Source organism: Heteronotia binoei, chromosome 1, assembly GCF_032191835.1.
Source record: "Heteronotia binoei isolate CCM8104 ecotype False Entrance Well chromosome 1, APGP_CSIRO_Hbin_v1, whole genome shotgun sequence".
In the NCBI taxonomy this organism is placed as follows: Eukaryota; Metazoa; Chordata; class Lepidosauria; order Squamata; family Gekkonidae; genus Heteronotia; species Heteronotia binoei.
The window spans coordinates 77,132,284-77,204,372 of NC_083223.1; the positions used below are offsets into that span (position 1 = coordinate 77,132,284).

Consider the following 72,089-nt stretch of genomic DNA (forward strand, 5'->3'; position numbering starts at 1 on the left):
CTATTAGCCACAGTGTGTGTGTGTGTATATATATATATATAATTTTTTTTGGCCACTGAGTGACACAGAGTGTTGGACTGGATGGGCCATTGGCCTGATCCAACATGGCTTCTCTTATGTTCTTATAATGCAAAGCCTCCTCCCAAAACAGCATGTTAAAAAAGACAGGCATTCTTAACACACTGTGTTTTATGGATTTTAATTTTTGTACTAGATTTTGATATTTGTAAGTAGCCAATATTTGCTGAAAATAATGGCACTAATATTATAAAAAATATACTCACTGGTGTTTACCCTTGGTTAAGTAGCTCACTGCCCATGCCCACACAACAAACACATGAATATTATGTTCAGATCAACAAGGAGAATTAGCTTTGCATGTTTGTACAAAGCAAAGAAAACCAAGATCTTTTACCTCAAGTGGCAACAGTGAGGAGCAAGTTTTCAGTTGGAAAAGGATGGCAGAGATCTGATTTTAAAAGGGATACAAAATTTATTCAGAGAGTTGGTACGGTAGTGTGTGTGTGTGTGTGTGTGCGCAGGGGGAAATAACCTTAAGCAAATACTAGAAGTACTAAATCAAAAACACAGACACATTCGTTATCTTATTAAATATAGCAACAAATAGCAGAACTGCTCCAAAGTGGAACAAGGGATACTCTTTGGGCTAAAGGTGTACATGTGGTTTGGAAAATAAGAGAGGGACAGATCAAGAGGGAAAGCAAAGACTACCTGCCGTATTCTGCAAAGAAATCCAATGGAAGAAGGAGGGATCCAATGTATGTGTTGAGAGCAGACTCTTCGGCTCGCTTTCGGCCGCGTCTGGAGGGGGCGGGGCTTCAACGCTTGTATTGAAGCCTCCGCTCCCCGTCTCGGCAGTCCTCTCAGCGTGTTTGGGCTGCAGGGAGCGTGCTTGCACGCTGTTTCTGAACGGGGAGGTGATTAGGCCGGGAGGCTGGTGCGTCGGTGGATCACAGCAGCGGGAAGCAAGGAGCGTTGTGGGACGTCCAGTTCTGTGGCTCACTTTTCCCTTTGCCTCCACCATCCCCTTATCTCATTTGACTTCAGAGGCAGAGCGGGCGACGCCGCTGCACTGCAGCCTCTTCTCCACTTCAGTGTAGATGGGCTCAAAAGCAACCGGACTTGCAGATCGCCCCCCTTCCCCCTCCTCCCGCTTCCATTTGGGGGGGGGCGGGGGAAGGAGCTGGAAATCCAGAAGACTCCCGCCAGGGCGGGAGGATTGGGATGCCTAATCTCATTACATAACTAGTTTACATTTCTAATCCAGTATATCAGACTCTAAATACAGCCTTCCAAGCCAATTGTTTTACACACACACACAATTTGAGGTTTGTCATAAGTAAAAGCATGCAGGAAAAGAATTAGATCATTATGCAACTATCTTAAATTTGGTATTTCTCCCCTCAAACTGCATAAATAAAATTGAGTAAAACTTGAAAATTCTGTGGACAGGGCAGAATAAAATCTACTAAAATAAAAAAGGGGGGAAACCCAGCTGTTTAAAGTAGCAAAGGAACAACAAAAGAACAAACAAAGCTGCATGATGCCAAATCAGTTCCTTAGTCCATCAGCGTCAGCATTGTCTACTCAGATGGGCACTGGCTGTCCAGAGTCTCTGTTAAAGGTCTCCTATGTCACCTATCACTCAATCATTTTAACTGGAGGTGCCATTTTATCCTGCACTAGATTTGATATTCTGTTTTGCTGTTGAGAGTGTCTCTCATCCATTTGCACTGATTTATTTTTATTGCCTTTTGTTCTAACACCAGCCTCTCTATGTAACATCCTCCCAGCCTTCTGCTCAGAAAAGTACTTCAGGACTTTTGAAAACTCATGCTGACATAGTTTTTAATGTGTGACTGGACTTCTGTGTAATTTTGCTGGAACAGACTGAACATATGAAGCTGCCTTATACTGAATCAGACCCTTGGTCCATCAAAGTCAGTATTGTCTTCTCAGACTGGCAGCGGCTCTCCAGGGTCTCAAGCTGAGGCTTTTCACATGTATTTGCCTGGACCCTTTTTTGGAGATGCCAGGGATAATACCATGACCCCTCTAGAATTTTCTGTGGCTAATTTACATAGTGGAAAATCCAGCCAAGGGTTTCATTAGTTAGCCTTGCAGAAAAATAAAGATGAGACTGTAGATTACTTCTTGCAGAAAATTATAATTCACAAGGATTTACTTTATTGCTCTATACAATTGCTTTAAACAATTCAAGCACTCATGGAAAGGCAGGTTTGTTGGGCACTGCACATTGCACTGGTTCTGTTGGGCTTCCACTACCCGCCCCATACAATGATTTTGTGCTTGACATCAGATGGCATTGCCATAGTGATAGCAAGTTTTACCAGCCTGGATGTTAAGAAATACACAACAAAAAAAGGTGTCCCCATCCTTCATTGTTTCCAAAGGACTAAGTCAAACCAGAGAATCTCTGCAATAGAAACTGAAGGTGTGTGTAGGGGGGCATTTCTGCAAGCCCAGCAGAACCAGAGCAATATATAGAGTGCCCAGCAGTACCAGTGTAATCACAGTGCCCAGCAAATCCAGTGCCCTTGTGGCAATGCCAGCTGATGTCAAGCACAGTCCAGGAGGGGACATCTTTTGGAAGCCCAGCAGAACCAGTGCAACGTACAGTGCCCAACAAATCTAGTGCCTTCTGTTCATAATATTAACAACAGTTTGCCAGTACACTTACTCTTAAATACATTCTACCATCGAGGAGGATAGGGGAGAGAAGGTCTTGAGACCAAGAAGTGAAAATAAAAGGGGGGGCACAGAAAAATTAGGTGAAGGGGAACAGAAATGAATGAGCAACATGTGGAAAAGAGGAAGAGAAATTAAGAGAGTGAAAGGTTTTTTTATCTTGCTGCCACACCCTAACTACTGTTTTGCAAGATCTGGCAGAGCTGGGTGCAAGGAAAGGAAAAGAAAAGTCTAGACTACTGGAGAAAATGACCTGCAGGCAGGCCTGGTGCTAGGGGTTCCTGCGCCCCAGGCTGAATCCTGCTACTCTGCCCCCCTCTTTTTTCCTGCACGCTTAGAGCGTGCCTGCTGCCATGCCCCCCCGACTTTGCCGATAGACCTCGCAAGCCACAGGAGACTTCAACAAAGACAGGATGGCAGTGGTGTGGGCACGGAGCATGGGGAGAGGGGGTGCCTTGTGGTGCCCCTAAGCCAAGTGGCGCCCTAAGCAGCTATCTACTTGGCCTACTCCCATGCACTGGCCCTGCCTATAGGCTGGCAAGTACTGTATCAGCTATCAGCATCCTGGTTTGGTTGTTGATAAGGAAGTTTGCTTTGGCCTTGGAGACAGAGAGTCTAGTCGTTCCTAGCATGCTTTTTTCTATACTCTGACTTCCCTGCACCCCTAGTGGCTGCAGCCAAAACTGTATTTAAAATATAAAAGGAAAGAGGTTTGGCTGGTCACAGCATGACACTGGCTTTATGGGCCTCCTTCAAGGGGCTTCTTCAAGTTGTGCCTGGGTGGTCTGCGCACTACCCTTGGTACACCGCTGTGTAGGCCTAGATAAGTCTATGACAGTAGCTGAGAGGTCTCATCACAGACTGGCTCCTTGGCCTCCCCAGTAATTATAATAATAATAATACCTTTTATTTATATCCCGCCCTCCCCGCCGAAGCAGGCTCAGGGCGGCTAACAACAGAGTTCAGTATACGTAATACAAAAGAACATTTAAACCACAATTAATTAAAAACTATTAAAATTCTAAAACAGTAAAATTATATTGTGCTATTACCTAGATGGAAAACTCACTTAGCAGGTCTACTCTGTGAAGGCCATTCGAAACAGAATGGTCTTGCAGGCCCTGCGGAATTGCTCCAAGTCCCGCAGGGCCTGCATTTCTTCTGGAAGAGGTTCCATAACTGTGGGGCCATAACAGAGAAAGCCTGGTTACGGGTACTTTGAAGTTTTACCTCTTTTGGCCCCGGGGGTAGTCAGCAGGTTCTTCCCTGCTGACCTCAGTGCTCTCTGGGGTTCATGTGGGGAGAGACGGTCTCTAAGGTAGGCAGGTCCTCGGCCATATAGGGCTTTAAAGGTAATGACCAGCACTTTGTAACGAATCCGGTAAGTAACTGGTAGCCAGTGCAGTTCACGCAGTCCTGGCTGTATGTGCTCCCACTTTGGGAGCCCCAGCAGTAATCTAGCAGCCGCGTTCCGCGTTCTGCACTAGCTGCAGCTTCCGGGTTCGGCACAGAGGCAGCCCCATGTAGAGGGCATTACAGTAATCTAATCTCGAGGTGACTGTTGCGTGGATCACTGTTGCCAGGTCCCGACGCTCTAGGAAGGGAGCCAGCTGCCTCGCCCGCCTCAGGTGAAAAAAGGCTGACTTGGCTGTGGCTGCTATCTGGGCCTCCATTGTTAATGAAGGCTCCAGTAGAACTCCCAGGCTCTTGAACCGGGAGAGATATTTCTCCTCCCAGAGCGCCCCAAGCAAAGGACCTCTGTCTTCGCTGGATTCAGTTTCAGCCCACTCAGTTTTAACCAAGTTGCCACAGCCTGCAGTGCCAGGTCCAAATTCCCTGGGACGCATCCAGGCCGGCCGTCCATTAGCAGATAGAGCTGGGTGTCATCTGCATATTGGTGACACCCAAGCCCATACCTCCTGGCAATCTGGGCAAGGGGGCGCATATAGATATTAAATAGCATCGGCGATAGAACTGCTCCCTGAGGCACCCCACAATGTCGTGTGCGTCTCTGGGAGAGTTCTCCCCCGATTGCCACCCTTTGTCCCCGATCCTCAAGGAAGGAGGAAAGCCATTGTAAGGCCAACCCCCCAACCCCGACATCGGCGAGGCGGCGGGTCAGTAGCCGGTGGTCGACTGTGTCGAACGCAGCCGACAAATCTAACAGCATCAGCACCGCCACACCGCCTCGATCCAGGTGCCGCTGGAGGTCATCCGTTAAGGCGACCAGCACTGTCTCCGTCCCATGGCCTGGGCGAAAGCCGGACTGGCAAGGGTCCTACTAGGCTAGGCAATTGCCTAGGGTGCTGGCCTTCTGGGGGCACAGAATTGGGTGCTCTCTATGTGACTCATTGACATTATCAATGCAGAGTCAGAGAGAAGTTAGCCGTGCCTAGGGTGTCAGACAAATTCCAATATTTGTTCCAGTATCACATACACCAGGAGTAGCCAGTATCACATACACCAGGAGTTTGCCTACAACTCCCATCAGCCCCAGTCATTGGCCATGCTGACTGGGGCTGATGGGAGTTGTAGGCAAAAAAAACATCTGGAGAGCTACCGTTGGCCACCCCTGATATACACAGGACTGGCCCTGGCACTAGGCAAACTAGACACTAGGACTCCAGTAGCACCTTTAAGACCAACAAAATTTTATTCAGAATGTAAGCTTTCGTATGCATGCATACTTCTTCGAACAATGGAATGGGGTACAGTGAGCAGAATTTCATATAGCTGGTGGGCAGTGGTTAAGAATGCAGACTGATACAAAGTTAGGTTCCAATGGCAAAAAGATTCTACTGGACTCCTACTAGGCTAGGCAATTGCCTAGGGTGCTGGCCTTCTGGGGGCACAGAATTGGGTGCTCTCTATGTGACTCATTGACATTATCAATGCGGAGTCAGAGAGAAGTTAGCCGTGCCTAGGGTGTCAGACAATCCAGGAATGGTCCTGTACACCATCCTCCTCCTCTTAAAAAGGGCAAATCCAAAGCTGGATACACTGTGAATTAAAATACCATTGAAATCCAGTTTGTATCTTACTGACTTTATTCTTATAGACTTAAAAAGCAAATAAAATAAATTCAAAAGGCACTGTCTTAAACACTAGTTTATTTCATTTTTATGTGTTACGATGTGTTTCCTGGCCTTACATTAGTCCAAAAATATAAAAAATTGAATCCCCCGTTTATTTCAGTGGAATGTAAATTACACCTAAAAGTTAAAATGACTTTTTATTGAACTAATTTGTGTTTCTTGAAGAATGGCTAGCCTTTTGTGTTCTGCAGGAAGTGTGTTACATAGATGGAGTAGGTAGTCTTGGTCCACAGAGCACCAATGTATTTTAAACTTACAAAACACAAATGGACTAAAGACTCTGCAGCAAACATGGAAGATCTGATAATAGATCTTGGTGTTTCATTTAGCTCTTACATTCTTCAACAAGAAAAAGGAGAAGAAGAAGCTATTGGATTTATATCCCGCTTTCCACTCCGAAGAGTCTCAGAGCGGCTCACAATCTCCTTTACCTTCCTCTCCCACAACAGACACCCTGTGAGGTGGGTGGGGCTGAGAGGGCTCTCACAGCAGCTGCCCTTTCAAGGACAACCTCTGCCAGAGCTATGGCTAACCCAAGGCCATTCCAGCAGGTGCAAGTGGAGAAGTGGGGAATCAAACCCGGTTCTCCCAGATAACAGTCTGCACACTTAGCCACTACACCAAACTGGCTCTCATACCTAAGGCTATTGAACACAGTGTTAAATAATCTTACGTATATATTGTCCTAAGTATATATGCTTCTTTAAGAACATAAGGGCTAAATGAAAATATCCAGTATCAGATCTTCAATGTTTGTTGGTTAAATTCAAAGGGGGATTAACTGATAGTAGATCTATGGGGAAAGGATTAAACCTATTTCCATAGGGTAACCTGATTTACCTGTGGCTCCCTTACTGTGAGTTAAAACATAACAAAGCAATCCAGTCTCGATCTAGTCACAGATCTTCTAGCATGTTGACTAGTCCAGTCCTGCTAAATGCCTTCATGGTTCTTCAGACCACGGTCTTGCTGCCCTGGTTAAAAAGCGTTAGAATGGATCTACCAAAAACCTTCCAGGAGACAGCCATCTATTTTACTACTGACATGGGTGAACTGTCTGATAATAAAGGGTTTGAAGGATACTAAAACTTGAATACGCTTAAACCAATGAAACATTATCCAATCCAGTAAAGATACAGTACTCCCTATTTGCTCCTGACTCCTCAGGAACAAAGTGTCTCTGCCAGGGCTTTTTTTGAGCAGGAACTCATAGGAACGCAGTTCCAGCTGGCTTGGCATCAGGGGTGTGTGGCCTGATATGCAAATGAGCTTCTGTGCATCTTTTTCTACAAAAAATGTTCTATGCTAAACAATGGTGATGTCAGAGGGTGTTGCCTAATATGAAAGTGAGTTCCTGCTGGGCTTTTTCTACAAAAAAGGCCCTGGTCTACACACTAACACGGTTGAGAACTGTTTCCGATCCCCCCCCTCCGGTCAGACGAAGAGTCCTCCTATCGGTCTCTTATTTGGGGTTTTGCAATTCCACACAATGATAGCCACCGCAGCACTACAGTTCCCAGGAATCCTTGCGCGCCCTTCCCTTCCTGGCTTTTATCTTCTGAATCCTGCAGTTTGTTGGTGCCAGATCCTGCTCGTCGGTGTGCAGCTTGGCTGCAGTTCAGTGTGGCTTAGGCGAAAGGGCTTGTGGTGTGGAAGCTGAAGCCAGGGCGCGCGGAGGAGCCTCTTGCTTGAAAGCTGCGCGAGGAAACCCCCGCTTCTGCGTCGAAGCTGTAGGAGCGCGAGGTCCAAGGGACGCTTCAAGGAACTCCTGCAGAGCGAATGTAGGCAGGGAGAGGAAGGAAGGAAGGATGGTCATTCGGGTGTTCATCGCATCTTCCTCGGGCTCCGTGGCGGTGAGTGCAAAAAATAATATAAAGGTGGCGGGCGAGACTGAGGGAGAATGGGAAAGCGGGGCAACGGGCAGACACCAGGTCCGACAGATACCATTACCTACGAGAGTGTGAGTGGAGGTCTCCGCTGCGACACACAGAAGCCATCTCCGGCTGGACATGCACTGCAAGTATTCCATAGGAAGGGAAGCAGAGGATAAAATAGAGGGCGGGGGGAGAAGTCTGGCCAGTCAGTGGAAGGTAAACAATGAAGAACCGAGCCGGCGTGCGTCTGCTGAGAAACGAGATTCGCTGAGAGGCTTTCCCTGTGTCTTCACTCCGCGCTGCATACTGGTCGGCATTCTCGTGTCTTCTTATCGTTTCCACTCGCAGCCGGCTGGGCTGGAGTGCGGGTTACTAATCACGGTGTTGCTGCTGCGAACACCATGGCGAGCGGGCTGTACCTTTGGCACGCCTGCTTCTGTCCGGGGTAAATAGTGTTTTCGATGAGTCGCTCGGACCCCTTGCCCATACTCTCTTGATATACAGCCTCAGCTTGCGATGTCGGAAAGGAGAGGGGAAAAGATCTCGTTGTGGGGTTTGCAGCTTTTTTAAAGGTAAGGTCCGCAAGGATAATGGTAGCGTTAGTGATTTTTCCGACGACGTCTGAACGGCTAAAAAGCGCAACAAACACAGCTTGCAATCATTCGCGGCGCTCAGTTTGTTTTATCATAACATCCGTCAAACGTTGATTCCAAATGCCTGGAAAACTACTGAGAATGCTCATCTGCAGATTTAGGCTGCCATCGTATGGGTATAAATCTCATTCAGATGAAACGTACTTCTGAATAAACGTATTCAGAATCGGGAAACGTCAAAATATATATTATATGCTTCAGTTAAGTAATAAACATTATAATAAGTCAGCTGCAAAAAAAAAAAAATGGCATTGATTGCCTGTATGCTTCCAGCCTAAATTGGAGGTATTGGTTCTTTAAAGTTCTTTGTGGTCTTAGTTCAGGATACTTTAAGCACTATCTTCTCTGCAATTCCCTTATCTTCAGGACTGGGTATTCAGAACTTTAATGGTCCTACTGTTTATTAATCTGTAGGCTGCTCTATAGAAGTATGAAATTGCTGTAAATTGTGGGGGAAAGATCCTGTTTTGAACTTCAGGAGATATGGGATCCTGTCTCCTATGTACTTTTTCTTTACAAAGTCGACCTGTATTTAAAATTGTCTTCTAGTTTTTCTGACTCACATGTCATTTTGATTGTATCTTCTCTGAATTTGGGTTTTATTGATATTAAATTGTAATCTGTTATGCTTTTGTTGTTGTTTCCTGAATTGAGACACATAGCATTGAAAAACATCTTATAACCACATTTAAACAAACAATAATAATTTAAAAATCCCTATAGCATTCTCTTGGTAAAATTAAATTTGTCTGCAATCTGAGATTTCTACAAATGGCAATTCATTTTTCTGTGTAGACACTTTATACGCAAATATACTCTTAATAAGAGGTAATGGAGGACTGTGCTTAATGGTTATTACTTATAGAGGTAGTGGGGCTTTGTACTTAGTTTTTTTTCTTTTAAGCAATCCTATGGAATTGAATCCAAATAACTGTGAGAGCAGTTTCATTTTCAGAACTGATTTTCCACAGTTTCTCCAGTCATCTTCCTCCATCTCCCTAACATCACCCTAGAAAACTGACTGAGAGGATCACCAGACCCTTGGAAACAATGTGTGATAGGGATATAATTCAGTGCAAAATCTGTGGAAGTCTAAAGCCCCTTGTGCTTATATAAGATCACCTTTGGATGCAGGGCCATGACTCTTCACTCCTTTTGGAGTATTTGCACTGTGTACATGGAGTGCCTTTAGCTATGCAATATTTCCATTCATTCACAAAATGAAAGTCAAACCCACATCAAAACTGATAATTAAGCATGTATATGCAGTGTTCAGTCACTGTATGCTAGCAGTCAATAACAACTAATTATCCATTTCAGGAACTCTCTGAGTAAATAGAGAATCTTTTTAGAACTTGCACAATACTCAGTCACCGAACACTTATAATAGAAGGTTCGCTTCGCATTATAACTATGAGTCAGTTTTTGGCAGTCAGTTTACATTGTAGTAATGCAATGCCAAAATATTTCCTCTTTGTCACATATTTACACACAAGGATCTTTTAAAAGGAGCCTGTATGACAGGTATATTGGGTAAACAACAAGAGAAGGATGGATAGTTACAGTTCTGATCCTGCACATATTTGCTTGGATTTTTAATTGAAATTTGTGAGTCAGCCATCCTCTTTGGTACCAGGTATGCATCCCTGTTTGTGTGGGTAACACATGTTTCCATATTCATATCATGTTAAGGAAGCAGATTTGCACTGGCACATAGATCAATTGACTGGTCAGATGTTGACAACTGACTTGCTCAGTTTACTTCCTATTACTTGACACTGTCAGGTATTATCAGACATTCCATAAGACCAGCAGTGATGCTGTACAGGTGACAGCTCACCTTTTTATTTCATTATGGTGGCGTTTATTAGCAAGAGTTGCTTGTCCCCCAGTTCCATAGCAGCTGGGGACAATCTTAACAACAAAGGAAATTTTCCTTTTGGCTACCTCCTATAACTGCTGGCATTTCCAAATTGGCTTTTCATTTTAAATAGCTGCGATCACATTTCTTTATTTCATTTAAAAACAGTAACAGCAGGGGGACCCTAGTGTTTCAGGTTAAAGACCAAAGAGAAGAATTGTTCAGTGAATTGTTCTCATTTTTAGGTGTCCTATATAACATTATGAAAAGTTATAATAAAATTCAGTGATCATCTTAAAATTTAATCGCATTATTTCACAATTGCAGTTTTTTTGGCTCAATTAGCCTAAGTATTGAAAGTTTGTATGTTCTAATACAATTAATATTTGACTTCTATATTATTCTATTTTTGAAAATTCTGGGCCAGTTAACTGACTTTTGTCAGTAGTAAAATGGCCAATGTATTTGTCAATAAAAATTCTGAGTCATTTATGTATCAAATTGCTAAACCAGCTCAACTGTGTCTAGGATTAGAGCATTTTGCCTTCTAGGTATTATTAATACCATCTGTGGAGAAGTCTCTTTTATAGACAGAATTATTTATGGAAACTGGAGGCACTGCAGTGATCCATCATACAGACTAGATGAAAGCTCCCACCATTTTTGTAGAGTTTGCAGGCTCTGGAAGTTAATGTTGTGTGGAGCTTAGCATTATGTTATACAACCATGCTGGATAATAAGGAAATTACAGTGTATCCACTTCTGGCATGCAGCATTTTTTTCAACTCTGTAATTACATTGTTGAATTCACTTCCAGAAGATGTGGTTATGGCAATGAGCATCAATAGTTTTTAAGTGATTATACGGATTCATGGAGGATATGTCCATTGATGGCTACTAGACGTGATGACCTTAGGAAATCTTATTATTCCAGGGCAGGAAACCTTTGAACACCAGTGCTAAAAGGCAATTTTAGATGAAAACCTGTTTCTTGTCTGCTGGTCCTCCAGACCCAACTGGTTAGCCACTGTATGAAACACTGTGCTGGAGTTGATGAACCACTAGTCTGATCCAACTGATTTCTTCTTATATCCTTAGAGACAATGAATGACTATGGGACAGGCTTTGTCCTCATGCAAGACTCATAAAAATATTTATTATTAAAATCTTTGGTACATGTTTTCACCTGCCTTGACCTCAAATGCCGCCCTCAAGAGGAAGTGATTTGACAGAGAGGCTATGTGAGTGTCTGTATGAATACAGGAAGAAAAAGTGGGAGCTCTTAAGAGGGAGAAGTAGAGTGAGAAGAAGCTGAGGATTTTTCCTCCTTAGGGTGTAGAGAATTTCTAAAGAAGTTCCTGAGGAGAAAGCTTGTGGTGATAGAGAAAGGTAATTGGTGAAAGAGTGGCCATGTTCTGACATGGGCCTTCAAACCTGTGTTTTAGTGGGACTTTTACTGTGTTTGAAGAAAAGTGGTGATGCAACCTGTCTGCAGACTCTGAAATAGACCCCAGAGACTAAAGACTTTCTTCTCTTTTCACACTGGGTTTTGGACTAGGGATGCCTGAGGAACCCCCAGAATTACAGCTCATCTCCAAACTACAGAGAACAGTTCTCCTGGAGAAAACGTATAGTTTGGATGGTGGATTTTGTGATATTGTACCCTTTGTGGAGTTCTCCCTAGACTACATCACCAGGAGTTTCCCAACCTGTATCTGGCAAGATTTGGTTAATCTGATAGACAGAACAGAGCACAATGCTTTGTACAGTTTTTTGAACAAGCTGCTCTTGCATCTGATTGAAATTAGTGGTATTTAAACACTATATTATTTGTTTATTATACAGAAACAATACATAAAGCTAATGTATATAATTATATATATATTACCAAAATAATATATATAAAATAAATTAAAGGCAGAAGAAAACCTACCACAAACCTTGTCTCCAGCATTGCAAGAAGAGCCAGAAGGACAAGTATAACACACAGGTAAGCCATAAAGTATGAAACCTACATGTTCACTGTCATCATGGTGAATCACTGAAGAAAAGCTATGGGTGTGTGGAGATCTCAAATGTCCATAGCTAAGAGAGTTTCCTCCCACACCCTTCTGTAATATGACCTAAGTTTGCACTCTGTTAACAGCCTTACTAGCAGATTGTGGCAGGATCCACAACAAACTGTACAGGAAGGAAGCAGAATGTAAATAATTTCCTCTTTTGCCCTGTTAACGACAGTGTAGGGCCATTTTTGTTAATGTATTTAACTCCACCTGCTGCCACTTCTGACCAAACACATGAATCATTCATTCTTGAAGGATCAGAGCCAAAGTGCAAGCAACAGAACAATTGACTGAATGTATCATTGTAGTGCATCCCTATAGCAGATAGGAGAGTATTGTTGCCTCAGTGAAATCCAAATGTAGGCATTCAGAGCACTACAGTCAAAAACTGGAGAATTATACTATTTAGATCAAGCAATACTATGTGACAACACTTTTCCTTATTTTTATTCAGTTGCTATACCTTAATAAGCCCCTAGCCACTACACCAAGCTGCTACAACTGATACCCATTATGAAAAAAACCCACCCATCTTCATTTTGCTTCCCTATAAACAGCCAGTTAACAAAAAGAGAAGAAAGGACATGTGCTATTCCCAGCACAAATGAAGACTAGCAACGACAAGGTGGAAATCAACTATTATTTTGTTCAGTTGTCACAGGGCTCCCATGCCTTTCTGAATTATATGATAAACAGTAATGTCACCAGGACAGGTTTGCCTAATGTGGAAATGTGATGAGAAAGCAGCACCTATTGTTCTTTTGTCAGTCACTCTGCTTTCAAAGGGGCAGAGTCTCTGCAAGAACAGACGATGGCGACCCTGAGTCCTCTCTTCAACAAATGCTGTTAAGTAAAAGGTGTGATTGTTTCTGCTCCTTCTCTGCTTCCTTGGTGGTTGGCAGATGAAGAATCATCATCCTTCTTGTTGCATCTTGGCTGCTGCTGTGATAAGGGATGCATATTGAAAAGGTTCTCCACTGAAAAAGTTCTCCATTAGCTCACTTCAGAGCGCTGATAACGTGCTCCTTGCAATTTGAGCTCACTCTGCCACTCCCAGTTACAGACAAGGACAGCTTAAAATTGTGGAATAAGTGGGATGAAGACAAAATGAAAGGCATCCTGGGGTGTAAATGACTCCAACCAGCATAAGGTATGGATGAGTTTGACCAGTGTGAGGTTAGAATGAGAGTAGACTTCTGTAATATACACTATGTAGGTCTTCCTTCAAGGTCAATTCAGAGAATCCAGTTGGTGCAGAATGTCACTGCTCAGTTATTAACATGGTCAGGAGGAACATGCATATTACTCCCATTCTGTAGTCACTTCAATGGCTTCCCATCAGTTACCCAGTTCAATTCAAGGTATTGACTATCATACACAAAGCCCTTCATAGCAGGACAACCTCTCCCCCATACTCCACTATGAAAGCTTCACTCATCTGCTCCTTCCACAGTTACCCTGCAAATGAACAAAGTCAATACTTACAATCCCCCCCCCCCGCCCCATTTATGATGAGGTTAGGAAGGCTCCCAACACTGCTGGCATCCTGCAGATTGTACAAAACTGAATAATTCAGGAGGGCATTTTCACACAAGTAATTGGGATCTACTATAATGGAATGGTTCAATTAAAGGAAAGGTACAATGGACTATGCTACTGTGCATAGTATGTAATATCCATTGTTGTATGTCATTTTTGCTTTGTTTAACATATAATGTTGTACTCCAGTTCAGCTATGTGTCACTTTTCTGCTTGGTTTCAGACTTCTGCAGTTCTGATCCTATAACATGGCTTATTGGATGTCCCACCCTGTAGATTGTATTGATTTACACTGTGTAATCCACCTTATGTCTCAGTGAGAAAGGTAGACTATGAATAATGTAAATAAATAAAATAAATATTGGCCCATGTGCTAACTGTACTGACTACTGTATTCCAAGATAAATGCATATTGTTCTTGAACTTGGTAAACCATAGTCAGGGTTAGAATTTGGGACCTGTTGTATTTAAAGCTTGTACTGATCTGCAGCTCTTGAAGGACTTTTTTTAGCATTGGGGTATATGGCTTGAGGGGACAAAAAGAAGATGCTTATAATGGTCTTGATCTCCTCCCCCCACCCCCCACCCAAAAGAAAGGTTGGGAACATATTTGTGTCAGCTATATGAGATCTGGGTTTCTCCTCTGTTTCAGGTGGGTAGCCTGCATGTTACCAGAAGTGCGAGCCAAAAGGAGAAGAGCCAAAGGGAATAGCCCATGCATTGTAGTTGTAGTGTGTATGTGGAAAAAAGTAAGATACAAGTTTTTAAAAAAATGTTTGGTTGCAACTAATCCCTGCTTGCACTTTTTTGTAGGTGTAGATTTGTTTGTGTCATTTAAGAGACTGGAAAACTAACAGGAGTAACAATTTTTCATTAAGATCGTACTATTGACAATAAACTTTTAGTAAATTATAAGAGCTAGTTTGCAGTCATTGCTTTTGTCGCTAAAAAAAACCCAGTGGAATGACAGATGCCAAGAAAGATAGGCTTTGAGTAATTAAGTGAAATGTTGGACATCTGACCTGTAAACTTTTACTTGTGAAACAATGTATGGGCAAATATCAAAACCTTATGGCATCTAATAAGTTAGTTACCTTTTGTGACTTAAGTTTTCATAAGCCATACTTTAAAGTAGGCACTGTTTCATAGAAACTTAAGCCAGAGTATGCCCTTTAGTCTTCAAGGATGCAACAAAACTCCTTGTTATATTGGCTACAGTGGGTTAGAATAGCTGCCCCTCTGGAATGAATGGGGGAAAAGTTTTTGCCCATGAATTGCTCTCTGAAAGTAGATGTGAGTTTGAACTCCTCACATCTACCTTGTTAAACACTCAGCAGAAGCATTTGGGAGACAGGGAAAGGAGGCACTAAATCTCGGTATGCTCTTCCATCTTTTCAACACAGTATGCAGGCTGTCCGAAATCATGGCACCAAGCATACAGTATATTTGACAGAGAGGAGGTGGTGGGAGGAGACCTTTTGTAACTACAACACCCTCTGCCACACAAAGCTCTTTATATCAAAGTTCCAGGTGGTATCAGCTCTTGTACTGCTGCTTTTCAGTGTTAAAATGGGTTATATAAATTTGATTGTCTTTGTACAAGAAAAGACTAAATATAACAATATAAGGTTAAATATAACAATGGCAAATAATCTGAATGGCTTTCCCTGGCTTTTGGTTGCTAACAGCATTCTTGGGAAAAGGCATCCATCCCTTGTCTTTAGGTAATCATTAGAAGTTTAGATTTGTTTGATAAAGACACAATATTTCATCCCTGGTTTTAGCAAAACTAGTGCTGAAGTTCTAGCATCACTTCTTGAAAGCATGGAGAAAATATGCAGTTTGAAATCTTCTGTTTCAGCTTGCCAAATACCTGTCAGGCTCTTAATGTGCTTTGCATATCTAAACTGCTTCATGTTGCCATTGGGCTTCAGCCCACTCTTGTTAGCTATCTGCTGATTGTGCTTTGGGTCTAAGCTGCTGAATGGTTTTTGCTTTGGCATGCAGAAATACTAGTACTGTGTTTTCTACTAGTGGATAAGCCAGTTGTCCCAGCTAAAAGGGGAACATGAATTGTGCTTGTGAAAGATCGCAATTAATGGCTTTCTTTTATTTGTTCAATGGAACTAACAAGTCTGTAGCAACTGATTAACTAAGGTGAGCTGCTCCATAAACAATCATGTCTTGATTGTTTTTAATGAGAGGAAACCTTTGCCCTCCTACGTAGCTTTCATATCTGGTCTAGAAAAAGTCTCCTTTCCCTCTGAGTTTTGCTCTCATTAAAGACACTATAACAAAAAACAACAATATTTCAGTACGTTTGTGGATTAGTTGCAGGAATCTAGTCAAACAGCAACATTTGCTGATTGAGGTCAGAGTATGATATTTGGTTTTTGACCTTTCTACTTCCTTGGTTTCCTTTAGAGTTGCCAGCTTTGGGCTGATAAATACCAGGGGATTTTGGGAGGTGGAGCCTGGGGAAGGCAAGGGAAGGACATCAGCAGGATACAATGCCATAGAGTCCACCCTCCAAAGCAGTCATTTTCTCCAGGGAGCTGATCACTGTAGTCTAGAGATTAATTGTAATAGCAGGGGATCTCCAGGTGCTACTTGGAAGTTGGCAACCTTATCCCATAGCAGGCCCCTCTTCAAACCTCTGCTTGTCTATTTGTTTCTTGCCAACAGCATTTAGACTCAGGGCGTTTTCGCACTGACCTTAATCGGCAGCGACGCCCCTCTTCACCGCACAGGATCCGTGCGGATTTCGCACCAATTGCCGCGGAGCACCCGGAAGAGCCGCAAAGTCCCGCGGCTTTTGCAGCGCAAATGGAAACCGCCAAAAACCAGTTTCCATTTGCGCCGCAAAAGCCGCGGGACTTTGCGGCTCTTCCGGGTGCTCCGCGGCAATTGGTGCGAAATCTGCGCAGATCCTGCGCGGTGAAGAGGGGCGTCGCTGCCGATTAAGGTCAGTGCGAAAACGCCCTCAGTTCTATACCAATGCAAGGCTTCACATTATGTATTTCTCACTAATCTCTTTTGCATATTTATACTTTGATTCCCTAAGATCTCTGCCTCCCTCATCTTCGTATGTAACTAGGGTTGCCAACCTCTTGGTGGGGCGTCGAGATTTCTTGGAATTACAACTGGTCTTCAGATGAAAGAGATCAGTTGTCTTGGAGAAAATGATTGCTTTGAATGGCATTTTGCCCTGTTGAGATCTCTTTCCTCCCCAAACCCTCCCCTCAGCTGCAACCCCCAGATCTGAATTTCCCAACCTAGATGTGTAAGATGGTATCTAAGGATTCCCTGGTTCTTATTTTGTGGTTCTCAGGTCACTGCCAAATCTATTTTTGCTTATTCAGCTACTTCACCTTTGGGATCATATGCTGTCTCTGTCTCTTTCTCTCTTCAGGCAATTCATGCATTATAGATTAAAAGTATGCAGTGCAATTTTTTAAAAAAAAATATGCATTCCTTATATTGTTTGTGTACTCATACCAGAAAGACAGGCTCTGTTCCTTGCCATGTTGGCATGTAGTGAAAGATGGGTGTGTACATCACCACATTTGACCTGATGTGTGAACAACTCCTTTATCCCAGAATGTGAGCTTTCCCCCAGACCTCAACCCACCTCCTTTCTTCTCAGAATCTCTGCCTTTCTTTATTGCAAACAACCCAAGCTGTTCTTCTTATATAAGAACATAAGAAGAGCCCTGCTAGATCAGACCAGTGGTCCATCTAGCTCCACATACTGCAACACAGTGGCTAATCAGTTACTCTGGAGGGCCAATGTAGAGGTTCCCCTCAGTCACTATGACTCATAGCCATTGATAGACAGATCCTCCATGAATATGTCTAATCTCCTTTTAAAGCTTTCTGTGTCTGTGGCCATCACTATATCCTCTGACAGTGAATTCTACATTTTAATCACTCTCAGTGCAAAGAAATGTTTCCTTTTGTTTGTCTTGAATCTACTGCCCCTAGGGTTTTTTTTAATGCCCTTGAGTTCTAATAGTTTGGGAGAAAGAGAAAACATTCTGTTTGCCAACCCTCTCTATAGTTTGCCTTTTTCAATGCTGCAGCACACTGAGTTTACACTTTCTTTGAGCTATCCAGTACATCCCAAGATCTTTTTCCCTCTGTGGCTGCGATCACACACACTAAATAATGCACTTCTAATCCACTTTCAATGCACTTTCCAGCTGCAGTTTACTGTGTGAACTGCCAAAATCCTATTTGAAAGTGGATTGGAAGCACATTATTAAGTGTGTGTGATCATGGCCTCAGTCTCAACAAGTTCAGACTCCATTAGCATTTTTTTGTCTCAGTCTGCATCACAATTGAACTTCATTTGCCACATTGCAATCCACTCACCCAATCTGTGAAGATCCTCTTGGAGCTCTTCACAGTTAGCCTTGGTTTTCACCATCCTGAAGAATTTTGTATCATCTGCAGACTTGGCCACTACACTACTCACTCCTAGTTCTGGATCATTTATGAATAAATTAAATAGTACCATCCCCAAAACTGATCCTTGTGGGACTCCACTGCTTGCTTCCCTCCATTGTGAGAACTGTTAGTTTATTCCTGCTCTTTGCTTCCTGTCATTTAAACAGTTTTTAACTGATAAGAGAACCCATAGTTTTATCCCATGACTGCTAAGTTTACTTAGGAGTCTTTGGTGAGGTCCTTGTCAAAAGCCTTTTGAAAGTCCAAATATATAGCGTCTACCAGGTCACTGTCATCTACATGCTTGTTCACTTTCTAAAATAACTGCTAAAGGTTGGTGAGGCAAGATTTTCCTTTGCAGAAGCCATGTTGATTTTCCCTTAGCAGGCTTTGTTCCCCCATGTGCCTAATAATTCTATTTTTGATTAGTTTCTTCTAATTTGCCTGGGACAGATATTAGGCTGATTGGCCTGGAATTTCCTTGTTTCCCTCTGGTGTAACATTTGCTACTCTCCGGTCTTCTGGTACAGTGGCTGAATTTAGTGATAGTTGATCTACTAACCTGTATATGTAACCTATTTCACATTTGAGTTTCTGAGAACACCTGGGTGTTTGCCAACAGGACCTGGAGGCTTATTGGTTGTTAATTTCTGCAGTAGGTCTAGAACTTCATCTCTCATCACCTCAATTTAACTCAATACTTCAGACTTCCTTCCTGAAAACAGTGGGTGTGGCATGGGCACATGCCTACACTTTCCACAGTGAACACAGAAGCAAAACATTCATTGAGCTTCACTACCGTCTTCCCATCTTCCTTTAGCAATCCCTTTATTTCTTGGTCATCCACAGGCTTAATGCTACTCTAGCGTGTTTCCTGCTCTGGATATATTTCAATAAATGTTTATTGTTTGTCTTGATATTTTTAGCAACCTGTTCCTCCAAATCTCTTTTGCTTGCCTAATAATTGACTTACATTTCTTTTGCAGAGCCTGTGATCCCTTTTGTTCAATTCATTTGGGCAGATCTACTTTTTGAAAGCTTCCTTTACTTTTGATAGTTTCCTTGACTTGGGTTGTTAACCACACAGGCATTCTTTTAGACTTGGCAGTGCCTTTCCTAACCTGTGGAATGCATTCTGTTTGGGCTTCAATTAGTTTTAAATATCTCTCAAACATCCTCCAGGGATCTGACTTCTTTGTGTTTCCCTTTCACCTTCTTTTTAACTGTTTCCCTCATTTTGTAAAGATTTCTCTTTTGAAATCAAATGTTACAGTTTTTGACTATGGGAATAACTTTCCAGTGACATGAATGCTGAACTTAATAGTATCGTGTTCACTGTTCCTGATTGATGCAACAACCTTTACATCTTTCACCAAGTCTTGAGAGCTGCTCAGAACCAAGTCCAAGATCACTACTCCTCTGGTTGGCTTTGTGACAAACTGTGCACAGTGCACAGTCATTTATGATGTCTAGAAATCTCATTTCTACAGCATGACTCAAGCACATGTTTACTTAGTCAATATGAGGGTAGTTGAAGTCTCCCAGTATCATAACATTATGTCCTTTAGCCACTTCCCTTATTTCCTTCTCTATCTCAACATCAGCCTCAAGGGTTTGATCAGCTGGGTGATAGTACACCCCCGCTTTTAAGTAACTTTTAGGGTCCAGTATGTCTACCCATATAACTTCTGTCGGGGAGGTAATACTCCTAATGTTTTCTAACTTATTTGATTCTATGTCCTCTTTGATGTATAATGCAGCACCACCACTAACCTGTCCCTTCTTGTCCTGCCTGTAGAGCTTATACCCAGGAATGACTGTATTCCATAGATTTTCCCCATTTCACCATGTTTCTGGGATACCTACTGTATCTAAATCGTCATTGAACACTAAGCACTCAAGGTCCCCCATCTTGGCTTGGAGAGTTCTAGTTTTGGCATATAGACACCTATAATCTGTTTTCCTCTCCAGCAACCCTCACCTTCAGCTGCTTAGTTGTCACATATGGCCTTCATTCACCATTCTCTCCTCACTCCCAAGTTCTGTTGGTTTCTTGTCAATCTTATCCTGAGAATTTACTCAATCATTCCTTTGGATGGTCCTGAACCAGTTCCCCAGCTCCTGTCAGCTTTCTCTCTAGGATTAGTTTAAAAGCTGATCTGTCACTATTTGGTATTAATTGACAGCATTCTGGTTCCCTTTTGGGTCAAATGAAGTGTCTCTCTTTTGTACAGATTTGGCTTGTCTCAGAAGGTTCCTCCAGTGCCTAACAAATCTAAACCATTCTTCTTAGCACCACTTTCTTATCTGTTCATTGAGGCCCCTGATCTGGGCCCGTTTAGCAGGCCCTGCATGTGGAACTGGAAGCAATTCTGAGAATGCTACCTTTGAGTGAAAGACAGTCAATCCTCTAAGCATAGTACTGTTTTAAGCATAATCTTTCTGTATTCGAAGCATCCTTCTTTTTGAGGCTAAAGTTGGTATTTCCCAAAAGAATTTAAAATGTATTTATGTATATACGGTCATAGGTCAATAAACTCAAATTCCAGTTCAGCTTGCAAAATACATGGTTTGTTCAGGTGTACCATCTTGACAGTATGTTGGGTGATTATTATATTTATGTTGGGTGACGTATTTAGTATAGTAAATATGTTGGGTGATTAATTTTAGTATTGTAAATAGTTGAAATGTTGTCTAAGATTTTTCTATCTTTTCTACTGTCTTTTTGGAATTACCCATTTGTAAACAAAACAAAGACATATAGCAGTAATTCTAGATACAGCTTTATTTTTCTTTAAATCTTCATTTATGCTTTAAGCACTCTTGTAAATCTTTTGGATAACCATATAATGCATTGCACATTCTACCTTGTATTTCTTCAAATTGTTGGTGTTTGACGAAAACTAAATGGATTGTATTATCTTATGCAGAGTGCTGTGTGGATGCCTTGTTGCAGATAGACCTGCCTTTTGTGTTCATCTTGTGTCTTAATAATTGTTGTATGCATGTATAAACTTCTCGCTCTTTGCAGTTGACTTCACTAAAAGCTTTTCACATTTCCAGTTTGTGAAGAAGAGGTTCATAGTGTCTTACCCACAGGCTTCATTGGCCAGTTCTTAAGCCGCAAAAACATTCCACTGTTTTGGTAGGAAATGGACAGATTTTACTACTAGCCTGAGAGAGTGCAGAATTCCAAAGAGCAGTCTCTTCAGTATTAAAGCATCTCTGTATTAAAGAAACAGATTGCTCTTGCTGATCTCTGGAGGCTGCATATGGTGCCTTTTGTGTAGGAAGTCCTCTTGGTTTGTTTACAGAAATTAACCTCCCAACTGCTGAAGGAAAGTGCTTTTATAATTGAAAAACATATTGCTTGAAACTCTTTTCCTCCTTCCCACATCCCAAATGCTGAAAAGAGTAATGCATTCCAAACTAATTGAACATCTGTCTTGAGAAGTGAGCATCTCTCTTGTGATGCTTAGAATGACGCAGTTGCTATGGTCACTGACTTATGGGTTGCTTTTCTTGAATTGTCAATACGGCCTTCCTAATAAGAGTCTGTTCTCTGTATGTGCTGAGTTTGGTAAATGGTTTAGAGTTGCCAATCTCCAGGTGAAGCCAGGAGATCTCCTTGAATTATAGCTAATCTCCAGACTGCAGAGATCAGTTCACCTGGAGAAAGGGGCTACTTTGGAGGCTGAACTCTATGACATTATAATCCTAAACCCTACCCAGGCTTCACCTCCCAGAATCTCCAGGAATTTGCCAACCCAGAATTGGCAACCCTAAATGGCATGTGGGAAATATTTCTTCTATTGATGGCTGTTGTTGCTGGCTATGTTAACTCTTTTCCACAAGTTTATATTAAAAGCACAAGATTGTTTTAAGAAGTGTAACCAATGTAATCTCAGATGCATTATGTCGGTGAAAACATTGGATACTTCTTATAGCTTTATATAATTTTGTTAAAGGTATATGAGATGTATGCTTTAAAAGATTATATAGCCCACCCTTCTGTGCTGAAAATGGCTTAGGAAAAAATGGCTTCTGAAGGAAGGTTTCATATAATGTTTTTTTTAAGAATGCTATTAGTGAATAAATTATATTAGGGTACCCACATGAGTCCACAGCAGCAAAAACATAAAAATTTACCTTTGGTACCTGAAAGACTAACAGGTTTATCAAAATGTGTTTACTTTATCATGTTTTTGTAGTTTCAGAGGATTGCTGTATTGGTCTGCAGTAGAACAGCTAAACAGACTTGAAAATGTAGGGATTTTTGGACAAGTGCACATGGACATGGAAAAATGTGGAGGGTTTGTTTTGGCAGTATGAAATCATTCTGCAACACTGGTACAGTTGGAAACATCCCCAGATAGGGAACACTTTGCTTTTAAACATATTGTTTGGATTTGTGATGAGAAAATAAAATGCGTGACATCTGTTGACAAAACATTTCCCTCTTAGAGAATAATCAAACTCTATAGGGTCAATTTAGCTGTTGGTGACATTACTTTCTTTTCACATTGTCTTAACAACTGCTGTTTTAGTACTAATTTTGTTCTTTTTCATTTTCCTATTAAGATTAAGAAGAGACAGCAAGACATTGTACGATTTCTGGAAGCCAACAAGATTGAGTTTGAAGAGGTGGATATCACCATGTCAGAAGACCAAAGGCGCTGGATGTATAAGCATATTCCTCAAGACAAGCAGCCTGCACAAGGCAACCCATTGCCACCTCAGATTTTTAGTGATGATCAGTATTGTGGAGTAAGTAGCTTTATGGTACTGCTTTACTGTCTATGTTAGCCTAGACAGTGAAAACAAACAAACAAACAAAAAAGGGGGGAGGGGATTTCAACCCAGAACTGACCAGGTAACAAAAAAGGTCATATGGCAATCTCACCCTCTTTTCTCCCTCACACCCAGGATTTTCACTTTTGTCTTCTTTTCTTGCTGAACAGCCCTTTTATCTATTTTCTTTTTATTTGTTTGTCTATGGCTGTCCCCCCAAGTCACTTTATATAGAGAGACAGACATATATGTAGGTAGATATAGATGTAGAGAGAGAGAGAGAGATGCTGGCCAGTCCCAGGAAATTATGGCAAGAAACAAAATCACCTTCTCATACTCTGCTTTTGAAATGACACACAAGAGGCTTGTGAAAGTTCAGAAAACCAGAAATGTTTTATTTAACTTAGCGGGGGAAAGGTTAGGCAGGAGGAATCAGGATGTATGAGGTGACCAGATAATAAAACTAAGCTAACTTTGTATTCACACAAACACCAGATAATTTGTTGCCAACAAGTAAATGCTTCTGCTATTCAAACAAGGTCTTTAAAACTTATATAGGAGAGAGGTTTTCTTTTCAGTTTCTGCTTAAATTCTCAAGCATAGGTTTTTGGGTTTCACTGACACATAAAATTAGAAGGCAGGAACATAGAACCAAGTTCCAGTTTCCTTCTTTTTACACCGTCTAGGGATCATTCCTTCCTTTAAGAATTATTTCCCTTCTTTAACTGGATGAAATCACTTATCTGTACTAGAAGCTATTTTCCTACTCTCACTTTTTGGTATTTTTGGTATTTATATGTGCATGTATGTGCACCTGGAAGTCATGGTGACCTCTGGTGACTGACCCCTACTGGGGGCCTGGAGGATATTCAGGGAGGTGACTGAATAAAGCCTGCCTCCACCTCCTGACTCCTGGTATTCCAAGGAGGTCTCCCATTCAAGTACTTGCCAGAGTCAACCCTACTTAGCTTCTGAGATCTAACGCGATAAAGCTTGCTTGGGCTGTCCAGGTCAGGGCGCTATTTTCCTTCTTAATTGGGTACGTATCACTTCTCTTTACTAGAATCTATTTCCCTTTTTTGTTAGCTTGAATGAAGATCCTCCTTGATCCACTCACTCCCTTAGCCTCCTTACCAGTCCACAATCGTTGCTTAACGGTCTCTTCAGCTGTCAATTGCCAACTGTCATCCCTTAACTGACCATCTCAAAAGAATTCTGTTTGAACAGCTTGTCACTCAAAGGTTCTCAAACTCTGTTAGGCATGAACTTTTGAAAGTCCATCAGAGGTTTAAAAAAGAAAACACCTTATATATGAAATTATCATTGTGAATTAAAAAGCTAAAAATATATTACAAAACTTTACTCAAATTATACATATTAAAAACTGGGCATCAAAATACACCAGTCTTGTTTACATGTATAGGTACCTTCCCCTAATACAACCCCCCCAAAAAACCACATTTTAGTAAAATTGTACATATGGAAAATACGTTTGCCTAGGCTACAGAGGTCCTTGGCTGTGTTAATTACAAGGGCCTCTGTTAATTTTTCTGACAGAATAATTGAGAAGGAGGGAGAGGCTGAGTGTTTTTATTACATGGAGGTATTGTTGATTGTTACTGACTTAGGTTGAGGGACAAGTATGGAAACAAGGAATACAGCATGCAAATAGGTAGGAAGCTTATTTTGCTGTTTGTTGTCTTCCTAATGCAAATACTTCTGCAATTGGATCCTAAACAGGCCTGTCTTCTAGCGACAGATCAGGTGTGTGGGTGGGTACACATATGCATACACACACCCTATTCATCCTTGCAGCTGTAGTTGCATTCTGTTGGAAAAGATTGCATGGCATGGCAAATTCCTCCCTAGGGCTAGGATGCATACTAATGTAATTAGACATTGGTCTGATCACAAAAGTCTTTTGGCAAATTGCATTTCTACAGTATGATCACTACCAGTATTGTTGTCCTGTGGCTCTAGGAGGCTGTTGCATACTGTGTTGAGGTTATACATTCAGAGGGTGTAGAACAAAATAGGAGTCGATTGCACCTTTAAGACTAACTTAGTTTTATTCAGAACCTAAGCTTTTGTGTGCATGCACACTTCTTCAGACGAGGAATGAGGTACAGTAAGCGGAGCTACATATAGCTGGTGGGGTTTGGAATGCCAAGTGGTACAAAGTTAAAAACCAATAGCAGAATAGTAAAATTAACAAATTCAGAAAACCTTTGATCTGGGTTGCCTTAGCATGGGAAACCATAAAACAGTAACATGTCAGAATGTGAGAATGCCTGTTAATTATTCTATTGCTAATAAATCTGGGTCAAAAAGAGGGATTTCTTTCTCAGAAGTTTTTCCTGTCCAACTAATTTACCTTTTAACATGTAACATAAATATATACACAATTCTAGTTTGCAATTAGGAAAAAATATTAAAATATAGTGGAAGATGGGTTTAGTATATGTAATGAGATAAATGGCCCTTGTTTGAGTATGTCAATACAAAAGCATTATTCTGATACTTAGTGAAAGTGGGTTTAGCATATGTAATGAGATAAAACAACAAAACAACATCTCTGTTTAGTCATGGGGAGGTGTTTGTTCCAAGTTTCATAATAATTTGTAATTCAGCAATTCCCCTCTCTATTCTGTTCTTGAAGTTCTGAGAGTGGGTTTAGCATCTGTGATGAGATAAAAAACCAATATCCCTGTTCAGTCCTAGGGAGGTGTTTGTTCCAAGTTTCATAATAATTTGTAATTCAGCAGTTTCTCTCTCCATTCTGTTCTTGAAGTTCCTTTGCAGTAAAACAGCTACTTTGAGATCACCCATTGAATGCTTTGGAAGGTTAAAGTGTTCCCCCACAGGTTTCTCAGTTCTGTAATTCCTGATAGATTTGTGTCCATTTATCCTTTGGCGGAGGGTTTGTTCTGTTTGCCCTATGTAGAGAACTGAAGGGCATTGTTGGCATTTAATGGCATATATAATGTTGGAAGATGAGCAAGTGAATGAGCCTGAGACAAGTGTAGTTAATGCTGTTAAGTCCAGTAATTGTGCTGTCTGGGTGTATGTGGCAGCAAAGTTGGCACTTGGGTTTATTGCAAGCTCTGGTACCAGTGCCCATGCTCAGATGAGATGTTGTATTGCTGTGGGTGAGGAGTTGTTTGAGATTAGGGGGCTGTCTGTGTGCAAGAAAAGGTTTACCCCTCAGTACTTTTGAAAGAGCTGTCACTATTCAATAGAGGATGTAAGTTGTTGATGATTCGTTGAACTGTTTTCAGTTGAGAATTGTGTGTGACCACTAGTGGTGTTCTGTTATTGTCTTTTTAGGTTTGTCTTGTAACAGGTTTTCTCTGGGTATCATTCTGGCTTTGTTAATCTGTTTCCTGATTTCATCAGGTGGGTACTTTAGTTCCAAAAAGGTTTGCTGTAGATCCCTCAGGTGAGAATCTCTGTCAGCAGAATTGGAGCAAATGCGGCTGTAGCATAGAGCCTGGCTGTATACAATGGATTGTTTGGTATGTTTGGGATGGTAGCTGGAGGCATGCAGGTATGTTCGTCGGTCAGTAGGTTTCCAGTATAAGGTAGTGTCTGTGCATCCATTGTGTATTTTAACAGTGGTGTCCAGAAAATGTATTTCTTGCATAGACTGGTTCATTGTCAGGTTGATGGTGGGGTGGAAGTCATTGAATGCCTGGTAAAATGTATCCAGGGCTTCTTTATTGTGTGTCCAGACCATAAAAATGTCATCAATGTAACGCAGGTATAAGGTAGGTAAGAGTGGGTGGGAGTCTAGGAAGCGTTGCTCCAAGTCAGCCATGAAGATGATAGCATATTGTGGGGCCATGTGGGTGCCCATGGCTGTACCATTGATCTGTAGGAAAAGTTCATTGCCAAATCTGAAGTAGTTATGGGTGAGAACAAAATGGCACAGTTTTGTGGCAAAGTCAGCTGTGTTTTTATCAGAGATTATATTACTTACAGCTGTAATCCATCTTGATGTGGGATGTTGGTATGTAAAGATTCCACATCCATGGTAGCTAAGATAGTGTTCTCTGGAAGGTTGTTCAAAGATTGTATTTTCCTCAGAAAATCTGTAGTATCACAAACATAACTGAGAGCACTGGTGGCGTAGGGTCTTAGAACAGAATCCATATATCCAGATACCCCCTTAATTGGTATGTTTGGGATGGTAGCTGGAGGCATGCAGGTATGTTTGTCGATCAGTAGGATTCTGGTATAAGGTAGTGTCTATGCATCCATCTGCATATATGGACTCTGTTCTAAGATCCAGCTATATGTAGCTCTGCTTACTGTACCTCATTCCTTGTCTGAAGAAGTGTGCATGCATCCGAAAGCTCACGTTCTGAATTAAACTAAGTTGGTCTTAAAGGTGCAATCGACTCCTATTTTGTTCTACTACTTCAGACCAACATGGCTGTCTATTTAGATCTATTCAGAGGGTGTTTCCTTTTTAGGATACGGTCATTTGTTGTAGCAGCTTACAATGACCAAAGCAGTGCTATCTACTCAGGTCAAACAACTGTCTGTTTTGCATGCAGGCCAAATAATTATCCAGTCTGCAGTTGTAGCGAACACAACAATTTAGGTAATTGTTTGTCCATGGTTTTGCACAATGACTCACTCTGCATTATATGCAAATATAACAAAAGCTTGCCTTATTTTAGAGGGTTCTCTAGAACAGAAAGTCAGTAGGAGGAAGGGTTACAAACCAGTTCTCTTTGTGCTTTCAAGCCCCTCACAAAATGTACGTGCAATTTTTGAGAGTTTGGGGAAGGGAGAGTGACTGTGAAGAACATTTGTTCATTCAAAGTGCTTTCTTTGAAGTGATTCATAACGCGTGCATGAATAAAGGCTTGTGAATGTCCAAGGAGATTAGAGCTGATACGTAGTGTGTGTTTATGGCTTGTGTACCACAGAGAATCCACCATTTTCTCCAGATGAACTGATCCCTGCCATCTGGAGACAGTTGTCAGTCATTCTGAGTGATCTCCAGCTCTCATCTGGCAGCAGTGGTTCCCCAGAAAAAATGGCTGATTTGAAGGGTTCTGAGCACTGTATATATAAAAAAAGAAGTCACAGCACAGCTGAAAAAAGTACGGAAGAGGGCAACTAAGAAGAAGAGGAAAGGCTGCAGAGTCTGAGATTTCTCAGTTTACAAAAAAGACAACTAAGGGAGTCTTGAAAGAGGTTTATAAAATTATGCACAGAATAAAGAATGTGAACAAAAAGGACTCCCCCTCCCTCTCCAAATACTGGGAATCAAGGGCATCCAAAGCAGTTGATGGACAGTAGATTCAGGACAGATAAAAGGAAATATTTCTTTACACATAGGGTAATTAAAATGTGAATTTTGCTGCCAGAGAATGTAGTGATGGCCACAGGCATAGATAGCTTTAAAAGTGGCTTAGACAGGTTAATAGAAGACAGGTCCATTAGTGGCTACTAGGCTTGTTGACTAAAGAGAACCTTCACAGATAGAGGCAGTAAACTTCTGAATACCAGTGGCCTATGGCAACAGTGGGGAAGACCTTGGCCCTTACGCCCTGTAGTTGGCCTTCCAGAATAACTGGTTGACTACTTGTGTGAGACAGGATGTTGAACCAAACGACCACTGGTCTGATCCAGCAGGGCTCTTCTTATGTCCCCTCAAACCATAAAAATATTTCTTATTATTACATCTGTTTGTGCCCTACTGCATTTATTCTCTCCCAGCTCCATGCCACACACTCCAGTATGTTTTCCAAACATTTCACTGCTCTCCAGAAAAGGAAGATCAGACACCCAAAGAAGGAAACACTGCTTCAGGGGAAAGGGCTGAAAAACCACCTCCAGTGTTATAATTTTGTAAGGATATAACTGGTACATTCTGTGTCAATATACCTTGCTGAGGTTGCTTCCCTCCTGCTTTGGTCCCCACTATGGAGAAAACTATACTTTTCCTAGGTAGAGGCTGCAGGGAAGGGGAGGAGATGAGGGGGGATATGATTGCTCTCTTTAAGTATTTGAAGGGCAGGGAGTGCTCCTGTTGGGAGCAGAGGATAAGACTCACAATAATGGGTTTAAATTAAGAGTGGGAAGGTACCGGCTGGATATTTGGAAAAACGTTTTTACAGTAAGAGATGTTCAATAGTGGAATCAGCTATCTAGGAAGGTGGTGAGCTCCATCTCATTGGCAGTCTTTAAGCAGTGACTGAACAAACATTTGTCAGGGATGATGTAGGCTGATCCTTCATTGAGCCGGGGATTGGACTAGATGGACTGTGTGACCCCTTCCAGGTTGGTGATTCTATAATTCTATAACCAGTTATGTTCTTAGATAGCCTTGTCCTTGGGATGGCCTTAATAAGAATTCTCCATTGGGTAATAGTCAGGCCACAGAAATTTCTGTGGTTGAGTCCAGTCCTTTGAAGTGCACCACCACAGCAGGTTTGGAAGCCTTCATTGGCTGCATTTAGGAAGGCATGGAAGACAGTTCTGTTTGTGAGGGAATTCAGTGGAGGATTAACTGGTTTGGCTGTACCTTGGTTTTTGTTTTGTTAATGGACTCATGCTTTTGTGTCTTTGTGGCTTCTTGTATTGCTAGATTCTTCAAGTCTGAAGAAATAGGATGGGATATAAGTATTTTAGATAAGTGAGCAAACAGCTGCAAATGCCCTAATATTATCATTTAATGCCACAACTACGTTATAAGTGTTCTTCAGGTTATCTTATTTTGTTCTATCTGCTTTAATCCCTTTACAGTTGGCTTATTCTGTGTGTGATTTTCCTTAGTGAATAGCTGAGCATTGAAAACAGCAGTCCTAGTTTTGTGTAAAAATGGATCAGCCGATGATCTCAATCTAACTTGCAAAGTATTTTTTTATTATTTTATCTCTTTGAAAGATAGTCAGGCTCTATTTTCTGGTTATAAGCACTTGTTTGCAGTGAAGTCCATGCTTGGCATGCTGTACGATCTACCTCTTAATCCTCTGTTCTCATGTTGACGTGTCAATGAAAAGCGGTGCAGATGTTTTTGAAGGTTTCCTCACAATTTTTCTAATCCTTTAGATATGACTTGTGAATGAACAAATCTCCTGCATGCATGCAAAAAAATGCATTCCAGCTCATACTTTTGGTTTATAGGGTTTGCATGAAGATAGCTGTAGAATGTTGTACCAAAAAGTGAAACCAAATCCAAAGAGACAACTTCTGCTTTGCACAAAAAGTTACACAATAGCTTGCATAACCTTGTGTGCAAGTGGAAGCAGAGGAACTGCTACAGAACCTACCTATTAGTATAGCACCCTTGTCCTTGGGGTGGGGAGTTCTTGTCCTTGTCCTTGGGAGTTCTTGTGTAGTAAGTACAAGCATTGCGCTAGCAACTAGCTTCTGACAGTTCTTTGGATTCAACCTTCATTAAATTTTTCTTGGTAAGAATTCTTTAATATTTCAGTGAAGCATCTCGTATCTTATTCTGCTTTTGAATGTAGAGCTAAATATGAGGTGACAGTTTTGTCCCAAAGAACACTTTTCATGTAGAACTGTAGTAATGAAAATATTTTGGATAGTTTTTGCAAAACCTGTTTGGCATTGTGAATAATTTCAGAATAGCTAAAAACAGCTGACTTTTCTGGCTATTTATTTTCAAATTTACTCAATACAAGTTGTTGTAAATGTGTGTGGTAACTATATCTTATCAGAGATTCTTCTCTGATATTTCGATATTTCAAGACAAAAGCTATTTTCTTATCATTGGCAAGTCTGGAAATCTGTGTAAATGTAATGAGAAAACAAAAAACCAAATAGGTGACAGGTCTCTCTAAGCTTGGAGAATGTAACCCACAACCAGTGTTCCCTCTAAGCTGAGTTAGCATGATCTAGCTCACAGATTTTTAGCCTCCAGCGCACAAATTTTTGTCTTAGCTTAGGAAGGATGACCCCAGAGCACACTAATTTATGCACTAGCTCACAACTTTAATGCCAGTAGCTCACAACTTTAATGCCAGTAGCTCACAAAGTAGAATTTTTGCTCACAGGACTCTGCAGCTTAGAGAGAACATTGCCCACAACCACAACAAAAGACATAATAGTTTGTTAACATTGCCAGTCCCCATATAAATATATGTGTATCTGTGACAAAGGTAGAATATAAATACCGTATATATGTATCTGTGACAAAGGTAGAATGTTTCTGTTGATGGCTCCTCAGCAAAACCATGCAATATTCCTTTTACATAGTCTTTTTATTTAATGCATCCTCCTTGGGTGGGGCTGATTTCATCCGTGTCTGCAGCCATTCATTCGCTAGATCAAAATTTTGTGATTGCAGGATTTGTGCTGATCTTATTGCTGGGTATTGGAATCTTAGTCTAGATAGGCCTGTGTCAGCCATGTCTTTGTGGATGGGCAACTCTCTTTTTCAATTATCTTTCTATATTAATGAAGAAGGGCATCTTGTCTTTAGAGATGCAGGGGAGTGATGTGGCACAATGTGGTAGCCAGTAGGTCAGAGTGGGTTTAATGCATCCACTGATGGTTGTCATTGTTGTATTGAGTTTGGCATCACGTTTGTGGACATGGAGTCTATTGAGCCATATTAAAGCACTATATTCTGCAGTACTATACATCAACCCCAAAGCTGAACATCTAAGTGTCCTAGCAGATGCACCACAAGTTGTACTGCTTAATTTTTTGAGAATGTTGTTTGATGTGTGTATTTTCACCGCTACACTGGTGAGATGGTGCTTATAGCTCAAGGTCCTGTCCAGCGTAATACCATGATACTTAGGTGTATGGTTGTATAAATCAGGAGCCATTAAAGTAGATATTCATTTTACAGTTGACAAGATTGTTATTGAGATTGAAACAGGATCATTCTGTTTTTTCTGGACTTGGGATAAGCTGCCGTTTATGGTAGTAGTTAGCCAAAATTCTGAGGTCCCTAGTCAACATTTCCTCAGTCCTTTTGATTAATTTGTGCCTTACTTGAATCATCATGTCATTGGCTTAGCAAGCTTCCCAGATATCATCTTGGGAACATTAGAGATGTATAGATTGAAAAGAACTGGAGCAAGGATTAAGACATGGGGTAGGCTGTTATTCAGTTTCTTCTACTTGCTGATTGACAGACTGACCCATAATTACTTGGAAAGTTTTATCGCTCAGCATGTTATTTAGGAGTGATGTGGGGGATGTTCTCCAGAATGTTCTGCAGGGGAAAACTTGTAAAAAGTTGTACAGCAGATCATCCTTTCAGACTGTCAAACAGCCAATCCTGACAGTGGTTGCTACTGGGCCTGGCCTCATAAGTTCTCCTTCAAAGGCCAAAGAGAGCCTGGAAAGGGCCCCGCTCCCATCCCCTTGCCTTTTACTCACAGAAACCACTGCTTCAACTAGCTGAACTGTTGTAGTTACTTAGCAATGGCTACTGAATGCATTCATTTCTTAAAGCTATAGCTGCCTTTCATCTCACCATGCAGACGCAGGCAGTGACAAACCATCTCTGTACTTCTCTTGCCTCGAAAACCCGTAGGGTCACCATAAGTTGACTGTGACTTGAAGCCAGGAGCTGCCATGCCCTCCCCCATGATAGCAATAATAATAATAATAATAATAATAATAATAATAATAATAATAATAATAATAATTTTTAAAACATTTCAAAGTTTTCTGCTAACCTGGGTTTTTCAGATTTGTAGAAAGAACTGTCTTCTCTGTTTGTGTTTTCACTTGTCAGATTTAAATATCCACAGATTTCACCACATAGAAAATTAGATCTATTGACTGACAGTTCAATTCCAGTAGAATATTATAGCTTTTGCTGCTTGATATTTTTACTTTGTTCTCCTAGAAAACTTTGGGGAGCAATCTTTACATGTATCACATATTCTAATACTCACTTGTAGCCCCATCTGTAGATACTTAAATCTGTGAATCAGGGCCACAGTGACAGAAAATTTTTTTTATCCAAACTTATCCAAACTTGGGGGACTCCCCAGGTTTGAAAAAAAAAAGTCTGGAGTGTGTTATTAAACAAACTTAAACAGAGGAACAAGCTGTCTGAGCAAACATAGAGAATGTAAACTTTCCAGCCGAGAGGAAGAGAATCTGGTTGAACCTGTGCTCTGTGATGCAGTTCACTCCTACCTGTCCTCTAGAGCAGGGGTGGCCAATGGTAGCTCTCCAGATGTTTTTGCCTACAACTCCCATCAGCCCCAGCCAGCATGGCGAATGGCTGAGACTGATGGGAGTTGTAGGCAAAAAACATCTGGAGAGCTACCGTTGGCCACCCCTGCTCTAGAGGACAGTGAGCCAGGAGGAATGAGATGGTGGTGCTGCAGGCGTTGCAGAGGAAGGAGGAGCCAGTTTTGCTCCCTTTCAGCCAGCCAGATCGATGGTCAGATGAGGGGGAGAGAAGCCAGGAGTTGCCATGCCCTCCCCCATTACTAGGTGGCAGGGAGAAGAATGGGCAGGCAGGCAAGCAGGGGAAGGAGCAGAAGCTCCCACTATTGCCCCTGCACAGCTGCCATTTAAACTGCATGTGGGGAGGAAGGAGTTGCTAATACTTTTTTCTCCACCAGTGGGAACTAATGAATGGCTGAGAAAGACATCCATCTCAAGCACTGTCTCCTGAGGTGCCTTCCCAAACATTCAACACAACTCTTGACTGTCCAACACCAGTGCTGTCCTCTCATTCTGAAGGGGTGGCTGTAATGGATCAGCCTGAGCTCAGTAACAGTGCGAACTCCTCAGAGGATGAGGGGCCCTGCATAGTCAGCCCAAAGTTGACAGAAGCCAAACAGAAGGAAAGTGGGGGTGCAGCCATGCAACGACTTACAGTCAAAAGCTGGTTCAGAATGACCTCCACCCTCTAGCTCTAATTCAGCAGGTGGTTAGCCTATTCCCAGCTCTCTGGGATCACCTGCACCTTCGGAATACCACAGAAGAAGGCTGAGAACAGAGTTACAGGCTAGGAGGCAAAGTGCACAGCTTGACACTAGCTGCAAAGGTGAGTCTTTACAGGACTGTTCCTGAGAAACTGGCTGTTTGTGTATTTCCTGAGAGACACTTTTGGGCAGGGACACAACATATACATTAGACGCTGAACTGCCAACACTGCCTTGATTGATTGGTGGAAAACCTAACCTCGAATTGAAGGACACTGGACTTCAGAGACCCCAAGGGCCTTGTTATCCTTGTTACAGCAAGAGACGTTGTAACCCGATACCCATATTTTGTTGCAGGTCCCCACTTTTTATTCTCTGTTATTATCACTCTTTGTTCATACAGTAGGATTATCCTTTAGGTGCAAATTGTATTATGACACTTCCACATGAAGTATGGAGAAGAGGTTGGTCATTGACTTTCTTTCCTTTTGTTCTGCCCCTGTTCTCCATCATTTCTTTCAATCTGATAGCAGCATTCACATGATCGATTGTGATCTTTTGACTCCCTGCCTTGCCGAGATAGGAATTTGAGGGGGGGGGAGTGTCTGCCTTGCAATGGTTTTCCTCCTTTCTCTATTACAGGGGACAGAGGGTGGTGCTTGGTGAGGGAGTATCCCTGTGTTATCCTCAGGGTGGGGGTGGGGTGATTCTCTTGTCAATGTTATTTAAAATTTATGTGCCCCCTTGTCCAACTGGCCCAGGGGCTTGACCAGTATGTGGATGACACCCAGCTCTATCTGTTGATGGATGGCTGCCCAAACTCTGACCAGGGGATTAGGGGCCATGGCGGGATAGCTACAGCAGAGCTGGCTGAAATATAATCCAATGAAGATGGCGGTCCTGTACCTAAATCGGGCGGGCGGGGGGCGGATTGAGTCAGGAATCAGGCTGCCCACCTTGGATGTCCTTGTGGTTGAGCTGGAAATTCCAGCTGGTGCAAAATGTGCTGATATGCCTATTGACTGCATTGCCTGTGCAGGCACATATACATCAATTGCACTGGCTTCTGATTTAGTACTAGATCTGCTCAAGGTACAAGACCTTCAAAGCCTTGTGCAGTCTGAGATCGACATATCTGAGGGACTGCCTCGCTCCATATGTGCCCCAGAGAGCCTTGAGCTCTATCAGTTAAGATTTGCTTGCTGTCCCTGACCCGAGGAACATCCTCTTCGCCTCAAACAGGACCAGGGCTTTTTCTGCCCTGGCCCCAGCCTGGTAGAACATGCTCCTGCGTGAGATCAGGGCCTTGCAGGACCTTCTACCATCCCACAGGACCTTTAAAATGGAGCTGTTCTGCCAGGCCTTTGGCTGAGGCGGTGGGTGTCCAATAAAAAAGTCAGCCTCCCCTGCTGAAGGCACCACCTCCATGTGGCCTGAATTAAACAAACCTCAGAGTCCAGTGACACCAGTTTTTTAGACTGTCCACACAACAAATGGTGAAATCTGTTTTTTTTTAAAATTTTTTTGTGTATTTTGCCTATGCCTGTGATATGATGCAGAATGGCCTACTTACTGTGGTCTGCCCTAAGCCCGCTTATGGGAAGTGCGGAATATAAAGCTGGATGAATGAATAAATAAATAAATCCTCATCCTCACAAAGCTTTCTTAGTCTCCTCAGTATTGTTTTCTTTGTTGCATTTTTAAAAAGTTAAAATATTTTTGAGCCGGTGATGATGGCCTTAAAACTGCTTTGAAGGAAAAATTTCCTCTTATCTCTCTACTCCCACTAGCATTTTGGTAGTAGAAATAACAGTGGCAGCATGCAGCACCAGATCTAGGGAGGGCAGAGTGGGGTGCTTGCCCTGGGCGCCAGCAGGGGGGGGGGGTCGCTAAATTGGATATGGAGTCCGTTCTATTCTATGGGCCCATAAGATAGAATGGGCCCATAAGGGGACATCATTTTTTAATTTTGCCCCCCTCCCTCAAAAAACTTGTAGATCCAGTCCTGGTGGCATAAAAGGGTAGGTGGGAGAAGTTTCTCAGACATCATTCTTCCTTTTGGAAGGAGGAGAGAGGTTAGCAGACCTTTGAAAGGACAGTGTGCAGATGAGTTGGCTTTTTATGGTCACTGGATTCCTGCCTTTGCTTTCTATTGCCAGACAGGGTCTGCTGCCCTGCCATCCTTTGGTATACACTCTTTTCTTTGTTTCCTCATGTTCTACAAGAATTGTGGCTCTTAAAAGGATCTTTTTGTTTGTTGGGGTTAGAGAATGCATATTAGTCACAGAACAGGGCTAGTGCCACTATAAACTGTTTAATAATTATGCATTTGTGGCTGCATGTGGATTATCTCATAGTGAAATACCATATCTCCAAAATGTCAAGTCAGTGATTATAAACTGAATTATTGTGCATCTAGCCTAGGGTACCAGTTGAGGCCTGGGGAACAAATGTTAGTCTGACCTGAAATTAAATGTAGTAAATTTTGTTAAAGTTTTTCACCATGCATCAGTTTTTTCCATTTGTATATTGTTCATGCATATAATGTATCATGCTTGTGGGTTACATTTCTTTAGTAGATCCTATAAAAACCACTGCAGAGATTACTTTTGAGCTCCTGGGAAGAACACACATTACCAAGCTGATTTGCATATTTTTCATGTAATTAACAATGCAATTTGCATGTTATTTCCATAAGTACTGCAGGTGGCAAATTAAATTTGCTGGACATATTGTAGTTCACCTTATTATTAACCTCAAATGTGGAGAACTTACATATGCCCTAGAAAAAAGAATTTTGAGATGTAGATTACAAAAGTTGCAATGAATCTACTGGCTTCCTTGCTTCTTCCAAACATTCTTTGCTAGAGACACATTCTCCCCTTCCCAGTGAAATTTTCAGTTGTAAAGACATACGGTAAGTACATACCAGAGCCCTGCTGAATCACATCACTGGTTCATCTAGTCTAGCATTATTTTCACACAGCAGGTAGCCATTTGCCCTAGAGGGGTAACAAACAGGGCATAGAAACCAAGGCCTTGCTTTCTATTCAGAGGTTTGTGGCCTCTGAATAGGAAGCTTCCCTTACTCATTCTAGCGATTAGCCATTGATTGTCCTCTCCTTCATTAATCTGCCTAACCCCCTTTTAAAGCCCTCTACACTCATGGCCAAAAGTAGGCTTGCAACTCAACATCAAAAAAACTAAGATCATGGCATCTGGCCCCATCACACCATGGCAAATAGAAGGGGAAGACATGCATCTTAAGAGGACAGGTATGGCGAACCTGGGCAGTATAATAAAAAGTAGAGACACCACCCTGCCAACAAAAGTTCGGGTAGTCAAAGCGATGGTATTCCCAGATGGTATTCCCAGTAGTAATGTATGGCTGTGAGAGCTGGACCATAAGGAAGGCCAAGCTTTTGAGATATGGTGCTGGAGAAGACTCTCGAGAGTCCTTTGGACTGCAAGAAGATCAAATCAGTCAGTCCTAAGGGAAATCAACCCAGACTGTTCCCTGGAAGATCAGATGCTGAAGCTGAAGCTCAAATACTTTGGCCACCAAATGAGAAGGGAGCACTCACTGGAGAAGATCCTGATGCTGGGAAAGACAAAAGGCAAAAGAAGAAGGGGACAGCAAAAGATCAGATGGCTGAACAGTGTTACTGATGTAACAAACACGAATTTGAGCAGACTTCGGAGGATGATGGAAGACAGGAGGGCCTGGTGGGGCTTTGTCCAAGGGGTTGCAAAGAGTCGGACTCGACTGTGCGACTGAACAGCAACAACACACTCATGGCCAGCACTACATCTACTAGCAGTTGAATAAAGAAGTATTTCCTTTTGTCCATCATGAATATATTGCTCAATAACTTGATTGGGTGTCGCTGATGGAGAAAAATCTCTGTGTGTGTAATACATATACAGACAGACATGTAGAGGGAAACAAAGTTAGACTCCAGTGGCTATATATGTCTTTTAGGCTACAATAACCTCAGCCAAACATCCATGTATATATTGCATTTAGGCACAGCCAGGGCTTTTTTTTTTTTGAGCAGGAACGTGCAGGAACGCAGTTCCGGCTGGCTTGGCTTTAGGGTGTGTGGCCTAATATGCAAATGAGTTCCTGCTGGGCTTTTCCCACAAAAAGCCCTGTGTTAAACAATGGTAACATCAGAGGATGTAGCCTAATATGCAAATAAGTTCCTGCTGGGTCTTTTTCTACACAAAAAGCCTTGGGCACAGCTTTAGAATGTTCAGAGTTTTGGATAATTCCTGATAATTCTTACAACAATATTTAAGAACAAAAGAATACAGTGGCAGCCTACATAGTAGGCTACAAAGTTTTATTCAGGGTATAAGCTCTTGTGTGCACACACACTTCTTCAGAAATGGAAATTACCAGTCCATATATATAGGTAGAGTAATAAATTATCTTGAATAAAACTTTGTTGGTCTTAATGGTGTCACTGGACTTAAACTTTGTTCTGCTGCTTCAGACCAGCTATCCACCTGAATTTTTATTTATTTTATTTATTTGGTGACTTCTATCCCGCCCTTCCCACAAGTGGCTCAGGGCGGCTTACAACGACAATAAAACAGTAAAATCAGAGCAAGTTATTACATCTAAAATCAGACAATTAAAACCTAAAAACCTTAAAATTAAACATTAAAACTATACATTATAATCACAAAAATCTGGTAGCTACATTATCTAATCAGGCATAGGCTAACCGGAAGAGGGTTGTCTTAAGGTATGTTATAGAACTTCTTTAAGGTATGTTATAGTACATATGAAAGGCTGAGAGAATGTTTATACAGTGGAATGGCTTATGGATGGTGTTCTTTCTCCTGTCATCCTGGGAGATTTGCAGGGGTAGAACTGGCAGCTGAGTGAAGCGGGCTGCTTAACCCTTGGCCCCACCACTGATTTTGTCCTGCCTATACTTTCCCAGGTACTTTAGTGGGGTTTTTGTATGTTTAAAAAAATGCCATTACTCATAGGGTTGCCAATTCCAGATTGGAAAGTCCCTAGAAATTTAGACATGGAACCTGGGGAGGGAGCCATAGTGATATCATGCTATAGAGACCAATCTCCAAAGCAGCCATTCCCCTCCCCCCACCCAGGGAACAGAGCTCTGTAGTCTGAAGATCAGTTTTAAATCTAGGAGAACTCCAGGTCCCACATGGAGGCTGACAGTCCTGTGGTATTCATACATTTGTGCCAGTTTCCAACAGTTCCCCCTCTCTCTGCATATCCCCCTTAGGCTCTTGAGAGCTTTCTCTGGCTGAGTGGGGTGGGCTGATGAGCACTGTTACACAAAAAAGCCCTGCTTTTAAAATTCCCTTCTCCCACCATACAGTCATGCTGTACAATCAAAAGTAAACCAAACTTAGAAGGTTGTGGTTGGGTAGTATTGGAGTGTCACTGCAAGGAACAATCAGTGGATGCGGGATCTTGCAGTCTGCAGATATTCCTCATTCCCATCCTCATGCTATCTTGGCAACCTCACAACACTTGTGGAGTGTGGAGATAAGGTGTAGTTCTGTCCTGAGGCTGCTAAGTGAATTCATGCTTTTACTAAAATAACAAAAACATCATTTAGCTTTCCTTCCTTTCTTCAGTGGTACAACTTTATTGGCCAAAGCTTTAAGCATTGGATAGCACTACTTTTGTTATTTTTTTACTGTTCATGTTCCATTTCTGTCGTAGTATGTTTTGCTTAATACAGTCTGAAAACATAAAATGGGAATATTTAATATGCAAATAAATTAATTTAAAAAACTCAAAAGGAGGAAGGGAGGAAACAAAGATGTGTTCAACAGTTTTGTGTAAGACCAAGTCAGATAAACCCTTTTTGTTCTAAGACCGACCACCCCTTGCTTCATTCAGCGCAGTGCTGCCCATTCAGCCCCACTGGAGTGTGCCGAGTGCATGGCCAGCCACTCTGCCCACCCAGCCCTGTTTGGCTCTCTTGCTGGTGCAGCAGCAGCAGCCAGGGGAGGAGGTGCGCTGGAGGACACCCATCTGCCTACCTTCCTGCCTCATGGGCAGTAGCTGGGGACTGAGCCATACAGGGCCAGGAGCTGCCACACAGGGGGTGGTGGTGGGGCCCCAGTCTGGCTTTGCTCACGGATGGGGGAGGGGAGGAAGGACATGGCCTGGTGGGCGGGTGGGGTGGTGGGGCAGGAAGTCAAGGGCGGGGAGCTGTCAGCAGAGGGGGAGGTTGGTGAGGTGGGGGGGCCTTGCCTAGGGTGCCAAAAAGCCTGGCACTGACTCTGCCCATCCCTCACTGATAATATTCTGCCCCTATCCATGCATTTTAAAATGTGCATATGAACTTCTGATCCTTTTGGCCAGAATCCTTTTCTCCATATTCATTATCACACTTCCTTTTTGGGGGGCTAATCAAGGTTCAGTTTTCCATTTGTCTGGCTCTTCCAATGAAATTCCTAAATACATATCATTTATGTGAAGTCACAAAGAGCCCTGTGGCACAGAGTGTTAAAGCTTGCAGTACTGCAGTCCTAACGTCTGCTCACAACCTGAGTTCAATCCCCGGTGGAAGCTGGGTTTTCAGGCAAACCACCCCATAAAAAGCCTGCCGTGAAAACGTTGTGAAAGCAACGTCACCCCAGAGTCAGAAATGACTGGTGCTTGCACAGGGGACCTTTCCTTTCTTATGTGGAGTTGTTGGGTTGGATCCAGTGATCCATCAGCAAGCATTATCTATTGCTGATCTTTCCTACATTTCCCTCTCCCTGGCAGCCCCTTCTGACTCCAGGAACAGTTACTTCTGGGTCACTGGACTAACAAGAGAAATAGCCAAGGGGGTTGGGATGCTGCAGTGCAGTAGGGAGGGGGAAGGGTACAAAATAGGTGGATCCAGTTCATTATTTTGCTCATGTAGTTGGTTCAAATACAGTCAATAACTTAAGATCTGTTAGATCTAGAAATTCTCTTATGGGTTTCCTGAAAAGTGACATTCTTTATTTGATGAGATTCTTGTATTGGATAAATTATTTCTTATTTCTTACATAAAGTACAGCCTTCAAAGGATTAGATTTGTTTTCATTTTTTTTCTTGTTTTCTTTATTCATCGAAGCACCCTATATGCTCTAGGCATTAATTAGCAATGGCAGATGGCCCAGATTGGTCCAGCTGTTCTATAAAGCTGTATGTTACTATTGCTCAAAAAGGCACAAGTGGAAGATTGCTCTTTCTGGCTGCGATCATACACACTAAATAATGCACTTTCAACCCACTTTCAGTGTACATTCCAACTAGAGTGTGAACTGGCAAAATCCAGTTGAAATGTGCACTGAAAGTAGTGCATTATTCATTGTGTGTGATTGCAGCCTCTGTGCCTCCTAAATCAAGATACGGTATAGTTAGAAAAACGAAACATATGAACTATGGAAGTGAATACGGGTTAAAATCTGGGGGAAGGTTTGGGAAGAGCAAGTCTTAACATGAATGTTTGCTATGCATGGCTAAAAATACAAGATCTTACTGATTGAGAGCAGATGTAGGACTGTAAAGGACTGTAGTCCAGTTTCAAGAGTTTGCCTGGAGATGAAGCAAAGGAGCAAAGGGAGTGAAATTAATATATTTTCTGGGGAAAGGGGAAAATACATCTCACAGTTTTGGTGTTAAAATAAGCTGCCTCAAAAATATAGTCTGAAAATGTTTTAAATAAATAAATAGCGTGGCTGAAAATAGTACGTTACAGGTTAGGCATGGGCACTTTCATCGTGGTGCTAAGCCCATGTGGATGACAACACCCATTAATGTGAGATGTGTGAAATTCTCAGGAGACCCTATTCAGCTCTTGGTGTGGTCTTCTGATCTCCAGGAACTGAAATGGGTGAATTCACCACTCAGCCTTCACTTATGGCTGAATCAGAGACCTCCAAAATGTTCTGTGATTACCAACCTTGCTCAGGTCTTGCAAAATGATTTGTTCTGAATGGCCTTTGAATTGAACTTTTTCTTTTGGGACAGCTGTATGTGCCTTAAGACTCTATAACCAGTTTAGTAGTAGGAAATGTTGGTCACCATCATGGGACAGTTGAGCTATAAAGTTCATTGGGTGACTTTGTGCCAGTCGCATAGTCTGGGAACAACCCTAAGTAGGGATGGGCATGGTACAGAAAAATGACAGTCCACAGAGTTCAGAGATCCATGGGGTCTACGGATCCCCAGACTGCAAACCTCCATGTTGAATGGACCAGGTTGTTCTCCATTTGATATATGATGCTGTGTGCCTTAGAAAGCCCACGGTGCACGAGTGAAGGCCAAGTGGCAAGTTCATCCACTTCTGGTTCACTGGGTGAGCTGGAAATGGGTGAACTCGCCACTCAGCCTTCACTTGTGCAGCATGTGGATTTCCTGGGGGGGGGGAGGTTGTGCGAGGTCTGTGTCAGTGGAATGGCATTAAGGTTGCCAAGTCCCCACTGGGGACTCCCCTCCCCCCGCATGCATAGTGAGGATGTCACCCAGAATTGATGTATTGTGCCAAGCATGTCACGTGGTGATGCTTTAAGAAATCACGGAAAATCTATGGTCTTGCGCAGGGATGCTCTAGCAATTTGGAGGAAAACTAGAGTTTCCCCCAAATAGCTAGAGTGTCCCCATGTGAGACCACAGAGTTTTCCATTATTTCCTAGAGCATCCCCATGTGATGTGCCTGGCTTAATACGTCACTTCTGGGTGACATCATCATGCCACACATACTACATGGTGGTGGGACTATTTGTCACGGGCTGGGGCCAGGCCAGGCGAAGTCCAGGGGCAGTCCAAGGTCTGTGGCTGGGTAGCAAGGAGGGTCCAAAGCACCAAAACCGAATCACAGTCCAGGTATCGTAGGTCAGAGGTTCAGAAGCCGAAGTCAGGGGGTCCAGAAGTCAATGCCAGAGTCAGGGGGTCCAGAAGCCGGAGTGGATGCTAGAACGTCAGGTAAGTGACTAGTTGCTTCCACAAAGCCTTCTCTCAAAGCCCACAGCTATATAGCCATCTGCTGTCTGTTGCCCATTTGGGCTAATTGCTGACTCAGAGGGCAGCCAGGATCCTGCTGAGACTCAAGCACCCTCACTCCTAGAAGGGCCAGAATCCTTTCAAAACTCAGGGCTCAGGGAGCGTCTTGCTCGTGAGCGTGCCGCCCTCCTCCGATCCCCGAGGTCCTGACGAAGGCGGTCACGCACACGAGCCACCCGAGAGGGCGAGGCAGGGGGGCTTGGATCTTCTCCAGCAGGAGGCAGGGGCACTGGTGCAGGTGGCAGGGGCACAGTTTCTTCTGCAGGCTCAGCTTCTTCTGCAGGGCCCCCAGCACCCATGACACTCTTCAGGGCAGCGATCCCCCCGGCGGTCTCCTCCCTGCCAGTGGGCTGGGGCCTGCCAAACCAGGAGATCCCCTGCCCCTGGTGGAAACTTGGCAGCCCTAGATGGCATAGACCTGGGCTCACAGACCATGAACTGGGCCTTGACTAGTAGAAAAACTAGGTTTATAGTCTAGTCTGTGCCCATCCCTAATCCTATGTAGGCCTTCTCTGAAGTAAGTCTTATGATATTCAGTGGGACTTACTTCCAGGAAAGTGTCCCTAGGATTGCAGGCTCTACTTATCTACATTACAGGGTTACTTTGAAAGTAATGGAGAAAGGATGGAATTAACAATGCATGTATGTGAGGGTGAGAATGTGAATTAATTTCTGTCTTTATCAGAGTCTATGGAATCAGGATTTCCTGTCCTTTAGGGGGCAGATTGCCAATTGGCCACAATTATCCTACCCTTTGAAAGATTCCAGACTGTAATAGTAAACAGCAGTTTACATTAGTGAAATGGTTCATCACCAACAGAAAATATGGTTCCAACTGGTCTGGCCTGCAGTATATGTTATATCCCCCCCCCCCCCCATTTTAGCTCTGCTAAAGGCTAAGATTCATCAGCTGTTCCTGAATTCCAGCTCAGCATTTCTGTCACCTTTGAAATAAATGAAGAAGGCTATGTGGTAGGACTGGAAGCTGCAAACTAAATAATTGAAAATGTTTGTTTTAAATATGAAATGCCAATATTCGACTAACAGCTATTGATCACTATAGGCATATTTTTCTTACATGTGTGTGCATGTGAACACATGCACCATGTGTAGAAGTTTGGTTATGCTGCCATTTTGAATGATTTAGAATTCTAATGCTGGTAGATACTCCGTTGGTTTCTTTTCTTTACCACAGCTATAGCATTGTAGAAGAAAGTACAAGACAACTGAGCTCTGTTACACAGCAGACCATTTTTGTATTACTTATGATCCATTAGGTTGACTAGCTCACCAGGTGTTTGTCAGCCCTCCTGTGTTTGAAGTTCTGATCAGGTGTTAAAACACACTGGTGGGTCACAACACACCTGATATTAAAAAGTACCTGTCATTTGGATTCTAAAATATTGTGCGAATCATGGTTTGGCATGATATTAGAACTCAGTTACATGGTTGTAGCTGAGTTAAATTCTGACACATTTGGATCACTACCAAGCAAATTCATATTTTCATGTCAGACTTGCAAATGGAATAGTAAAAGAAGCCAACTGGAAAAAAAATCCTGCAGAACCTGTTTCTAGGGAGTAGGTTTGATCTTATGGATAGTAAGTACTTCTCATGAGTAGTATATAACGTGTTTTGGTGAAATGCCAAAGCTTTTTTCTTCTAGTTTGTAACTGAGAATATATGATTATAGTACCAGACACAGCCATTCATAGTAGCCTATACCTTTGATTTGATTATATGTAAATCTTTGTTCCTTCTATACCGTCAGTGGTAGGGAGATGCAGAGACGTTCAAAGGCACAGACAGCTATCCCTGATCTACATATATTTGTGTAGCAGAAAGTGCTGTTATGTCCAAGTGCATTCTTCTGGGCTTTCCTGCAGGATGGGCACCTAGTATATGTGCTTTTGATATTTCATGCAGCCTCAGTGCTAATCACATGTTGAAAGGATCCTGATGGTTATTCTGCTATTTGGTTGTCCCTCTTGTTTTATTACATTGTTTTCTTACTGGTATGGGAAAATACATTGTCATGTAGTAAACTATAAAATTATCCTTGTATATTTAATACAGCACCGCTATTATTTATTTCATCAGAAGTGTAAATATACCAGTCTTCTGTCTATAATATCAGTGGAAGGAACATAAAGAGAAATGTTACTTATTCTTTATCTTTAGGATTATGAATCATTTTTTGAAGCCAAGGAAAGCAACACTGTCTTCACGTTTCTTGGGATGAAGCCTAATTTGGCATCAAAGGTAAATATGTTGTTATATGCAGCATAATGACATATAGTTTTAAATCTTTGGCATCCATTCTCTTTCCTAAGAGTATTTTGTGAACCAAACGGTGAACATGAACATGTTAATTTGCATTGAGATTTGACCTACAATAATAGCACTAGTTTTCTTCTCATAATTCATAAACATCTAGGATCAAGATACATGCATATACATCAGAGTTGTTCAGTAGATTTTTAAAAAGTTGTTTACAATAGAACATCAACAAATTTGGCCCTTTATCATCAGAATGTGTGTCCCTCTCTTTGTAGTTTTAGCAAAGTTCTTCAGTCTACTGGGAACTCAGCCAGACCAATTTGCTCGGTTCATAACCAGTGGTCCCTCCAAGTTGCAGAGTCTTGTGAGCAAAAATGTTACTTTGTGAGTTACTGGCATTAAAGTTGTGAGCTATTGCATAAATTAGTGTGTTCTGGGGTCATCCTTCCTGAGTTATGACAAAAATGTGTGAGCTGGAGGCTAAAAATCAGCTTAGAGGGAACACCGTTGATAACATATGTTTTCAAAACTATTAGTAGCTGATTGATTTCACTGGCATTCTTTTTAAAACATTGTTGTTTTATATTCTAGATTTCTTTTTGCTGGTGCCCAAAATTGAATAGGGTTGCATTTAGCTTATTTGTATTATATTTAGCGCCCCCCTCCCATCCATGAAAATTACAAATAGCTAAATTGTAATATTTAATTAGGGGGAAAGTTGATAAACTACATTAATATTTAAAATTTATATTCAAATAAATGCAAAGGTTTGACATTTTAAATTACAAATCTGTACTTGTAAATTTGATGTTATTTACAGTTCAAACCTAAGAACACTTTTCTGGACCTAAGTCCCACTGCATAGAACTGAGCAGGCCTTCTTCGGATGACATTGTTAAAATATTTGGACTCTCAGAGAGCTGTGGAAATAGTTTTCTTTCAGGGTTTTTTTTTTTTCAAATTAAGTGCAAGGGCCAGAACTTCCTCAAGAGCTGAAGGGGCAGATTATTCCACCCTAACCTCTGCCAAAGCCCAATAAATGAAAACCCACATGCTCTACTCCCATCAGTTTCTTACAGGCTCTGGACCTCTGATGCAAATATGACACAAAGTGCACACCTTCAGCAGTCTCATGCTCTTAGCTGAAGGGAATATACTGGTATAACTGAATCTCTGCTTGCATTGTGACAAATAGTATATAGAACTATATTTTGTTTTATACAGGGGCATGTGTGAGTTAGAGAGAAGCAGATAGAGAATATGTGTTAGCTTGAATAATTACATGGCCGTGTTAAACAGAGACGTCAGGGGACTTAGAAGGATGTAACATTGCTTAGGCTGGCATTGTTTATTATGTCCCTTCCATCAAAGATTTCTGTATTTTATCCAGCTTTGATAAATAACCTATTTTATTTCACAGAGAGTAGTTTGTAATTAGAAATGGCGGTTTGATAACCCCTTTATTTGGAAATTCAGTACTAGTTTCCATTCATGAGCTCAAGGTGAATAAATTCAGCCATAGACAAACTTGTCACATGTGCTGTATAAATGAAATAAACAGCTACATATTTATTCTGTACTTTCTTTCTCAAATAGGAGTCAGAGCCTTAGAAAAATCTGAGGATTCAGCGAGCACATTATTTGAATGAATGAAGTCCTTGATGTTCAGCATACAACAGCTTCCCTAGTGGATCACTGTGATACAAGCCAATATGCACCATCCATATTTTGCTTGACACTAAAAAGGTGAATTAAGACAGTGGACACGCAATGGGATAAATGGTGGTGGTGGTGGGGTTCTTCCTTCTTCGTAACATACCTGAAGTTGATGCTGGCAACTGTAACACTGAAGATGGTAAACATTTGGTCAGTCTTGATGAATGTTGTGTGTATTGTCACAGATTCAGATATATATTACACCCAGTGCTGTGAACTCCAGCAGATATACCCTACAGTTCTTTAACACAGTTAAATAAATGTTAAGCTGCGAACACTTCAGTCTTGAAAACCAAGCTTGTGTTGAAATATGTTTGCTGCTGAAGATGTGGCCTGCACTCCCACTTAAAAGAAAATCCAAATCTTGTAGTACCATCTGGTTAGTATATAGCAGTTAGTTAAGAAGCCAAAACTTTCCCTCATACAAATGTAACTTCAGATCTGGTGACTTGGCTACAGGTTGCAGAGATCTTTTCATGGGGCCTAAGCCAGAGAGCTTGTTGGCAAGTGGATTCTAAAAGGAGAAGTACAACAAAACCTACCTTAACTCTAGATGGGACATCCAGGTGTTTCGTCAAGTCAAGCTACATTGCATACTTTTGCCAAAATTTATATTTTTAAGCTATAGATAGTATTTCATTTTCCAAGGAATCATAATTGTATTGTGTTGTTGTTTATGAGAGTAATTGTACAACAAGGGTCAAAAATCTGTAGCATGCTGTGTTGTCTGCTCACATCCTGTGAAACCCAGAACTTTAAGCAGATGAATAGTTCTGTTGCCTTAAAGATGAAGTGTATGGGGATAGGGGATGTTCTTAAAGACAGAATCATTTTTTCTGCCTTCTCAATATGTCACTTAAAATGGCTGTACTAGATTAGGTTTGTGATTTAGCATACTCCCAGTGGGGAACCATTTGCAGCTATTCTTGCCTATAGGGATTGCAAATTGTAGTCCAGCAGTATGTATGACATGAAGCTAAATGGCAGGGGGGAAATGTAAAACATTTTTAAACATGATGTGTTGATAGGATATTTTATCTGATTTAGTCACATTTGTCATATAGAATTCCAGTATCTTTTCAAAATAGTATCTATTGATCACCACAGTTTCTGTTCAAGACTCATAATCTTCTTATCAAAGCAATTATACAATTGTTGTTTTTCTCTGTGTTGGTCTAAAAACCCTGCTTTGGCCTAAATTTATGACATATCTTATTTGAGCACCTTTTCAACCTTGCCATTTGTTTTAATGAATTTTCTGTGTGCTGGAACAGTACTCAAATACAACAGGTCCTTGCGACATCCTAGCATGCACTGAAACATGGGAAGAACAAAAATGTTGGGAGGTACAAATATGTGGTGGACTTCCAGCCTGCTGTTACTGCTGCCTGCTTTGTGGCATTTGCAATAGGAACATCTATTTGAGAACCTCAGTAGGATTTCACTTTGAGGATCAGCTTCCTTTGAATTCTGCATCACACAGAATTTGTCCCTAGCAAGAACTGATACAACAGTAGATTTTCAAGTGCATCATTTTAAACATAGATGCTGGTGTGTCATCATAGTCAGTTAGATGAGTAAGAAATTTCTTGTGGCTAACTTTAAACCTAATAATCCAAATTAAGCTTCTCACAGCTACCTTTAAACAGGACTATCCAAATTAAGTTTCTACTGTCTCAAAGTAAAATGCAAGAGAAAGTTCAGAGAAAATTGTGACCAATCTAAGTCTCATTAATTTGGACTGGCACCAAAGACTTTATACAGGGAATTGTTGTGCATACAAATTCTTCAGTGTAGACACAGGGTTCCTCTATCTGAGGAGGGTTTTTTTCTTAATTTTGCTGACCTTTCTTTGTGCACAATGGAGCATGTATGAGCCCATGGCTCAATGCAGTAGACTGGCTCAAATTATGATAATAAAAATAGACAATTAAAAAGAGATAAAGAGAGGCCACTCTGGATCAGTCATTAAAGTATATAGTGAGAAAAAACCCGAGGCTCAAAACCATAGCTACATCCAGGGCTTTTTTTTTTTTAAACAGGAATGCAGTTCCAGCTGGCTTGGAGTCGGGGTGTGTGGCCTAATATGCAAATGAGTTTCTGCTGGGCTTTTTCTTTTTAAAAAGCCCTGTGCAAAACAATGGTGACATCAGGGGTGTGGCCTAATATGCAAATGAGTTTCTGCTGGGCTTTTTCTTTTTAAAAAGCCCTGTGCAAACCAATGGTGACATCAGGGGTGTGGCCTAATATGCAAATGAGTTCCTGTTGGGCTATTTCTACAAAAAAAGCCCTGGATACATCTGAAGAGAGTCTATGAGTCTTATTTAGTTGTTCAAAGCTCAGGAAAGATTCAGAAGCAATCTGTCGTATAGTAATGGTGTGGGAGTCTTTTTCCAAGGGAAAAAAAGCTTTATCAATTCACTGTGCTATCTTTTCCACTGTGTGCATGCAAGTCCTTAAAAGTATGCTGAAAGTACACATCTCTCAATCACAGCCAATTTTTATTGTAAGTAACATATGACAGCAAACGTGGCTTCATTTGGCATAGCTTCATGTCTGGGGTGGGAAAATATTTGTAAATGACAGTAATTGAATTAAAAATTATCCAAGTTTCATACGTAGATCAGCTCTATAAATTTGTGGGTGAATGTTACTTGAACAGTTTGGCTTTTGTTTTTATATTAATTTTTTTCAAGTGCTTTCTTTCTTTGGATTTTATTTTCACTGTATTACAAACTTGGGTCCTAACTGAGTAATAAAATATCAATTAAAATGCATCCTTTGTTCTTTTCAATTGTAATTGAGTTTCCTTTGTTTGTATAAACCTTTTTATCTAGACAGTTTCTTGGTTTCACAACCCCATAACAATATACTCATATCAGAAAATCAAACAGACTCATAAAGTCAGACAACCCTAATGATATGTTTACAGTCTTGCATAACTCCACCTCCACACTTCCATTTATAATATTAACACATGTTTGCTGCTGTACTGCTATTAAATACTTTTAAATTACTAGCCAGGATAGGAACGAGAAGTTGAGAATAAGACTGAGAAATTAGGGGAGAGGTTAGAAAGGGGGTGACAGGAATGAAGGCTTATCATGAAAGAAAGACCGCAAAATGGAGAAAAGTGTGGGATAGAGGAAAAGAAGTTAAGAAAAGAGGAATGATTTTTTTCTTCAGTACGCTAATTGAAAATCTTGCTGATCTATGCAACCAGGTGGAAGGAAGATCAGAAGGAAACACTACTCAAAACAACCTTGTCAGGAGGCTGCAGCCTAACAATGACAGTAGCAGCAATGAGCTGTGCTGTCTGGTCTTGCCTTTCTCTGTTGCTGGTTAATGAGTTTAGCAGCATATGGAAGTGTTTGCCTCTAACTTTGCAGAAATGCTCTGTAAGCAGAAAGCAGAGAAACTGCTATTTTTTTGTGCTCTGCCTTTCCTGTACCCCTCCTGGCTGCAGTGCAGAACTGCATTTGATGCTTTTAAAAAAGCATATACATTCTTTGACTGCAGCATAAGACTTGTTTAAAGGTAGAGTTGCTAAGTCCAATTCAAGAACTATCTGGGGATTTTGGGGTGACAAGCATAATTGAGCTCCAAAGGGAGTTCTTGGCCATCACATTTAAAGGGACCACACACCTTTTAAATACTTTCCTTCCACTGAAGTTAATGAAGGACAGGGGCACCTCATTACTAAACTATGGGAGAACTAAACTAGTTCTCTGTGTGAGAACTAAACGTGCCCACATAGAGAATGAAGAGCTGTTGCTAGTCAGTGAGATAATTGTTTGAGCACTGGTTCCAAACTAAGTTGCAGCCTGGAAGAAGAAAACCAGAAACATGAAATTAACCTAGGATTCATGTCACCGCCATTGTTTTTGAAGAATATATTCTAAACAAGACTCCAGGGTGCGATCATTCAAGGCCCTTTGCCACTTCAGTTTGCATGAGACAGCAGTCTACTATCAAGAGGAAAGCGGAGTTGGTGATGTGAATTGAGATGCACGGAAATGGACATTATTGGGATGTTTCTTTAAATCGGTATTAGAAAGAATACAGTCTTTTGGTTGTATATGTATTATTATTTTGTAATAATACATATACATATAATGATATGATAGATATGGCTTTATGAATGAGGTGTAGTAAAAATAACAATAGTAATAAGGAGTTATAATTGTATGTCTGAGTCAATTTCACAAGCAGTTTTTCTGTTTGTATAAACCTACCTGCTGTGGTTTCCCATAGTGCTGTCCCGCCTGGGGATTGGCAACCCTATTTAAGGGGCCCTTCAACTGACTTGGGCCCCAGGAATTCTGTCCCCCCAGATACCCCCTTCAGTGGCCCTGCAAATGTTTTCTTTTCCCTGAAAGGCAGTGAAATTGCATAAGATAGCCGGAGTTTAGGATGTGGCTCCCAAGCCACACTTTGGCCACCCATGTGCTAGAGTATCCCTGCATGATGTGCCCAGTGCAATTATGTCACTTCTGGGTGATGTCATCACACCACGCGCACAACAAGTTCCCCTGCTGACAGCCAGGTAGGGCCTGGCAACCTTACCTACTGTTTTGTCAAAAATGCCATTATTAGCTAAATACTTCTTTAACAAAACATCATTTTAAAAAACAGGAAAAACAGGTATTTATGTAGAAGTTACTGTATTTAAGAATGTTTGCATAGGTAATTGACTTTTGTTTGATGTGCAGGTTGTGGAAAGATTTGACTCTTGTTTCAACTGATTGGGTCAACATGCTTCTGTAAACCCTGCCTGACACACTGTCTCATCATCAACTATGCATCTATATCTCAATTGTGGCCTCATCTTTGGATATCTAAATCCTCAGACCAGAGCAACACTGACAATGGATAGATTTCCCGGCAAACTTCAGGGACACTCCTACTACCAACTGTGCAGGGACATCTGAAAGAGCATATTGACAAGGGGAGGAGGGTAGAAAGAGGGGAATTGTCAGGAAGAGGAAGGGGGAGAATCAAGCAGGGGAATTAGTTGACAGAGAAGGGGAGGGGGAGATTGAGTTTCAGAATATGGTTTCAGAGACCCAGGTCCAAATTATCTGTCTACCATGGAAGTTCACTAGGTGATATTGAGCCAGTCAAATACTTTCAGTTTAACCTTCCTTACAGGGTTGTTGTGTGAATAAAAGGGAGAAGAAAATAATATGAGTTTCTTTGGTGCCCAGTGTGGAGTATAAATGAAGTTAATGAAAAATAAATATAGCTTAAGATGGGAACCAGATAAAAGGTAGACGGGTAAATGGCTGAGACTGAGTGAATGAGGCAGGGAAAGAAGAGAGGATATGGGGGTTGCCAGAAGGAGGAATGGGGGAAATAATGTGAGGAAGGGGATACAGGGGAAAGTGATGTACCTCTCCCAGACATCCTTGAGGGTTCCCTACCTTGCCAGTGAGCCTGACCTAATGGGGCAGAGTTTTCCTAGTTAAAGGCTGCAGTGGGAAGAGGGAAACCGACAGAGGAGCAGATAAAGGTAAGTTTGCTGTTAGGTAGCAAGGAGACAGGGAAACAAGAAAAGGAAAGAGGCTATGGGGCTTTTGGGGAAGGGGAAAATAAGATGCCCCAACTTGCAATTCTTTGTGGGTTCCCATTTGTAAACTCCCTAATCTTAAATTCAGGTCATGGGCAGTCTGTGGTGTTCTTATTCTTGTCAACTGTTCTTTGTTTTTGATGGTGTTGCTCATTTCTGTGACTAAATTTGCCTTCCATCTCTCCTTGACTCATTTCATCTGGCTTCAGACCTGATTGTCTGAAAATCAACTCTATGGTTAAACTCTATTTGCTGCTGGGCAGAGAAAATGGTTAATCTTTTGTTTATTTTTATTTATTTATAACATTTCTGACCCTGTCTTTCTGCCAACCCAGTTGGGACTCAAGGAGGGTAACAAAAATAGCAAGAATTAAATCTACATAATAACCAAACAGTCTGAAAAAAATGAACAGCCAGCAAAAATTATAAGCCTTGGGGTATTCCAGTATCTCTAGCCCCAAACACTCTCCTGAATCACTCAGTTTTACAACTTCTCTGGCAGGTTAAGAATATGGAAGCCTTCCTCCCATCCACTAGGAAGCTATTCCAAACTAGAGGAGTAATGACTGAAAAAGCCCATATTTGGGCAACAGCTGATCACATTCTAAAAAGGGAGGTAGTGAAAAGGCTCTGTTGAGAAGGATTTAGTTGCACATGTGAAGAGAGACTGTCCCTCAAGTAAATGAGATCTAAGTTATGAAACATTTAGCTCCTAATAACAGATTGGCTTCTGCAATTTGCACCAGTGAAGTTTGACTTCAAGGGCACCCTCCCTTGAGAGCCAGTTTGGTGTAGTGGTTAAGCGTGCGGACTCTTATCTGGGAGAACCGGGTTTGATTCCCCAGTCCTCCACTTGCACCTGCTAGCATGGGCTTGGGTCAGCCATAGCTCTGGCTGAGGTTGTCCTTGAAAGGGCAGCTGCTGTGAGAGCCCTCTCCAGCCCCACCCACCTCACAGGGTGTCTGTTGTGGGGGAGGAAGGTAAAAGAAGATTGTGAGCCGCTCTGAGACTCTTTGGAGTGGAGGGCGGGATATAAATCCAATATCTTCTTCTTCTTCCCCCCCATAAAGCATGGTCAGTAGCCAAATCAAAGTTATAGCATCATGAATCAATATGGCTAAATCAGCCGCTCACTTTCAAAAAAGGAACAAGTGTCAGACTTGTTTGCAACTTAAAAACAAAACAAAAACTTCCACTACTACTTACCTTTCTGCTCTTTGACATAGTAGAGCACTCTATATAGTTGAGACACATAGGGACCAGATTGTCACCTTTCCCATGGTGAACAAGTACTGTGTTTTCAATATATACTGGATGTAGAGTGTTATGTATTGACTTAGAATGTACCGCATGGCGAGCCTGACAGAAGGCGACCCCAGGGTTCCCGGATGGAGCTTGCCACTCACCCCGCCCACCAAGACCTGTGGCGGGAAGTTTGGATGGACCAGGATTGGCCTGGTCAATCCTGGGGGCAGTTCTGGGCAATGTATATAAGCGGGGCCCGGCCTGCGTGCTCCCTCTCTTGTAATGTGCTCACAATAAAGAATGTTGCCTTCAAACCGTCTTGGTTCTCAGTACATTACAGTGGCGACGAGGATGGGATCCTAGCCTGGGAAATTTAAACAGGGCTATGCGGATGTGTCAGAGACTTCGAAGGCAACCCGTCGGCGACCACCGCCGCAGCCACCATGGCTAACCAGAGCGGAACAACGGGCCGTATCGAAGAGTTCAACCCCGCGAATCTGGAAGGGTGGGAGACCTACACGGAGCGGGTCGAGTGCTACCTGCGAGCCAACAGAATAACTGAAGACTGCCTAAAGAGGGACGTTCTCCTGAGTGTCTGCGGAGCGGCCACGTTCGAGATTGCCAAGGGTCTCTCGGCCCCCGCAAAGATTACGGAGAAGTCCTATGAGGAGATAGTCAGACTCCTCACCGGCCACTTCTTGCCACAGCCCTCACGGGTGGCCTACCGGTTCCTCTTCCACCAGAGGGACCAGGCAGCGGGAGAGACGGCCGCCGACTACCTGGCGGCTCTCCGCCAAATCGCAGGCAACTGCAGCTTTGCACAGCTGGAGGAGACCCTGGTAGACCGTTTCACGTGGGGCCTGCGAGACGAGAGGCTGCAACAGAAGCTATTCGCGAGGGAAGAGCTCACCCTCCAGAGCGCCTTCAATGAGGCCGTAGAGTTCGAGGACCTTTCCCAAAACGAGAGCAGACGCCGTACACCAGGGAGAGATGGACCCCGGAGGCCCAGAGGAAAAAGAGGCACTCCAGCTGCGCCACCAAGCAGGGACGGGCCCACAAGCGACCCCGTGCGATGGAGAGACCACCCTCGACCAAGTGCGCCAGCTGCGGCGACCCCCACGAGCGAAGGGACTGCCCCTACTGCAACATGGTCTGCAGGAGCTGCGGCAAGATGGGCCACATCGCGAGGGCTTGCCGTGCCAGACCCCCTCGCCGCCGCCAGTCAACAAACCAGGAGTCGACCGGTGAATACGCGACAGCATCAACCAGCGTCCAGGTAATGAACTTGCCCGACAAGACCCCTCGCAAGGTCAAGGTCTCCGTCAGGATCGAGGGCAAGCCTTGCCTGATGGAACTGGACTCGGGTTCCTCCATTTCTATAATCTCAGAGGAATCTTTGAGGAAGCTGTGCCCACATGGCCGGCCCAGCCTGCGGCCGGCAAGCTTCGTGCTCCGGGACGTTCAAAAGAACCCTGTTCAAGTCCTGGGTTGGGCAACAGTGGGGGTGGAATACAACGGGTTTAGGGGCAAACTCGACTTACTGGTGGTCAAACGACAGCTCACCACACTGTTGGGTCTAGCTTGGTTCCGGCCACTGGGAATAAAAATCGTGGGGGTACAGCAGCTGGGGGTGGGGGGATTCGAGGAGGTGTGTAAGGAGTTCCCGGAGGTGTTTGATGGGGCCCTGGGTTGCTACAAGGGGCCCCCCATATCCTTGCCCCTCGATCCCCTCGTGCGGCCCGTAAGGTTGAAGGCCAGGCGGGTCCCGTTTGCCTTGAAGCCCAAAATAGAGGCTGAACTAGACCGCCTCACGGCCCAGGGGGTGCTGGAACCCGTCTCCTATGCCGCATGGGAAACCCCGATAGTGACCCTGGTAAAATCAAACGGGGAGGTGCGCATTTGCGCGGATTATAAGTGCACTATAAACAAGGCACTTCAGGACAATCCCTATCCGGTTCCAGTCATCAGCCACGTTCTGGCTGCATTAGCAGGGTCCAAGGTCTTTGAGAAACTGGACTTGGCCCAGGCGTACCAGCAATTGCCCGTGGATGCCGCCACGGCTGAGGCACAGACCATAGTCACCCACTGGGGGGCATTCAAGGTGCGGAGGTTGCAGTTCGGGGTGAGCGTGGCCCCGAGGGTATTCCAGAGTCTGATGGATTCTCTCCTTAAAGGGATCCCTGGGATACAGCCATTCTTTGACGACGTTCTGATCGCCGCCCCAGATGCAGAAGAATTCAGCAACCGGCTGCGGGAAGTACTTCGCCGTTTCCAAGAGGCCGGTCTTAAAGTGAAGCCGGAAAAGTGCTCCTTGGGAGTGCCCAGGGTAGAGTTCTTGGGGTTTGTGGTGGACGCTGCAGGGATCCACCCAGCACCTGACAAAGCCACCGCCATTGTGGATGCCGCCACCCCCACAAATAAGGCGGAGCTACAAAGTTTCTTGGGGTTATTAAACTTCTATCATTCGTTCCTGCCCCACAAAGCCGCCATAGCGGAACCCCTCCACAGACTCCTTGACAAAAATGCCCCATGGGTTTGGGGGAGGGCACAGGACGCTGCGTTTAAGGCGGTAAAAGAGCTGCTTATCTCTAATGACGTGCTCCACCATTTCGATGGGAGCCTACCTGTGGTCCTTGCTTGCGACGCGTCGCCGTACGGGGTGGGCGCCGTCCTGGGGCACCAACTCCCAGACGGGAGGGAGGTTCCGGTGGCCTACTACTCGAGGACCCTGACCGCCGCGGAGCGGAATTACGCCCAGATCGAGAAAGAGGCTCTGGCGATCATGGCTGGGGTACACAAGTTTAATGACTACTTGTACGGGCGGCAGTTCACCATAGCCACAGATCACAAACCGCTCCTGGGCCTCTTAGCCCTGGACCGCCAAACGCCTCAGATCTTATCACAGCGCATGCTGCGGTGGAACCAGTTCCTCAATTCCTACACTTACACCCTGGTCCACCGGCCGGGCAAGGCAATGGGCCACGCAGATGCGCTCAGCTGCCTACCGTTGCCCACCATGGGCCCTGACCCAGCACCAGCCCACCATGTGATGCTCATAGAAACGCTCCCGGAGCGGCCCCTACACGCAGCTGAGGTAGCGAAAGCCACGGGGCGAGACAAGATACTCGCGCGGGTTCTCGACTGGGTAGTAAGGGGCTGGCCAGTGGGAAAACTGGGAGAGGAGTTCAGGGCATTCACAACATGAAAGGAGGAACTAGCTGCCCACAAGGGATGTCTTCTATGGGGCAGTAGGGTGGTGGTGCCCCCCCCCCCGCTACAGAGGCAAGTGCTAGAGTCCCTCCATGAAACCCATCCAGGGATTGTTAGGATGAAGGCCTTAGCACGTATCTACGTCTGGTGGCCTGGGATGGACGAGGAGATAGAGGGATGGGTCCGGAAGTGTAGAGCGTGCCAAGAATCCCGACCCGAACCACCAAGCGCCCCCGCGCAACGCTGGGAAACCAACAGGAAACCGTGGTCGAGGCTTCATGTCGACTTCGCGGGGCCCTTCCAGGGGCAAATATTCTTCATCTTGGTGGATGCGTACACCAAGTGGCTAGAAGTCATTCCGGTGGCGTCCACCTCCACGGCGGCGGCAATCCGGGCGTTGCGCAGGGTCCTGTGCATGCACGGAATCCCGGATACCATCGTCTCGGACAACGAGACCATCTTTACCTCCAGGGAATTCCAGGAGTTCCTACAGAGGTACTTAATCCGACATATACGGTCCGCTCCATTCCACCCGGCCACAAACGGCCAAGCGGAGTGAATGGTGCTCACCACAAAGGAAGCCTTGGGCCGCATAGTGCAAGGAGACTGGGACCGCCATTTAGCCGCCTTCCTGTTCGACAACAGGATAATCCCCAACCTCGTCACAGGGGTAAGCCCGGCGGAATTACTAATGGGGCGCAAGCTTATCACTAGACTGGATAGGCTGCACCCCAAATGGGCCTCGGACATCCGCGGGTCCCCCGAGATCAGGAAAGCGGCCAGGGGGTTCTTCGCGGGAGACCCGGTGTACGCGAGGAACTATGCTAATGGCCCCGAGTGGGTAGCGGGAAGGGTGCTGCGAGTCCTAGGGTCCCGTCACTATGACGTAGCCACAGAAGAGGGCTGAATCTTGCAGAGGCACATTGCCCAAATGCGCTGCCACACCCTTCCAGAGGAACCAGGGGCCGTACAGGACGGAGAGTAGCCCACCGCCGCGCCTCCCTGATGAACGGCTCCACCGCCTGCTCTGGCCGAGCGGGAAGCGGAGCCACACCAAAACAAAGGGGACGGACACATGGCCAGAGCCCTGACCGGACAAGAGGACGAGAGCAGCCATAGGCCGGCGGGTTCCCCACATGGGGAAACCACCGCCCCGTCCGCCACAGCAGCCGGGCCCCCGACAGAGCCGGTGGCCGCGCCAACCCCACAAGGGTCTCCCCGGAGGTCGACCAGGGTGCGCACGGCTCCAGCTTACTTGAGGGATTATGTGTCCTGAGCTAAGGGGGGGAGGAGTGTTATGTATTGACTTAGAATGTACCGCATGGCGAGCCCGACAGAAGGCGAGCCCAGGGTCCTCGGATGGAGCTCGCCATTCACCCCGCCCACCAAGACCTGTGGCGGGAAGTTTGGATGGACCAGGATTGGCCTGGTCAATCCCAGGAGCAGTTCCGGGCAATGTATATAAGCGGGGCTGATGATATTCATGCAATCAATATTAGAGAGGGTCTGTACAGCAATTTCCCTGACTTTGGGGTCTGCCCTTACAGCATTTAACTTAGGCCTAAATGACCAATGTTAAATTTGAGGTCTTTCACCGGCCTCCTATTAGTTTCCAAGTCTAATTCATGTAGAACTTCAAAACCCTTTATTATCTAGGGCCTACATACTTGAAGGACTTCATCTCCCTGCGTGTTCTTGTGTGGTGGTTCCACCCTTCCCACCCAGGTCTATTATCAGTTCCTCTCTTGTCTATGGGAGGTACTGCCATGGTTGAGCTTTTTCAGTTACAGGCTTTCAGAAGAGAACAGAGGCTCTTACATGCTTCTGGCTTTCAATTTAGGATTAAAATGGAGCTATTATGGAGAGCTTTGGGGGGTGGTCACCTGACTAATGGTGGACAAAGGAGTATAAGTTATTTTTATTGTTGGTTTTAATGTGCTATTTTATATTGTTTTTTACATTGTTGTTACCCACCGTGGATCCTGGGATGCCTGGAAAAAAGGAAGGTATATAAATACTTTAAATAAATAAATGCTGTTTTTTTCCATTGTTCCAATAATTTTGTGATTACTAATTATACTTTCACAGTTCACTGACTGCTATTGTATATTTCTAACCTGCCATTTGATATTTCATAATTGTAAGAAAAATGGCCTGCTGTGTTAAAGGTGGTTTATATTTTAGGAACCCACCATCTAAAACAGTTCAGTAAGAACGAAGTGTTTGAAGTTGGCATAAAGGTTTCTTAAGAAAGCAAAAGAGAGGGGAGAAACCCCCCCCCCCCATGCACTTGATTTAGCAAGCTTGCACAAGATTTCCGGAGTGTGAAACCATTTTCGCAAAGCAGCCTAAAATTGGGCTCCTGTTGCTAAAAAAGATCTTTGGTGTTATTTTCAGATCCCAGCTGGTGCCTTTAATTTATTCTGTAAAGTAAATGTGCTATTTATGGGAAATGATCCCTTCCTACAACCTATTCTTAAGGCAGAATATTTCCCCCATTCTTCCGTCTGTGCTCTTTCATTCATTATTCCTTCCCATGAAAGATTTCCTTTTTAAGTGTAGTTTTAAGTTCCTGTTCTCTTAATAAATGTTTGAAAGTGAAGCTGACATCGCTTACTTCAAACAGCATCATGGCCTCTCAGTGTCTGTTTTAGAGTGAAAATCAGCATGAAATCTTGTACCAATGGTGACTGACATAATCTTTTCAAAAAACAAACTATTTTTTATAAAATAAAAAACCTATAAGTGACAGTTTGATGAAACTGCCTGTCTGCATATTTTTAAAACATCAGACTGTAAATGCTGGGACTCAGTTGAAACATTCAAAACACAAAGTTAATGGTCAAAGTCACATTGTGACTTTACTATGTCACAAATGACATGAAAGCTGCTGCTTTATTTTTCTGAAATCTCCTTCCTTGAAGTCTGTTGCCAAAAGTATTGTGCTGAGGCAATGGAATATAAATCAATACCTCCACACAATCCCTATTTTGCAGTGAGCTCAATAGTGGCCTTTCTGATTATGCTGCTGCGTATATTCCTGGGCCACAACAGATATTAGCCGGTAGGAGCTGAAGAGTTCACAGAACACCTCCAACTGCAACAAGAGGATTTTTCCAGCAACAAAATGTCTGCAACAGAAGTACCACCTGGGAGAAATTACAGCTGAATCATTTTAAGCAGTTGTGTAAACGCTGCGCATTTATCGCATGATAAGATGATCCTCTGAAAAGCTCTCAGTGTGCCCTAAAGGGAAAGTAAAGGACAGATCAGTGGCCCACAGACATTGGTTATCTTCTTTGCTCCTGACCTACATCAGGGCTTTGCAAACAGGAAGAATGAAAAATCCCCCTCTGCTCAGAATATCCTCTCCTTGGAGAACTGGAAGGACTACAAAAGGAGGTTGGGGTAAGCAGTCCTTTTCATACAAGCTCTGTAGATGGAATGGAATGTACCTAGCCATTCCCAGTTTTCTCCCCTTTTTCTTCCTTGCCCTGATTTGCCTAAGGCATTTCATTACTTTAGGTCTGCCTTACTCTCATACACAGTGGTTTCTCTACTTAGATGCACAATAAAAATGCATTCCCAGATACACTTGGTGCAAGTGTCTGTTTTTCAATGCACACATGTCAGAATCCAGTAGAACTAGTTGTGAGTGGGTCTGGCATGAAATTAACCCCAGTGGCACCAAGGAAGCTGTAATTTTTCCATGCATGACAGCAACAGAGACACTGTATGCCACACACTCTGCTCCAAGGGATACCCCCCTCATATTGTAATCATAAGAGGGGTCACAGTGGAGACTGAAGGGTGCAAAGTTTGATTGATGACTGAAAACAAAAAAGATATCTCTAAGAAGCCCACGCTAAATCTATAAACAGCTAAGAAATAATGCACATGTGTATTTCTAAAACCCAGCAATATCCTCAACTTTTAAACATTTGGTCCTGATTAAATTCACAGCATCTAACAATTACAGTAAGTTGATTTTTTTTCTACCCCAGGAGTTTCTTTAGGAAGGATGAGCTGTGCGATGCTACCATCTAGAGGGCTATAGTGAAGGTACTTTGTGCACTGGGGTATTGTTGAACAACACCAACACAGAGTTAGAGGGCAAATAAAATCCATCCCTAGGGATTCTGTCAGCCACTTAGGACAGTGCTGTGTGTGCATGAGGGAGAAAGTGTGTTTATACAGATATAAACACACACACACATACACGTTTTGTGACATGTCTGCCACTATGCGTACATTGGGAAGTTGCTGCAATCCTAACTCCCAGCCTTGCATACCTGTATGATAAACAAATTTCCAGATATATACTTTGGACCTACATTACCATTAGGGGCACATGGGAAAATATTAGTAACATAAGCAGCCCTCTGTATCACAAGTTCAGCCCATTTTCATTATCTGTGACGTTTGCTTTGGTTCATATTCAGATACCAGATATATTTGGCAGCTGTGTTTCAATGTAGATATGATACATAAATTATTTATCCTTTGATGCTCAGTTAAAATTTTAACAGCTCCAGATGCTGGCAAAGGGATGTAAATACATATTGTACTATAAATACCATCTGAACATGGTGAGAAGTAATTCTCTTGGAAGAAACCATGAGCAAATGATAAAATGATGAACTACTTTGTTATCTGTACACGTTCTATGGTATTCTGTATTTCCTTTATGTTTCATTTTATATTTTGGTTTCAAAACCCGAATAAAGGTAGAAAGAACTTACTGATACTTCTGCATAAAACTGATGGGAGATAACATGTGAAGCCAAGAGTCTAGATGGTTTTTGCGAATCTTTGACTGGATACACACATTCACAAATATATGAACGTGTGCACATAGAAATGTTTTTTTGAAGATACGTAAGTGAATGTTGCCAGTGCCTTTTAGAGAGCAATCCTAAGCAGAGTTACAGCGTTCTGGACTTCAATGAACTTTGAAGGGTATAACTGATAGTTGATTGCTCTGATAGCTGATTGCCATTATAAATTGGTGTATCTCAAGTGTTCAGAAACTCACAACATTTACCTTGGTTTGTGTGTATTTAGAAGTCCATCTCATTCTTTTAGACTGTGGACATTTAGTATAATTTAACAACTAATTCTGGTGGGTTTGCATACATCAGGCCTTTTTTTGAGCAGGAATGCACAGGAATGTAGTTCCTACTGGTTGGCACTAGGGGGTGTGACATATGTAAATGAGTTTCTGCTGGGCTTTTCCATCAAAAATGTCCTGACATACATTATTTTATGATATCTCAACTTGCCCTTCATGCACACTTCAGGAATGAACAGCAGCAGCTCTTCACCAACTATCAGAAGTAGGCTTCATTTGCTCAATTACAGACTCATCTGAAACCATTCACCTTTGCAAGGAAAAAGGCTTGGGTCAAACAAGGAAGGAAAGAAGCACAGTCATTCCAGTTTTAACAATATGCCAGCCCCAAAGCCAGTAACTACAATACTTGCACATAAAACATAGAGGTGAGCCACACAGGTGATAAAGAACATACGCTTTATCTGCAAGGCTACAGGAGATAATGTTAAAGGTAAAGTAGTCCCCTGTGCAAACACCAGTTGTTTCCGACTCTGAGGGGACATCACATCACGACATTTTCATGGCAGGCTTTTTAATGGCATAGTTAAGAGCTATGTAACTCAAAAACAGGAGTTGTTTAGTTTAATTTTCACCTCTAGGAGATGTTAGAGTGCTGAACAAAGCTGTACCTGTTACACTTAAATATGTCAAGCAGCTTTCAAAGACACAGGAGTCCTCCTACAGAAGGAACAGCTGGCTTTTTCACTAATCACTGATGGATTGAGTATTGTCCTTGCCACTATGAATGTTGCATGGCTACCTGGTTGTGTGTGGAGATACTTTAGCTAGGTGCCTCTTGTGATCTGGTGTATCCATAATATGAAAAGGATGCTATCTCATTTAAAACAATTTTATTTAGTAACATATGATAACAATATCTATTTCTTGCATCATTAATAACTTCTTTTTATCTATCCCATATATTACTTTCTAACCACCCCTCCCCCCGTTACTTGACCGTCGCCGGTGTTATTTACTTAAAATACTAACATTTAAAGGTACCCTTAACTAATAAAAACAAAAATTAATATTCTTCTTTCTAAGACTAATCATCAAAAATTGTCCAATGTCCTTTTATTTTCCACTTTTTTTCTACATATCTTCTAAACTTTTTCCACTCTTAAAAACTTCTAAGTCATAGTCTCTTAAAATTCTTGTTAATTTGTCCATTTCACTTCATGTCATAACTTTACAATCCAATCCCATTTTTCTGGTATTTTTTCTTGCTTCCACAACTGTACATACAATGTCCTAGCAGCTGAAAGCAAGTACCAGATTATAGTTTTATCTTCTTTTGGAAATTTTTCCATTTGTAATCCCAACAGAAAAGTCTCTGCAACTTTCTTAAATTCGTATCTCAGGATCCTAGAAATTTCTTGTTGAATCATCTGCCAATACTTTTTTGCTCTTTCACAAGTCCACCACATATGGTAGAAAGAACCTTCATGTTTTTTACATTATCAGCATCTATCTGGCATCTTATTGTTCATCTTTGCCAACTTTTTATACCATCTGTACATCATTTTAAAACAGTTCTCTTTAATACTATGACATGTCGAAAGCTTTATAGAATTCTTCCACAAATATTCCCAAGTTTCCATCTGTATTTCTTTATTTACATTAATTGCCCACTTAATCATTTGAGATTTCACTACTTCATCTTCCGTAGACCATTTTAAGAGTAATTTATATAATTTTGAAATTAATTTTTCATTGTCTCCAAGCAGAACTTTTTCCAATTCTGTTTGCTCTTTTCTTATTCCTTCAGTTTTAATATCATTTTCCACCAAGCTCTTTATTTGTTGCATTTGGAACCAATCATATTTATTATTCAGCTCTTCAGTAGTTTTCAATTCTATTTTGCCACTTTGTATTTTTAATAGTTGATTGTATGACAACCACTTTTCTTCACCCGTCTCAGCTGCTATTTTTATTACTTCTGTGGCACTATCCATTTTCATTTATAAACATTATATCATCTGCAAATGCCCTATATTTCTAAGTAAATCCTTTTACTTTTAATCCTTCTATGTCTTTGTCTTCTTGGATTTGCATCAGTAAAATTTCAAAAGTCATTATAAACAACAGTGGGGAAAGCGGACAGCCTTGTCTTGTACTTTGCTAATTGTCATATCTTCTGTAAGATCTGCATTTATACATAGCCTTGCACGTTGTTCCGTGTATATTGCTTTTATCATCCTTATAAAGTTTCCCCCCAACTCCATTTTCTCCATTACTGCAAACATAAAGTCCCAGTTTAAATTATCAAATGCTTTCTCTGCATCCGCAAAGAATAATGCAACTTCCTTTTCTGGATGCCTTTCATAATATTCCACGATATTTACAACAGTTCTAATATTGTCTCTTATTTGCCTTTTCGGAAGAAACCCCGCTTGATCCTCCTTTATAAAATTAAGCTGTTCTGCCAATATTCTTGTATATATTTTATAATCATTGTTTAATAGTGAAATTGGTCTATAATTTTTTACATTCGTGACATCTCTGTCTTCTTTTGAAATCAACGAAATAACAGCTTCCTTCCATGTATTTGGTATTTTCCCTTTTATTCTTATAATGTTCATCAATTTCTGAAGTTTCGGTATTAATTCTTCGTTGAAGATTTTATAAAATTTAGCTGTATATCCATCTGGCCCAGGTGCCTTTCCATTTTCCATTGCATTAATTGCTGCTTCAATTTCTATTTTTTCAATTGGATCATTCAAAACTTTTTCATAGTTTCTGTTAAGGGAGCTATTTTAATATTTTGTAAATATGTTTCCATTTTTTCTTTCTTTATTTTAACACCCTTAAATAATTTGGCATAGTACTTAAAGAATTCTCTTTTTATTCCTTCCTGATCTACCAACTCTCTTCCATCAACCACAATTTTATTAATAATTTTACTTTCTCTCTTTTTTTTCAGTTGCCAGGCCAAATACTTTCCAGGTTTATTTGCTCCCTCAAAAATTTATGCTGTAATCTTTTCAGATTCCATCTAGTTCTTTATTTAACAAATGTCTCATTTGTGTTTGTAGTATTGTAATCTCCCTCATAATTTTCTTTTTTCCTGGTCTTTTTCTCAGTTCCCCTTTTTTCTTTATTTCATTTTGAATGTCCAACATGTTTTTCTTTTCCCCTCTTGTCTTTATTATTCACTGTGATCAATGTTCCTCACATTACTGCTTTATAAGCATCGCACACCGTCTGAAAAATCTATATCTTCTCTGTCGTTTATTTGGAAGAAAACTTTAGTTTCATTTACTAGAGATGTCACTATTTCTTTTTTCTGTAGTAAATCTTCATTTAATTTCCATCTTCTCGATTTTTTAGAAAATTTTGTAATCCACATTATTGGGTTATGATCAGCCCCTATTTTAGGTAAAATCTCTATTTTCTTTGTTATAAGGCCTAAATCCTTAGTGCCCCGCAACATGTCAATTCTGGAAAAAGTATTATGTCTTGCTGAAAAAAAGGTATAGTTCTATACTTCAGAATTAAATTTTCTCCATATATCTTCCAGGTTTTCTTGTTTGACCAATTCAAAAAAAGACTTTGGCAATTTTCCTTCTTTATTATTTTTTTCCCGAGACCTATCCAGTGTATTCTGGATTGTTTCATTAAAATCCCCCATTATCAAAACTTGGTCATATGTCACTTCATCAAATTGTTGTATAATGTCTTTGAAAAAACCATCCTTTGCACCATTTGGTGCATACAGTTCCAATAACAATGTCTTTTTTGCATTTAATATTATTTCTACTGCTACAAATCTTCCATTTTTATCTTTAAACATTAATTTTGGCTCCAATTCTTGTTTGATATAAAAAATCAGTCCCCTTTTCTTCTGTTCAGCCAATGAATGAAATTTTAGTCCCAATTGCTTATTCCATAAAAATTTATAATCCTTTTGTTTGATATATACTTGTAAACAAATTATGTTACAATTTTGCTTTTTAATCCAATGAAACGTTGCTTTTCTTTTTTGTGGTGAATTTAGTCCATTTACATTCCAAGATAATAATTTGTAATCCATCATGGTACAAATTCTTTGTGTTCTTCCCAAAATCTATGCAATTCCTGTGTGTTTGTAATTGTAATCCCTTTTCCTTGAAGTTCAAAGCTCAAACCTTCAGGTATTATCCATCTGTACCTCATTTCATTGTCCCATAATTTTTCTGTCAATTTCTTGTATGCTCTTCTGTCGTTTATCACTTGTCTTGGCAACTCCTTCATAATTCTTACTCTGCTGCCTCCCACTATCAGTGTCTTTTCAAAGTTTTTATTCATGATCTTTCCCACCGTTTCTTTTGTCATATATCTTATAACCACATCTCTTGGTAGATTTTTTTTTTTGGCATAAAGTGAGTTCACTCTAAACATATAGTCATACATATTTCTAGTCCCTTCAGGATCTTCCTCCAAAAATTCCGCAATTATTTTTATTATATATTCTTTTAAATCAGTTTCTTCATCCTCAGGTACTCCTCTCAGACGTATCTGGGTCTCCATCAATTTGCAGTCATGAATTGCCACTTTTTCTTGTATTTTTAACAAGGTGGAATCATGTACTTTCACTCTCCCTTCCACCTCTTGCACTTTCTTTGATGTTGCCACAGTCTCATTTCTGAAATCTTCTATATCTTTTTTTAGCTCTTCAATATATTTTCTAATTTCTTTTTTGGAAGCAGTTATCATCTCCTTCATCCCTTTCATTATCCTGGCTTCTGTTGCATCTAATTGGTCCTGCATTTTCTCCAATGAAGCAGTCCTTGCTCGGGTTTGCTTGTGGTCTGACATGTAAAAACACAAAAAATTTTGACATCACCAAATTAAATTTCAACTATCAGGTTTAAAAGAGTGAAGCTTGCTTTCTTCAATAAGCCTAATTTCGCTGTCCTCAGAGCCTCCTGGGCTCAGATATTAATTTTTAATGTTTTTATTTTCTCCAAAATGGCAGTCGCGACATTCTGCCTCACTTTAATTTTTTTTTCTCTTTTCTCTAGAGGCTTCTAAAATAGTTATTAACAATAATGTCCAATAGCATTTACCTCATAAACGTCACCTCTGTCGGCTCTCCAATTTTTAATGTCTCGAACACTTAAAATTTTTTATTTAAACTTTAGCCTCCTTGCAATGGCCACTGATGTTTTTCTATGATATTATAGTCCTAGAGTAGGTTTGCTGCTTCGATGATTTCCCTTTTCCATCCAATGCTTCTTGTTTTACTTGCCACCAAATCCCGTTTTCACTGGTAGAGAGATCTCACAATACTTGATGTATTTCCTGTGTTGACTGTGGGAGCTGCAATTCTATGATGATGGGGCTTTTTCTCAAAAACCGCAAGTAGACCAAACAATAAATTCCTTTCCAATTTTTAGCACTGACCTTTAAATTTACAAAGTCCAAATTTTGCCCCTTATCCCCTTCTTCTTCCAAGCTTTCTAGATTTCAATTTCCCATCTTCTGATTTTATTTTGTTTAACTTTAATTAGTCTCAGAATGAAAGACAGCGATCTATACCTTTTCTGTAGTTATCCAGATTAACACTGGTCTTGTGTAGCTTTAGATGTTTAGCAGTATCAAAGAAGATTAGGATCCTGTCGAGCTTATGTCAAATAAATGACTCTGGAAACTTCTGCAGATGATGAAAATGCAACTTGTCTCCGGAGACCCCTCAAAGCCTCAAAGGACTCCCTTTTAGCCAAGGTAAATCTCCTCAAAGTTTCCTGTGCATATCTTGGACTGATCTCTGACTGATAAAAGTAGGCAGTAGGCATTAATTTGCCTTCCACTACCCTGAACAGAAGTTCCAGCCTGCTCCCCTTCTGAGAAGCAGTTCAGCTCAGCATTTTCCAACCTCAGAAGTCCCATATGAAAAGGATGCTATCAATGAGGTGCTTCCCCTCTGTATGTTGGTCTCAGCCTAACTTCTCATTTTTTCATTGGTTGTGCATTCAATTAGTAATGTTCCTGATGTTTGGGGGGAACTCTTTCATTAAGACAATGTTCACTAATTCAGCCTAGGGAGTTTCTTTGGAATTCTGTCTCTATGGTAGCTGTATTCCCTTTTGCATGATGGGATCTCACCTGGATCTTGGAGTCTGTGGCAATGCAAACTGCACACTTCCTCCATGTGGGCCACAGTGCTACTCCCTATTACTCAGAGGAGGGTTATTAAACCAATATATAGTTTCTTCATAATCCAGGGGAATGGGGATGAATTCTGTGATCATAACTGTTTTAATGTTCTGTGCACCTTGGGGTGCTCTTGTAGGAAGGACAGAAGAGGCATGGTCTCCTCATACTTAGAGGCATGGTCTCCTCATCCTCCTTGGAAACTTTTTTTGTTCTTATCTGTGTGAACTGCCTTTATGCCAGTTTTCCATCATCAAGTTCTTATTATTGTACTGATATATTTCAAATGATACAGAAATAAAGAAGCCCCATACCAGCACCTTGATACGTAAGCTGTTTCCTTGCTGGGGTGTATATACTTCTGGAACTGTCATTATTTCTTTCATCTGATCTAATTCCAGTGCCTGTGGGTATGCTGTGCTGTACACAAAAAACTCCCCTGTTGTCCCCCTCCCACTTCCCAAATCATGACAATCACAAGGAGATAGTACACAACTGCTTCTTTTATAACACAAGGTTTCCACTTTGTATGTTGCTAAACTTTAGTTTAATGGTGAAGAAAGATGTACCATTTTAAGGATGCTGAAGCTGATTCAGAAGTCCACTCCAATATACATTTCCTCTCTACAGTCAACTAAAAAAAAGGGGTATTGGGATTTCACAACAGCCATTTATGGAAAGATCTCTTGGCACTGATGTGATCAAAATATCTCCACTCATTTAAACAATTTTGTACACTTACCCTCCCAGACTGATTATTTTAAACAGATAAGGGCAAATATAGACATATAAAAGTATATATACTTCCAACATACTAACAATTCTGAAAAGGTAGATAATCCCTTTGTAGCACAGAGGAAGGAAAAGGTTTAATAACTGAAGGAGTGCTTGATTCAGAGGTTCATGTAATTTAAACTGGAAACCAGGAAGTGACTATACTCATGCCATGGCTGCTCTGTGAGCTCTCTCTTTATTTAATTCTTGGGGACATCCCATTAAGTGTTGACTTGCAGATGTAAAACAGCCAAACCACCAAACCAGTGTTTTCTTATTACCTGATATCAGTTCAAACAGCATGATTCAGAGCCAGCTGTTTCAAGTTGTGTGTATCAGCTAGGACCCTTAGAGGCGGAAATGCACACTCATAGGAATCAAATGACCTATTCAGCCAACTCAGCAGATTGCAGATATTTATTGTGATAGAACTGAGGATGTGAACCCTCTCAAATGTACATCTGAATCTAGATCAGCTACTCTGCATAGATCTTCTTCATCAAACTGGGAGCATGTACATTTCAACTGAGTTTACACATTTAATAGAGTTATCAGTGATAAGACAAAAAGTCATGAGCAGTCATATGGGAATGCAATGGACCAGTGTGTCATAGAAAGAAATGCGGAGATTTGCAGATATCAGGTTCTTAATGAGGGATATCTAGAACACCTTCAGAGCCCTATATTGCATGCACGAGACAGACAAAAGAAGCTGAATATAGTAGGATGCTAGTGAGTAATAAATAGCATGAAGTTATTGCTGAGGCTTGTAACAAATGAATAGCTTTACGTTGCATTCCCATGGCTTAAGTTTTGCCTTAAGATAATACCCACTTGCACTGAAACGAACTGAGTCCCAATTAGACTATGAAACAGGCTTTTCCTCCTTTTGGCCTCCATTAAATCAGATGAAATCCATTAATCAGATAAAATCTCCATTAAATCAGATAAAATCTTAATCTATATTATAAAATCAAATGGATCACAAAGTGTCAACTCCAGCTGTGAAGATGCATGTCTCAGCAGGAAAGGTCAGGTGAAGATTTGAACTGTTTACAGAGAGGAAGCTGTATGATTTCCATGTAAGGCTCACAAACACTGAGTCTACACAGGGATTTTGGAACAAGTTGATCTAGAAATGACATATTATGATGGCATCCTAATTAGATTACTCTCTAGTTTCAGTGAGGATTAAAACAAAGCAGAACTAATCTCTCACTCAAGAGAAAAAGAAAGTCAGTACTGCACATAAACTCCCGAATCCTGAAATATTACTTCTTCCACTGAAATTCCAAATTGATACTTTTAGTCTATACTCCAGATTTAAAAGGCAAAAACAACAGAATGTTGATTTTACGTAAACTACTTTAGTTGGAAAATCACTTAAAACTAGCGTGGAACATACAAGAGAAGTAATGTAATCTCTGTGTTTGTTTTTACTCTAACACATAGGTGTTTTTCACACATTGTGGCAGTGGCATGAAAACCACTTTTCTCTGGATTTATCCCATAGCATAGCTTTTGAAATTACCAAAGATGAGCACAGCAAATCATTGCATCTGAAAAACACTCCCACACTAGTCACAATTCAAGAATATTCTCAGAGAAAACAATTGCCAATTTAACTATTAAAAGTAATGAAAGATAGGCTTCTCTCTGTTCTAATTACCTTCAAAGAAACACATGCATAGCAAACACAGTCAATCACCCAATAATTTCTGTGGCCATCCTTATGGTTGCATATAGAGTTAACTTGGATTCTTTCTTGCACTATGAAATATGGATGATATGGAAACTGATAGACTAATGTAGTGCAACATTAATGACTTGACTTGTAATTCGGTAATACAGTATCTTCCCCATTAGCCACCTGTTTTATTAGGAAACAATTCAGTCCTTAACTGCAAAACTGAAGCATATCTCTTGAGCATGTGACATAAGTGTAATTATGAGGATTGAAAATATTAAAAGCTTCCCAACTGACTTCTGTGAGGAGAAGAGTGCACTCTGGGGGAGCTGCAAGAACCTCTCCGCAGTGAATCGTTTTCATCTTTGACCCCCATGGTGGTGTAGTGAATTGGATGGATAGATGGATGGACGGACAGATAGATGTATACTGGGTGGTTTGACCTTTGGATGGGATGAGACAATCTTTGTTTCTGCAATTCTATGGCAACCACACTTGCTGGGGCTTCCTTTTTGAGATCCATTGGCATAACTATTAATGGCCACATCATTATTATCTGGGACTCAGATGAGGAGTATGCAAGATTATGAGCATATGTACATTACAAATGTGGACATGTTTAATACATGTTGGGTGTCAGGATTTTATCAACTAAGGCTCCCCTCAGTCACCATGGCGAGTGATTAAATTTCACAATTAAATCTTTCTCTGTGTAATTAAATTCCACAATTTAATCATTCTCTTTTCTTTTGTCTGTCCTGAATCTATTGCCCATTTTGGGAGTTCTAGTATTTTGGGAAAGGACTCTGTCAGCTCTCTCTACCCCATAAATAATTTTATAAACCTCTATCATGTCCCCCCTCAGTCGTCTCTTTTCTGAACTGAAAAGTTCCAGGCTCTTCTGCCTTTCCTCATAAAGCAGCACCAGCACACCAGGAAGGAGCCACCTCAAACTTGCTGCCTGCACCTTAGCTCCCTGGCGAGCCTGACAGTGTGGTGTGACTCCTGTACCTCAGAGCACATGTGCCCACCACAGGTCCATCATTGCTCTACTTCCTGAGTTCTGGAAGTTTCTGGAAGCCAGGAGACAGAGCAATGGTGGCTGGGTGGTGGTGCAGTTCCTGCTCACCTATTTCCCTCTCCAGGTAGGGAAGGAGGAGGGGAGGGCCCAACCCGGGGCCTCCCTCCCCAGGCCACACCCCAGGTAGCTACTCAAGACTGTCTAATGGACACTCCAGCCCTGCTCAAAAGGAAAGTACTCCAACCCCTAATCATCTTAGTTGCGCTCCCCTGTGATCTTTCCAGCTCTGCAATGTCCTTTTTGAGATACTTTGGCCAGAACTGTATGCAGTATTCCAAATGAGGCAGTACCGTAGCTTTGT

General features: G+C 42.0%; 1 protein-coding gene across 1 annotated transcript; it reads left to right on the plus strand.

Annotated features, from left to right (window-relative positions):
- Positions 1–7,406: 7,406 nt before the first annotated feature.
- Positions 7,407–49,768, plus strand: SH3BGRL2 (SH3 domain binding glutamate rich protein like 2). The gene is made up of 5 exons (XM_060236405.1): positions 7,407–7,678; positions 22,846–23,031; positions 45,160–45,240; positions 46,855–49,129; positions 49,209–49,768. Exons 1-4 carry the CDS (start codon positions 7,634–7,636, stop codon positions 46,867–46,869), a joined length of 327 nt encoding a protein of 108 aa, XP_060092388.1. The 5' UTR covers positions 7,407–7,633; the 3' UTR covers positions 46,870–49,129; positions 49,209–49,768.
- Positions 49,769–72,089: the final 22,321 nt, after the last annotated feature.

Coding starts and splice junctions, on each gene's coding strand:
- SH3BGRL2 (XM_060236405.1), top strand. CDS start 7,634: ATGGTCATTCGGGTGTTCATCGCATCTTCCTCGGGCTCCGTGGCG. Junction 7,679..22,845: donor CTTCCTCGGGCTCCGTGGCG/GTGAGTGCAAAA, acceptor TTTCCTATTAAG/ATTAAGAAGAGACAGCAAGA. Junction 23,032..45,159: donor GTGATGATCAGTATTGTGGA/GTAAGTAGCTTT, acceptor CTTTATCTTTAG/GATTATGAATCATTTTTTGA.